This window comes from Humulus lupulus, chromosome 3, assembly GCF_963169125.1.
Source record: "Humulus lupulus chromosome 3, drHumLupu1.1, whole genome shotgun sequence".
In the NCBI taxonomy this organism is placed as follows: domain Eukaryota; kingdom Viridiplantae; phylum Streptophyta; class Magnoliopsida; order Rosales; family Cannabaceae; genus Humulus; species Humulus lupulus.
The window spans coordinates 83,272,575-83,344,663 of record NC_084795.1 but is presented as its reverse complement, the minus strand read 5'-3'; the positions used below and the strand labels follow the sequence as shown (position 1 = coordinate 83,344,663).

At 40.9% G+C, this 72,089-nt stretch overlaps 1 protein-coding gene and 1 long non-coding RNA gene across 2 annotated transcripts; both read left to right on the top strand.

Moving 5' to 3' along the window:
• The first annotated feature begins 23,876 nt into the window (after nt 1–23,876).
• Nucleotides 23,877–24,639, top strand: LOC133822894 (nodulin-related protein 2). The gene has a single exon (XM_062255354.1). It carries the CDS (start codon nt 24,024–24,026, stop codon nt 24,462–24,464), a length of 441 nt encoding a protein of 146 aa, XP_062111338.1. The 5' UTR covers nt 23,877–24,023; the 3' UTR covers nt 24,465–24,639.
• A 2,138-nt stretch (nt 24,640–26,777) lies between these two features.
• LOC133821222 (uncharacterized) lies at nt 26,778–30,852 on the top strand. The gene is made up of 2 exons (XR_009887387.1): nt 26,778–28,201; nt 30,163–30,852. It is a non-coding gene; the product is annotated as an uncharacterized LOC133821222 (long non-coding RNA).
• Nucleotides 30,853–72,089: the final 41,237 nt, after the last annotated feature.

The following is a 72,089-nucleotide window of genomic DNA, read 5'->3' as shown; positions in this document are numbered from 1 at the left end:
CATGCTCCATGAACAAGCCAACTCGCACCAAGGAAAAGTAGCACCAAAGGAGGTGGCCTCTCGCTAGGGTTGTGCCCTCGCATTAATGGTAGCATCTTGCAAAGGATGTTGCCTCATGCAAAAGAGGTGCCTCGCACCAAAGAAGAGCCTTGCGCCTGGAAGGGTACATCGCGCAGGAGGGACCCTCATGCCTAGAGGGCGCCTCGCACCAGGAGGTGCCTCGCGCCAAGGGCGTCTCACGCATGGGGACCGCAGGGCAATGGTCTTACGAAGTGAGACCCTTGCCTCACGCATGGGCATCATGTCTCATCGCATACGCTGCAGGCATCGTTGAAGAGGCCTTATCTCCCTCCCTAAGATAAGTGCCACCAATGGGGCACCTCCTTCCCTATGGGTTTCACAAGATGCAGAGTCAAGGACCTCTTGAACATGCTTTTGAGGAAGGTTAGAGAGGACCTCACAACGATTTAGTATGAAATCAAAAGAGGTGGGAATGATGAAGCGTATCATCCATGATAACATATAAGGATAACAATACTTGAAGCTCATAGGAACAATGTATCTTGGGAGAGTGAGAACCTACGTATGACTCATAGAACTCATACATGTACGAAATGCACCTACAAACCAATAGGATTTAGGGGCCCGATCCTTTATCATAATCATGCATAATCATGCTCATTCACAAGGGTCCGAGCCCTAATCATATCCATGTTTAACAACCGGGCCAAGCCCTAATCACATATATCACGTATTGGGTGCATTTTTCTTACATCTGGTCCAACCACAAGATAGATAAAATGACCTTTGAGCACAATCCTACAATGAGCCCTAATGGTAACCTAGTCACAACCATAAATATTATCCTCATTATGAATCCCTTAAACAAACTCCGGGATCAATCCCATGCTCTTGGGACTTCCAATCCCACCCAACGGGGTGATGGAATCATCCCCCGAGCCCCCAAGTTCTTCCCAAGCTCTAAAAAGAAGTCTTGCTGAAACTGACATAGGGCAAGGGCCCCCAAGTAAAACAGAGAGCCCCTAGAACTCCCTTGCATAGCGCAGGGGTGCCCACTACAAGGGAAGGGGTGCCCAAACCAACAGAGAGCCCCCAAGCCCTCCTCAGGGGCGTTACAACGTGAACCCTAAATTCTGGGTCCCGTTTTCTGCAGTTCCTCCGACCTAACTTCATCAAACTCCGACCCAAGAGTCACCAAACACAGCTCCTAACTCAATTGTAACAAACCTTGAACCCCATGATGTTTATCGATGTGCCCAAGAACTCACAAACAACCTCTAAGCACTCAGAAAACCAAGAATGCCAGGAATCACAACCTTGAGTTCTCAAAACCCATCTCTTTTCCAAATCTAAAAATCAACAACCCAAACACCATAATTCAAATCAAGGCAAGTTTAAAATAAATAATCTAAACAATTTCTATCATCATATACATAGAGAACTCCCCTAGAACCCTTAAACTCAAAGTCCTAAACCAATTCTCCGAAACTTCAAGAACACCAAAGTGAAAGAAAGAACACCAAGAAAGGTTAAGAAATATTTACCTCAGCTAGAGAATTTCAAAATCCCCCCCCCCCCCCCCCCCCCTCTTTCTATTCCTTGCTAGCTCCTAATCTCCCAAGAGAGCTCAAATTCCTCAAAAATTCCTCATGAACAAATTGGATTCACTTGTTTGTCCTAGCTTCCAAAACCCACACAAAGAGGTAGGCAAGAGAAAAAATGAGAGAGGTGAACATATATGACCAGAACCTTCAGCCAAGGTTGCCTTTTCTCTAGTTATAGGGTAATTGACCATTTACCCCTAGCCAAACCAATCCCTCTTAACCAAAAACCAAGGGCATTTTAGTCATTTTGCTCAAAATTCCCACTAATATCAAATATCACTCTAATTACTTAAATCCATTACACTCAAATAATTTCCCATTGCCCGATAAATCTCGGTAATGTACTAAATGACCAAAGTACCCCTAGGCTCACCTCAAGCTTGGTATTTTGCCCCGTTGTGACTAAAATACTACTTTGCTCACTAGGATTGTCTCATGCCGAACCACCCAAATATATCCACATAATAATGTGGTCTCAATCAATATGCACATATATATACAAATATGCCCTTAACGGGCCAAATTACGAAAATGTTATTCTAATAAAAAACGGGCCCACATGCATGCTTAATACATCTAAAAATGCAAACACAGTCATATTATAATATAACCCACGTAATTCATATAATCATGCATATAATCACATAATATTTCAATTATTTCCCTCCTAGCCCTCTAATCAAGGCACTAAGTCTTATTAGGGAAATTGGGACGTTATAGCTGTAGTTTGGAGAAGTATTAAACAATGCAGTATTGCAAACTCAACCATGGAAGCCGAGTATATAGCGGCTTGTGAAGCTGCTAAGGAAGCGGTTTGGTTGAGGAAGTTCTACATATATCTAGAAGTAGTTCCAGATATGGATAAACCACTAATCCTGTACTGTGATAATAGTGGAGCATTAGTTAATTCCAAAGAACCTAGAAGCCACAAGAGAGGAAAGCATATAGAAAGGAAATACCATCTGGTTAAAGAGATTGTGCATAGAGGTGGTGTGAGTGTTATGAAAATAACGTCGGAACAGATCCTGACAGATCCGTTTACCAAGACATTTCCTGCAAAGTCGTTTATGGGTCATGTGCAAAACATGGGATTAAGGGAAATACCTCACTTGATTTGAGGGAAAGTGGGAGATTGTTAGAATTAATGCCCTAAAAGCATGTAAAGACATTTTATTGATTTAAATAAAAGTACAATTTTATTATATTTGAATGTTATAATTAATGTTTGAATTAATTATATAATAATATCAAGAAAATTCCTTATTCATTCATGAGAATATGATCTTGTATTAGTAGGAGAGAATTAAGATCATATATAATGAATAAAATAGTCAGTAACATATTAAAGTAAGGATTCTTTAATGAATGGTTACTAGTGCGGTTTACTAGGCATACGTGATGCGAGTGATCTAGATTCAGATTACTAATATGGATAGACATCTTAGTAAAGGTGTTGTATATGATAAAGATTATATATGACAGGTCCAATGAGAAATAGTCATCTTTATAAACTCTTTTTTGACATAAATATTTAATTCTTATCATAATAGATGATCATTTGTAGATCAGTCTAAATACTGAGCATTCATGAACTCCTGCTTGTGTTTATTAAATCTTTTGATTCGCTCATTGAGGTTTCTTAGTATAATGAGGCTAATGAATTTGTTTTGGAGATTCATTATCATGAATGGCTGGGAACATGATAAATAATAAAGGAATCCATACTATCCTAAAAGATCAAATATTGGGTCCCTTAAGGGTTAATTCTAGAACTGAATTGTAACACCCTAAACTCCAGGGACCGTTACGGTGTGCCTTGTAAACAGTGCTAAACTCGCTAATCGAGTCATTTGGCCAAAATCATGTAACTAAGTATACATTGGGATCCCAAAAATATAATTTAAAGGTCTATTACAAGAAAATATTTACAACCAGCCGATCTAAGCGGAAAAACAGGGTTTAACCCTAGTTCCTCTTCAAACCTCGGTCGTGGTGGTCGTACACATCGTCACCTAAGCTTTCCAACTCAAGGATGGTCCAGCTTTCTTTTGTCTTTACCTCCACCACATAGCACCGGTGAGCCGAAGCCCAGCAAGAAAACTTAATATGCTCATGAACAGGAATATCTTGTCATCAAATCATAAGGCACACGCCTAGCAAATATAGCCCTATTCAAGCAGGCAAATGAGTTCACGTAATGATGAATATACAACATCAACCAATGATCATAATAATCATCCTAAGCTTTTAGCCCCAAATAGGAGAGTGACAGTTGTAATAGTCACTAAGGTGGGTTCCATTCCCAATAGCCATGTGACGATAGGGTCACCGGGGCTTTATAGATAAGTGATCATTTCAGTAGCTTAAACAAGATAGGTGTTTGATGAACTAGTCACCAAGATAACCTACCGCATGACCATAGAGTCACAACCGTGGGATTTCGCTCCCTAGCCATGTGACAAGCAGTCACCTAGGCCTTTGGCCCTGGCTCTGAGTAACTAGCCTAGACTAGTCAAGCGCTTATAATTTTCTTTGACCTTAGATTCGGTCCAGCATCAATGCTCCCAAAGTCATTCAATGATGATATCGATTAGATCTAATCTTTTTATCGGCCCTACGTTCAGGACGCTTATGCCATTTCTGACTCACAGGTCAGTATTACGCGACCAGTGTCGTCCCTGACTAGTAAGTGCCATACACAAGTAAGCAATGCTACCAAACATATATCATATGTCAAATATCTGAATATAGGGCATTCAACATGCTTACTTAACAATTTCTAGCATAATTAGGATCATGCATAAACACAGAGACTCAAGCTCTGAACAATCTCATATTCAATATTCATAGCATGCCCTAATCACATATTTCTCGTGCAACACATGCATCACATTTAATCACTTGACATGCCTCAACAATAACCATGCATGTCGCCTTTAATCATCCAACATGCATCAAGAATAACCATGCATGTCATATTTAAACATCCAACATGCATCAAGAATAGCCATGCATGTCATATACATAGGGTGCAGTTTTCTTACCTTTGGTCCAAGCACAGGTTACCAATAAACAAGCCACAAGCATGATCCTGATTCCAAGCCTCTAGTGATAACCTAGTCACAACCACAAATGGTGATCAAATGAGTTCAAGTTCTAAAACCAATCCTGGAACCATGACCTAGCCTCCAAGACATCAAACCCTACCAATCCGGGTAGTAAGAATGATCCTGAGGCCTAAGGTTGGAGTTCCCAAGCTCAAAATACTCAAATGACCTCAAAACCTTGCTTGAGCCGCGACCCTAGCACCTTGAGCCACGGCCCCCAGCCACACCAGAAGCAAGGGCCGTAGCACCCACTACCCAGTGTCCCGGCGCCTAGCACACCCAAATGCCTCCACCAGCTTCTTCGAGCTTAGGTCGCGGCGCCCAAGAACAGGGCCGCGGCCCCCACCCAGAAACCAGCCATAAACTCATTTTCTCCCATTCTAAACCTTCCAAAAACATACCTAAACACTTCCAAATCCAAAAATCAAAGTTCCCAAACATCCCCATGATCCAAAACCCATAAAACCCAAGTCTCAAATCACCCAAAAACTCATCAAAACACAAAGTCCAATTCAAGCTTAAAAACTTTAAAAAAACTTAAAACTTGAATTACCTCCGATTGAGTTATTTCCAACTAAATCCTTCGGCTAATAAGCTTATAATCTTCCCTAGGATCGCTATGCCTCGATCCTCGCTTGAATCCGAGTCCTAGAACTCAAGTTACCTTCAAAAATGCGATCGGGAGACGAAAATGGAAATTTGAGGGAGAGAGAACGTATAGAACGTTCTTTTTATTTCTTTAAAAGGTTACTTCAAGCTTAAGTAGCCTCAAACAAATCCTAACGCTCGGGGTCCCGAAAACACTCCCCGGGGAAAAATAGTCAAAACCTCCAGAATTTCCCCCTGATCTTACTAACTCCCAATTTATCACCAAATATTTATTCCCATTACCCAATAACCCGGTAATGCTCTAAATACCCCTTGACTCACTCTGAGTCAAGAATAAATCCCGTTGTGACTTTCCCACTAGCTTACCTCCTAGGATCGTCTCGTGCTAGGTAACCTTGGCATAACCAAATAATAATAAAGCACCACACACATATCACATATATGCCAAATATGCCTGAAATGGCCAAAATATGAAAATCACCCAATTACTCAGAAATGGGTTCACATGCATATTTAATACACCTAAACATGCATATTATCATTTAATAACACAATAAATCTATCATGGCCCTCCCGGCCTCCTAATCAAGGTCCTAAACCTTATTAGGAAATTTGGGGCATTACATGAATAATTATTGAGCTCAAATCTATAATATGATTATAGTTAGTTATTCACTAGTGAATTAATAGTACTTAAGGATCAATAGATAATTAAAACGGTAAAATAGTATTCTTGACTAGCTCTAATCTTGGCCCAGATGGCATGAGCCCCGATTTCTATCAAAAGTGTTGGTCTATTGTGGGTATTGATGTTGTAGACTCAGTAAAGGAGTTCTTTAATGGTTACTACTTTCCTGAGAGACTGAATGATACTAACATTGTGCTAGTTCCGAAGAAAAAGAACCTAGTCAACATGAGGGACCTCAGACCAATTTCCTTGTGTAATGTCCTCTACAAGGTGGCTTCGAAGGTGTTGGCTAATAGGATGAATGTAACACCCCAAATTTGCTAATAAGGCTTAGTGCCTTGATTAGCGTGCATGGAGGACAATAATTGATTTAATTATGTTATTATGTGGTTAATTGTGATTTATGTGTATTAGTAGTGATTACGTGGATAAAATGATTATATGACTAGAAATGCATGTTTAGTTGAATTAAATATGCATGGGGGCTCGTTCTTGTTAACAAGGGCATATATGTAATTTTGGGCCCGTTGAGGGCATAAATGTGATTATGTGTGTGTTGTGCTTAAGACCACAGTATGGTGGAGATATATCTAATATGTGTGGTCTGAGACGGTTCTAGGGAGCGGGTTAGCGGAATAGTCACAACGGGGTCGAATACCCGACTCAGGGTGAGCCTAAAGGTATTTAGGAACATAGTACGGGTTCAGGGTTTCTGGGTAATAGATAGCTATATAGTGATTATTTGGGTATGTCAAAATTAAATGGGGATTTATAGGACTATTCAAGGAATTAGAGGAAATGTGACAAAAGACAGGATTTCCCCTTGGAGGCATTAAATGGCTAAGGGTTAATTTAATGGTAGTTTAGTCATTTTGGAAACTAGAGATAGACATGGGATAGGCTCTAGATACTAGCAGAAACACTTAGGAAAGAAAAACACTTTCATATTTTCTCAACCGAATATCTTTCTCTCTCTCTCCCTCTAGCTGGGACGTTGCTGAAATTCAAGGAGGAAATTTGGGAATTGAAGGGAATTAAAGCTTGAAGTAATTAAGGTTTAGCTCAGGATTGGATCATCAGTTAAGGTAAGGATTTATTCTGCCTTTTATTGATTTTTTGCTGCTGTGATTTAGAGGTTTTCCTTAGGTTGAAACTTAGGATCTGATTTTGAGTTTTGATGAATTTATGGGATAAGTTTTGGGGTGTTTATACTGCTGATATTTCCTTGTCATGAATTTTGGACTGAATTTTGGGTTTCAACTTTGATTTGGGTGGATTTTAGAGAGTTTGGCTCATAGAAATACATGGAGGATTTCTAGGTTTTGGGCTCGAGTCGCGACCCTGTTCTTCAAGCGTCGCGATCCGTGTGTGCGAAGAGGCTGGGAGCCTCTGAAATTTGCCTAGGCACCATGGCGCAGGTAGGGAGGGTCGTGGCCCGTGTCCCATGAAGAGAGCCCCAAGTCTTTCTAACTTGTAGCACGTCGAGGCCCTAGGGGGCGGGTCGCGACTCAAATAGGGAACAATGACAAAAATAGGGTTTTAAGCTTGGGAACCCAAACTTGAGGGCTCGGGAAGGATTCTACTACCCGGTTTAGTAGAATTCGAGGTCCTAGAGGCTAGAATATTATTATGAAGTTTTTAATTGGTTTAGGGCTTAATTCATAATGATCATTAATGTGTTGTGACTAGGTTTTACTGCCAAGGCTCGAGATTCGGGGATTGTGCTCGGGATCACACTAGACAGTCAACTCGGAACACGAGTAAGAGAATTGTTTGTGCCCGTAGAGCAGGGCATGGCCCGATTATTTGTGTTTATTGTTATGTGTGAATATTTTTAGTTGTTATGCTATGTTTGCATGGTTATGATCGATCGGCGAAGGCTGGGAACGGAGATAAGCATGTTGAATGCACGCAAAATAACAACAAGCATGCTGAATGCAAGCCGCCATGGCATGGCCATCCAGTTTGTTGTACTCACCCGTTCGGTGAAGACCGTGAACCCAGTGCCTGGTAAAGCACCTGGATTGGCATAGGCTGTTATGTGAATAGTCTGTTATCTGTTTAAAGTTATGCTTTTAATGGATTGAATTGTTATATGCTATGTGTGGAGTTTTCTTGATGGGCCTTGGCTCACGGATGCTCTATGGTGAAGGTAAGGGCAAAGCAAATACCGACCAAGCATGAGTTTGAGGGCATGGAGCGGCGCATACATGTTCGGCCTACCTGGATGCCACGACCAGGGTTGTTTTGAGGGACATGTTATAAACGGTTGATTTTTTCGCTTAGGTCAAATGTTCCTTAACTTTTGAATTGTAAATACATTTTGAAACAGTGTTTTGGGATCCCGATGTAATGTTTTTATAAGTTTAATAAATATCCCAACCTTTAATACTTAATTTTCATTAAATGAGTCTTTATTCCGATTTAAGCATGTTTTTCCATCTAAAACCTCGATTAGCGAGCTAATGGCACATTTTAAAATCACATTGTAACGAATCGAAGCTAATAGGGCGTTACAATGAAGCTTGTACTTAATCAGGTAGTATCAGACTCACTGAGTGCTTTTATTCCAGGAATGCTCATTTTATGATAATCTCATAGTCTCCTTTGAGATAATGCATTATTTGAAGAGGAAGTGTAAAGGGAAAATGGGGTATATGGAAATTAAGCTCAACATGAGCAAAGCATATGACCGCGTAGAATGGAATTTTTTACAAGCTATGTTGCGTAGAATGGGGTTTGAGGAAAGGTGGGTGGCATTAGTGATGAAGTGTGTTACCTCTGTTTGTTACAAAGTTGTTCATGGTGGAAGAGAAATGAGGCCAATCATACCAAGGAGAGGGATCCGACAAGGTGATCCACTTTCACTGTATCTGTTTATTTTATGTGTTGAAGGCTTGTCAGGCTTAATTAGGAAGTATGAGCAAAAAGGGTGGATTAGAGGGTGTTATGTGGCTAAAGGAACCCTAGTTGTCTAACATATGTTCTTTGCAGATGATAGTCACCTTTACTGTAAGGCAATTGAGATGGAGGCGAATAGGGAAATGCAGCTTTTTCATGTTTTTGGAAAAGCATCGGGGCAATAGGTCAATTTACATAAGTCCTTAATATTTTTTAGCTATAATACAACCTCTATAGATAAGCATCAATTATGTACTCTGATGAGGATTTAGGAGGCTGGCATGGGATGTAATTATCTTGGGCTTCCCAACATTATTGGTCGCAACAAGATAGCTATCCTGGGCTTCCTCAAGGAGAAGGTTAGGAAACGGGTTCAGGGGTGGGATGGGAGGCTACTCTCACGTGCTAGTAAGAAGGCCTTGCTGAAAATGGTAACTCAAGCATTACCTAACTACACCATGAGTGTATTCTTATTACCACTTGAGCTTTGTAAGGAGCTGGAGTTGATGATTTGTAAGTTTTGGTGGAGGTCTTCATCGTCCCAAAGAAGAAGAATGCAGCAGAAGAGTTAGGAAAAGGTGAGCATTCAAAAAAAATGGAGGGGGTTTGGGATTTCACAATTTGAGATACTTCAATATTGCTTTACTAGGAGAACAAGGTTGAAGATTGATGGTTAACCAAGACTCGCTTATGGGAAGGTTGTTTAAGGCTCGGTACTACACTAGGAGTTTGTTCTTGGGAGCTGGTTTGGGGAATAACCCGAGCTTTATTTGGCTTAGTATTTGGGAGGCTCAAGATTTGATTCAAGCAGGAGCCAAGATGTTTATAGGGATGGGGAGGGGATGGATATTCTGAAGGATCCATGGCTTAATGATGTGGATAACCCTTTTATTTCAATAGTTAACCATGTGTTAGAAGGTCAGAAGATGTGTAGTTTGATGGTGTCAAGAGGTAGAGAATGGGATGTGGATGTAGTCAAACGATGTCTTTAATGATAGGGATAAAGCTCTTATTCTTAGTATCCCTTTAAGTAGTAGTGCAAAGGCAGATAATTGGTATTGGAGAAAGGAGAAACTAGGGTTATACTCGGTTGAGAGTGCATATAGATTCCAACATAAACTTAAAGGGTGTGGGGATATGGAGGATAATTATGGTTTTTGGAAGAAATCGTGGAACCTGAAAATCCCTCCAAAGCTCAAGAATTTGTTGTGGCGAGCAGCATCAGAGTGCCTTCTAACTAACATGAAATTAAGAACCAAACACGTCCATGTGGCGGCAACCTACCCTCAGTGTGCTCAGGGTCAGGAAACAATTATGCATAACCTAGTTACCTGTTCTTTGCTCAGGATTGATTGCAACGTGCTTGATATGGAAGAGTTTGGGCCATGCTTGGCTCTTTTTGCAAGTTGGCTTCAGCTAGAATTTGGAAGAAGGTCTAGTGGAAAATTGAATTTGCTTGATATCGTGTGCTGGGATATTTGGAAGGTGAGAAACGAGCTGGTGTGGCAACAGAAACACAAATCAATGGGGGAGGTGTTTGTATAGGCAAAGATTAGTCTTGACCAAAGGATGAGTGCTCAAGAAAGACGTTTTGTCTCTGACTTGGTCTCAACTTTACCAGGTGATGTATGTGAGAATTGGACAAAACTTGAAGTGCATAGGGTCAAGATAAATATTGATGCAACCACTTTTGAAGAATCTGGGAGTTTCTGTGTTGGATGGTTAGCTCGTGACCATGAAGGGCATATAATTGCAACAAGGACTAGGAGATTTCAAGGAAGGGTGCAACATGAGGAGGCCGAGTGTAACGCCCTACTTCCTTAGAGCCGTTACTAAGTGAGTTTAAAAACGTGCTTTCAGCTCGCTAATCGAGGGTTTTAAGTTAAACGGTGTAATTAAGCCATAAACAGAGGAAAATGTAGAAGTAACTCCATATCATTGAAGATTATAAAAGTTTGACACCTGGGATCCCAAAATACAGTTTAGAAATATTTACAACATAAAACTGTACAAAGTCAGCTAAACGACAAATTCTAAATTCATTTACAAGCATCTCCCAAAATCCTCTAGCTGTGGCAGCCAAGCTGGCCAAACATGTACATGCCGCCTCATGCCTGCTGTACTCATGGTTGGTTGATCTTCTCTTTACCCTTACCTGCACCACAGAGCATCTGTGAGCCGAAGCCCAGCAAGAAAACCCACAAACAAATAACATATGCAACACATATTTCAAGCATATAAACAGGCCACCAATGGCTAAACACATACGGCCTAGCCGTCCCAGGCGTTTACCAAGCCCTGGGTTCGCGGACCCTGCCGTGAGGATATCCCAGGTATCCTTCTAGGGACTCGCCCTGGCAACTCGCACTCCACGTGCTCAACGATTCTCCCGGCCCCTTGCCGTTCTCGGCCTTGCACTCAACGTGCCCAATGTCGTTCCCGGCCCTTCGCCATTCTCGGTCTACACTGTTCCCGGCTCAAGCCAACCATTCACATCATAATATACATAGCATAACAAGCAAGTATAAAATTCTAGCATATTTAGTTAAAGGGATATGCCCAGCAGTTCTACCATATTGGGCTCGGCCCTGCATATCAATTCTATTCAAATACATTGGGCTCAGCCCTACACACAAGCTCTATGGGAACAAGGGTTTTCTTACCTGAGTTCCGAGCTTTCTGAGCACCGATGCCCCGAGCACAGTCCTCTAACGTGAGCCTCGCCGAAACCCTGTTCACAACACATTAACAATGTCCATCCATCAAATTCTAATCCAATAAATAACTTCGAGCCAAAACCCTAACCTCCGGGACCTTGAATTCTATCAATCCGGGTGATGAAATCTATCCCGAGCCTTACCCATTAAGTTCCCAAGCCTAAATACCCTTAAAAGCTCAGATTGGTACTAAGGGTCGCGGCCCCACCCACAAGAGTCACGGCTAGCCTTGAAACAGAGGCTAGCACCACACTGACCCCCACACGGGCCGCGACGCGCATGAACCTCTCGGCCTCCCATGGCCGCGCTCGCACACGGGTTGCGGCGCTCCCCACCGAACCCAGATTTTCACACCATTTCCTAAACCTCTCCTCAAGCCAATTCATCCTAAAACTTGACTAGCATTCCTAGATATCCAACACAGTTATTCCAGCTCAAAAACAACATCAAGACCCCATTAAAATATGCTCCAAAACTCAGCTAGAACACCCAAAGATAAATCAAGCTTAGCCAACATGCAATCCCCCATAACCAACATAAATTTAAGACTAAACCTTAGTAATTAGAGCTTACCTTGTAGAACTTAGTCCCTGGGTTGATCCTCAAGCCTTAAGCTTCAAGCTCCTATAATATCACAGCTGAATTCCCCTAGACCTTCAAGTTGATTCCCTTAGTTTTCCTTGTGTTTATCTTAGAGAGTGAATGAGGAAGGAAGAGATAAAACTATCCTTAGCTGAAAGAAAAGAGAGTAGGTCGGTTTCTAAAGCTTCTAAATAATTCCCCTTTTTGTTTTATTTGACTTAACTTTAAAGGGTTACCTCAAGGCTCGGGGTACCAAAACGTCCCCGAGGGCAAAATGGTAAATTTTCCAAATATTCCTGCCTAGACATTCTATCCTCGAATATATCTCCAAATATTTATTTTCATGTCCCGATAATCCCATAACACCTAGTACCCAAATTACCCCTCGACTCACCCCGAGTCCGAATCTCAACCCCGTTGTGACTCTCTAGCTACGCGCTCCCCAGGACTGTCTCGGATCGTGCTGCACAGACATATCACATATATATAACATTTATCACATTTATACCCCTAATATCCAGATGGGGTCCACATGTGTATTTAACTTAGCTAAACATGCATCACAATCATATATACACATAACTCCACATATAAGCATATTAAATCACTTATTGCCCTCCGGGCACACTAATCAGGGCCCTAAGCCCGATTAGCAAATTCGGGTCGTTACAACTATCCCCTCCTTACAGAAATTTCATCCTCGAAATTACCTGAACAACTCGGGGTACCACTCCCTCATCTCTGACTCAAGTTCCCACGTCGCCTCCTCAACCTTGATGTTTCTCCACAACACTTTCACCAAGGCGATGGTCTTGTTCCTCAAGACCTTAACTTTTCGGTCAAGAATTTGAACCGGTTTCTCCTCATAAGATAAATCCTGATCAAGCTCCAGATTCTCAAAACTTAAGACATGCGTTGAATCTGACATATACTTCCGGAGCATGGATACATGGAATACATCATGAACCCCTGATAAAGTTGGAGGCATAGCTAATCTGTATGCTACCTCTCCAACCCGTTCCAGAATCTCGAAGGGGCCAACATACCTGGGGCTCAACTTACCTCGAACACCAAACCGTTTCACACCCCTCATGGGTGAAACCCTAAGGAACACATGATCACCAACCTGAAACTCCACGCTCCTGCGTCTCAGGTCTGAATAACTTTTCTGTCGACTCTGGGAGGCGAGCATACGCGTTCTAATCTTCTCAACTGCCTCATTGGTCCTCTGAACCATCACTGGACCCAAATACCTCCTCTCACATGTCTCATCCCAATGAATAGGTGATCTACACTTCCTTCCATAAAGCATCTCGTACGGAGCCACACCAATGGTCGCCTGATAACTGTTGTTGTACGAGAACTCGATCAAAGGAAGGTACTTACTCCACGATCCCCCAAAATCAAGCACACAGGCTCGCAGCAGATCCTCTAATATCTGAATCGTCCTCTCAGACTGCCCATCTGTCTGAGGATGATAAGCGGTACTAAACCGTAACTGCGTGCCCATAGCCTTCTGCAGACTCTCCCAAAACTTGGAGGTGAAGGTGGGGTCTCTGTCCGACACTATCGACCTCGGAGCCCCATGAATTCGAACAATCTCCTTCACATTCAAATCAGCGTACTGCTCCACAGTAAAAGTTGTCCTAACAGGCAAAAAGTGGGCGGACTTGGTATACCTATCCACAATCACCCACACTAAGTCATGCTGTCCCACCATTCTCGATAAACCAACTACAAAATCCATAGTAATATCTTCCCACTTCCACTCTGGAATCCCCAAAGGCTGCAACAACCCCGCTGGCCTCTGGTGCTCAGCCTTAACCTGCTGACAAGTTAAGCACTTAGCCACATAATCCACCACATCCCTCTTCATGCCCGACCACCAATACAGAGCTCTCAAGTCCTGGTACATCTTCGTCGAACCCGGGTGCAAAGAATAGAGAGTGGTATGTGATTCATCCAAGATCTTTCGTTGGATACTAGAATCCATTGAAACACAGATCCGACCCTTATACTTTAGTAATCCCGTCTCGGAAATGGAAAAGTCCTTTGTCGCTCCGACTAAGGCACTCTCCCTATGACCTCGCAACTGAGAATCCTTCCCCTGTGCTTCCTTGTTTCTCTCAAGGAGTGTAGACTGAAGAGTGATGTTGGCCAACTGACCAACCACCAACTCTATACCTGGTCTGGTCATCTCCTCAGCTAACTTATCAGATATCTGCCTCGAGCTAAACAACTTCCCTGGGCCCTTTCGACTCAATGCATCAGCCACTACATTAGCCTTCCCAGGATGGTAAAGGATATCACAATCATAATCCTTAACCAACTCCAGCCACCGCCTCTGGCGCATATTCAAGTCCTTCTGAGTAAAGAAATACTTTAGGCCCTTATGGTCGGTGTATATCTCGCACTTCTCACCATAAAGATAATGCCTCCAGATCTTAAGTGCAAACACCACCGCTGCCAACTCCAGGTCATGCGTAGGATATCTCTGCTCATATTCCTTCAACTGTCTCGATGCATAGGCTATCACCTTACCAGTTTGCATCAACACGTACCCCAAACCCTGCCTGGATGCATCACAGTAGACCACAAACTTTTCATTCTCCGTCGGCAAGCTTAACACTGGCGCAGTAATCAGTCGCCGCTTCAATTCCTTAAAATTATTCTCACACCTGTCCGTCCAGACATACCTTGTCTTCTTCTTTGTCAGTTCTGTCAATGGCATGGCTATTTTGGAGAACCCCTCAACAAACCGCCGATAATATCCCTGCTAGACCCAAGAAGCTTCTCACTTCAGGAACATTGCTCGGTCTAGGCCAATCTCTGACCGCCTCGATCTTACTTGGGTCAACCAGAATCCCCTCCTTATTGACGATATGGCCCAAAAATGTAACTTGTGGCAACCAGAACTCACACTTACTGAACTTAGCATATAACTTATGTTCCCTCAACCGCTGTAGTACCAACCGTAGATGCTGCTCGTGCTCCATCTCTGACTGAGAGTACACTAAGATGTCGTCGATGAATATTATCACAAACTTGTCCAGATAATCCTTGAAAACCATATTCATCATGTCCATGAAAGTTTCTGGGGCATTGGTTAATCCAAAGGACATAACCAGGAATTCATAATGTCCATACCTCGTTCGAAAAGCGGTCTTTGGTATGTCCTCCTCTTTAATCCTTAGTTGATGGTAACTTGATCGGAGATCTATCTTGGAAAACACTGTTCTTCCCTGTAGCTGATCAAACAAATCATCGATCCTAGGCAGCGAATACTTGTTCTTAATGGTTAACTTGTTCAGCTCTTTGTAATCAATACACATCCTAAGGGACCCATCCTTCTTCTTAACGAACAACACTGGTGCACCCCATGGCGAGAAACTCGGTCTGATGAACCCCAAATCAAGTAACTCCTGCAACTGAATCTTCAACTCCTTTAATTCCGCTGGAGCCATTCTATAAGGTGTCCTAGATACTGGCTCCGCTCTTGGTACCAACTCTATAACAAAGTCAATCTCCCTCTGAGGCGGCAACCCTGGCAAATCCGCAGGAAACAAATCCGGAAACTCACACACCACCCTTGTCTCACCCGGTCCAACCGACACCACCCTTGAAGTATCCACAACGCTTGCCAGGAATCCTATGCAACCTTCCTGCATCAGGTCCCTAGCCCTTAAGGCTAAAATCATTGGTACACGTGGTCCATTAACTGACCCCACAAACACAAAGGGTACCTCCCCTTCTGGTTCAAAAGTCACCATTCTGCGCCTGCAATCAATCGTTGCCCCATACTTGGATAACCAATCCATTCCCAAAATCATATCAAAATCATCCATCTCTAGCTTAATCAAATCCACAGACAATTCCCTACCATCTACCTCTACTGGCAATGCCCTAATCCACTTCCTAGAGACCACCAATTCTCCTGTTGGCAACAAAGTCTGGAATCCCCTAGCATACACACCACTAGGTCTACAAAGCTGATCTATCACTCTAGCAGATACAAATGAATGGGTAGCCCCTGAGTCAAAAAATGCAGTATACAAAGAACCAGCACTAGAGATCTGACCTGTCACAACTGAGGGGCTAGCCTCTGCCTCAGTCTGTGTCAAAGTGAATACCCTAGCAGGAGCAAGACTGTCACTCTGCTTCTACTCCTCCTTCTTAACTTGAGGGCAATCCCTCTTCAGATGACTGGCAATCCCACAAACAAAGCAGGCCCTAATCCTGCATTCACCTTGGTGTCGACGCCTGCACCGTGGACACATAGGAAAACTCCTCCAACTATCACCGCCACCTTGACGACCAGTAGAAGCACCCCGTGCCCTCCTATCTGAGCTGGGAGGAGCGAAGGAATCTGGGGCCTTCCTTTTCTGCTCACTGGGGCCACTGCCCCGACTAGACCCAACAAAAGGAGGCACCGTCCTCCTGGCATCGTGCCTTACAGCGCTATCCTTCCATATCTGATCCTCAGCCCTCTCTGCAGTAAGGGCCTTATCCACCGCTTGGGCATAAGTGGTAGTCTCTGGAATCAACGTAATATTCACATCATGGGCGATCATCACATTCAACCCTCGTATAAATCTATCTCTCCTGGCCGCATCCGTCGGCACTAAGTCTGGCGCAAACTTCGCCAGTCTGTCAAATCTCAAGGCGTACTCAGTAACTGATAATCTGTTATGAGTCAGGTTGATAAACTCATCAACCTTCACAACTCGAACTGCTATGCTGAAGTACTTCTCATTAAAGATACCCTTAAATTCCTCCCATGTCATGACTGCCACATTCCTCCGCTGACTCACCACATCCCACCAGATGCGGGCATCCTCCCTAAGCATATAGCTCACATAAGCAACCCTTTCACTTCCTTCGACCCTCATAAAGTCTAAGATCAAGGAAATCATGTTCATCCACTGCTCTGCCCGCAGTGGGTCCGATCCACCCTCAAAGGTAGGAGGTTGTTGCTTCCTGAATCTTTCGTACAAGGGTTCCCACCTGTTCTCAGTCACAGGCTGAACCGACACTGACGCCACATTCTGCTGTATTGGCAACCCTGTAACCTGTGGAGGGGCCTGTTGCCTCATCTAACGGAGTTCTTCCTCTGTTCTCTGCAGTCTAGCCTCCATTTCGGCTAATATCTGTTGCCAGTTCTGTGGGGCAGGTGGAGGGTCCTGACCCTGATTGTCATCCTTGGCCCTACTGCCGCGGAGTCTAGCTGATTGTCGAGGCATCTCAACAACTATGCCTGCAACCAACGACGCCACTCATCAGGCATGATAACAACATCCAAAACCACCTCCCAAACACATCAGTCATCCACAATAATATCTCATATAACATATAACACACAACAGGCCATGCCCTAGCATTATGCATATGTTAACTCATTCATCATGCTCTATATAAAATAATCAGGCATACACGGCATTCAAACACATATTCAGACATATCAGCCAATCTTACCAACCAACCCTGAGTTAAGCCTATCACTGACTGCGTGTGTACATGTTCAGTCAATCTCCAGAACCAATAACCTTGGCTTGCTCTAATACCAAGTTATAACGCTCTACTTCCTTAGAGCCATTACTAAGTGAGTTTAAAAACGTGCTTTCAGCTCGCTAATCGAGGGTTTTAAGTTAAACGGTGTAATTAAGCCATAAACAGAGGAAAATGTAGAAGTAACTCCATATCATTGAAGATTATAAAAGTTTGACACCTGGGATCCCAAAATACAGTTTAGAAATATTTACAACATAAAACTGTACAAAGTCAGCTAAACGACAAATTCTAAATTCATTTACAAGCATCTCCCAAAATCCTCTAGCTGTGGCAGCCAAGCTGGCCAAACATGTACATGCCGCCTCATGCCTGCTGTACTCATGGTTGGTTGATCTTCTCTTTACCCTTACCTGCACCACAGAGCATCTGTGAGCCGAAGCCCAACAAGAAAACCCACAAACAAATAACATATGCAACACATATTTCAAGCATATAAACAGGCCACCAATGGCTAAACACATACGGCCTAGCCGTCCCAGGCGTTTACCAAGCCCTGGGTTCGCGGACCCTGCCGTGAGGATATCCCAGGTATCCTTCTAGGGACTCGCCCTGGCAACTCGCACTCCACGTGCTCAACGATTCTCCCGGCCCCTTGCCGTTCTCGGTCTTGCACTCAACGTGCCCAATGTCGTTCCCGGCCCTTCGCCATTCTCGGTCTACACTGTTCCCGGCTCAAGCCAACCATTCACATCATAATATACATAGCATAACAAGCAAGTATAAAATTCTAGCATATTTAGTTAAAGGGCTATGCCCAGCAGTTCTACCATATTGGGCTTAGCCCTGCATATCAAGCTCTATGGGAACAAGGGTTTTCTTACCTGAGTTCCGAGCTTTCTGAGCACCGATGCCCCGAGCACAGTCCTCTAACATGAGTCTCGCCAAAACCCTAGTCACAACACATTAACAATGTCCATCCATCAAATTCTAATCCAATAAATAACTTCGAGCCAAAAACCTAACCTCCGGGACCTTGAATTCTATCAATCCGGGTGATAAAATCCATCCCGAGCCTTACCCATTAAGTTCCCAAGCCTAAATACCCTTAAAAGCTCAGATTGGTACTAAGGGCCGCGTCCCCACCCACAAGAGTCGCGGCTAGCCTCGAAACAAAGGCTAGCACCACACTGACCCCCACACGCCCCGCGGCGCGCCCACCAAGCGCTGCGGCGTGCATGAACCTCTCGGCCTCCCATGGCTGCACGCGTACACGGGCCGCGGCGCACCCCTCCTAGGGCCGCGGCGCACCCCTCCTAGGGCCGCGGCGCTCCCCACCGAACCCAGATTTTCACACCATTTCCTAAACCTCTCCTCAAGCCAATTCATCCTAAAACTTGACTAACATTCCTAGATATCCAACACAGTTATTCCAGCTCAAAAACAACATCAAGACCCCATTAAAATATGCTCCAAAACTCAGCTAGAACACCCAAAGATAAATCAAGCTTAGCCAACATGCAATCCCCCATAACCAACATAAATTTAAGACTAAACCTTAGTAATTAGAGCTTACCTTGTAGAACTTAGTCCCTGGGTTGATCCTCAAGCCTTAAGCTTCAAGCTCCTATAATATCACAGCTGAATTCCCCTAGACCTTCAAGTTGATTCCCTTAGTTTTCCTTGTGTTTATCTTAGAGAGTGAATGAGGAAGGAAGAGATAAAACTATCCTTAGCTGAAAGAAAAGAGAGTAGGTCGGTTTCTAAAGCTTCTAAATAATTCCCCTTTTTGTTTTATTTGACTTAACTCTAAAGGGTTACCTCAAGGCTCGGGGTACCAAAACGTTCCCGAGGGCAAAATGGTAAATTTTCCAAATATTCCTGCCTAGACATTCTATCCTCGAATATATCTCCAAATATTTATTTTCATGTCCCGATAATCCCATAACACCTAGTACCCAAATTACCCCTCGACTCACCCCGAGTCCGAATCTCAACCCCGTTGTGACTCTCTAGCTACGCGCTCCCCAGGACTGTCTCGGATCGTGCTGCACAGATATATCACATATATATAACATTTATCACATTTATACCCCTAATATCCAGATGGGGTCCACATGCGTATTTAACTTAGCTAAACATGCATCACAATCATATATACACATAACTCCACATATAAGCATATTAAATCACTTATTTCCCTCCGGGCACACTAATCAGGGCCCTAAGCCCGATTAGCAAATTCAGGTCGTTACACCGAGGCAGTTAACATTAAGGAAGCGCTGAGCTGGATCAAAGATCGATAGTGCAACAAGTGGTGGTGGAATCTTATTGTCTTGTTGTTGTATAGGCTATTAGGAGTTCTATGGAGATGGTCTCATCGTTTGGGTTGCTAATAATTGATTCTAAGCAATTGGTTTTTAGTTTAAGAGGTGTTCCTTTGTTTTTTATCAAGCGATCTGCTAATCACCCATCTCATTTCTTGGTGTTGACGCGATTTTTCGCCAATTTGTGTATTAAGAAATAAAAAGGTAGATTAGTGCTTAGTAATAAACCGTAATGAAAAATGAAATGAATTCACAAGAACACAAATCTTTTACGTAGTTTAGTGGTTAAAATCCACCTAGTCCACGAGTCTATATTATTGTTGTTTTCTCTCTATTTTGGCAGAGTTTCAGTATTACAGAATAATCGTCCCCTTCCCTGTCCAACATTCCTAGTATTTATAAGGGAATTCCATAGACAGGTTTGGGTAACTGCGTGAGTCAATCACGCATATACATATTTATTACATTTAATACATATATTTTCTATTTATAATGGGATATGATTTGATCATATAGTAAATGTTCTTCTAATATCTGAGACATTAAATATGACAGCCTGGTCATAAATAAACGTTTAAGAGGACCCCGAGTCTCTAGGGATCCGCGGATATGCAATATATTTGAATTACCACGAGCTGAATATCTCCTCCAAGTTCGTACTTCGATTGTCGTTTGAATATTATGAGCTCGCACTTCACACCCTTCGTGTCTGTAGCTTGGGTTAAACCCAGGACGCCTAATACCACACGTGTCCACATGAAACTAGAGTTGTCTACGTGGATAAAGCAAATTTCATTCCTTTGGTTATTTCTCTGTATATTTATTTGCCACTTGTAACCAAGCTGAGTGAATGAACTCGGGCTAAAATTAGGGTACAACACTTGGCAAGGGTCTCTTGTTTTCAATCTGATTGTAGTTATAGTGAGAGGATGCCCCTTTTGAATTGTTGGGCATTTTGTTGTTGGATCGTTCTAATTAATGAAGCCCTCTTTTTATTCAAAAAAAGTTTAATTTGGTATTAAAAATATAAAGATATCCAAAATAGTATGATCCCTTATTTTTAATAATATTAGAGGTAAGGCAAAAATTACACTCAAATCTCTATTATTATTTTGCAACAAAAATTTCTAATATTAATATTTATTTACATTTGTTAAATCCTGCCGATTAAATGCCACCTAAGATCAATGGGTCAACATGTGATTTGACCAAATCTTATCAAATTAATTCATTATTTTAAATTATGTTTTTAACATAATTTTAATTACATTTTCTCCAAAGATAAAAATATACACATAAATATATATATATGATTATGTTTTTATTAAATATATATTAATAAAATCAAATTTTAAAACAATATAAAATCAAATATTACTAAAAATAACATCAAACTCATAAATAAAAAGAACAAATCACCCAAATGAATTCCCAAAATCTAAACTTAAAATCAAACTTATAGAATATATATGTATATTCAAATCTTTTATCAAACCCAAAAAAACTAGTTTTAGTTATAAAATATTAATAAAACGTTTTAGTTTATAAAACATAACAATTAAAAGAAATCAATAATAAATAAATATTAAAATAAAACAGATTTAAAAATAAATTAAAAAAAACTATGGCCCAATAAAAAATTTATTTAGCCATCAATGTGCAAAAATATGTGAGTTAAACTTTTCTTAATTTGTATGAGAAAATATAATTAACAAAAACTTAGTTTATGGGAAAACTAATCCCATATTGGAAATCAAAATTAAACAAAAAAAACAAAAATCACCAAAAGGATACTATGGTAATTAACATAGTCAAAACTCCTTCAGCCAAGCCACATCTTCTCTTTCATTTTGCCCGAGTCGCCACCTCCCTGTCCTCCACTCGCCTGCCTCACCATCTCCACCATCATCTCCGGCCACCCACCCTCACCACCTGCCAAGAACACCCTAGTCGCACCTCTGTGAAAGCCAGCCACCCTCACCACCGTAGGCGCGCACCTCCGTGAAACCCAGCCAAGAACACCTCAGCCGCACCATCGACGAACACAACCTCAATTCGTGCATCTCTGTGCGATTCCATTTGCGAGCCCCTAAATCCAAAACAACGGGGATAGGCTGAGGTGAGGGATGTGCTGGTGGTGGTCGGAGGCAAGGAAGAAGGGTGGCGACTAGGCTAAGTGCGATTCGTGGTGGTCGGAGCTGCACAAAACGACGGGGATGGCTGGGTTTGCGACGAGGTTTTGTGCGCAGAGGATGGGGGTTTCTAGTGGTGGTCGGAGGCGAGGGAGAAGGTTGGTTCGTGGTCAGATCTGTTTTTTTTTTTTCTATCTTCAAATCTGTGGTAACTGGTTACCTTCACATTCTTTGTGTGTATATTTCAGGATGTAACTGATTACCTTCACATTCTGATGTGTGTGTATATTTGTAGGTTCTTTGTGGTAACTAGTTACCTAGGTTACTAAATCATACCTAATCTTCCTTTTTTTTCCTTTAAATGTGATGTTTCTTTTCATTTCTAATATGAGTGACTCGTCACCCCTCTTATAGTAACTGTTTATCCCTCTTATGGCAGTAAGTTACTAATCTCACTGTAACTGGTTACCCCTCCAAATACATGTTATTTAACCTCTAAGACGATTTTTTACATAACTGTGAAAAATCAAACAAGTAACTGGTTAGCCCTCTCGATAAATGTTATTTAACCTAGCTATAGGATTTTTTTACATAACTTTGAAAAATCAATTAAGTAACTGGTTACCTTACCTAGGTTTTGAAAAAAAAAATAGTTATAATAAATAAAAAAAATAATAAACACAATTCATATTACAAAAAAAAAATTAATAAAAAATTTGCAAAACAACCATGTAAAAATTTAATATAAAAAAATCAAATAAGCTAAAAAAGTAATCAAATTACAAACATACCCCTCCTAATTAATAAAACTTGATTAAAAGTAAAACTATGGCATAATCAAATTTTTATACAAAAATATGGGAAACTAAACTCATAAAAGTGAAATTTAAAAAAAAAACCATAGATTAACTTTTCTTAAAAAAAAAATCATATTTTTGCACAATCTATTAAAAAACACATATAACATGTAATTTTCACTTATACAAAAAAAATTATGGCAAAAATTGCCATAAAAATAAGATTTCAGCTATAAAAGGCACATAATAAGAATTTTAAAACTCCCATAAAAGTGCAAAGAAATAAAAGATGCCATAAATTACATAATTTCTACCAGGAGTACATTTGATTAAGAATTTTTAGATATGAGAAATGATTTAAACCACACATGCAAAACGCAACGCAGTTCATAAAAATACTCCAAATCATATCGCAGAAAACAAACAATAGACACACAAAGACAACAAATTTTTTACCACAAAAAAAAAAAAAACTTCCTTTAAAAAAAATGACAATAAGAATAAAGTAATAATAATAACAAAATCAAATATATATATATATATATATATAAAAATCTAACATCTGTCGGCAGCCATTGAGCCACAAGATAAGTAGCGGTTCAGGTTGTGCCCCGTTTCTCCTTTGCTAATTAATTAGTATCACACACAATAAATACTAAGAAATTAACACGTGAGCATTAAAACACTGAAAGTGATACTCCATATCTTATGTAATATTGCTACGTGGTGAATTGTCACCAGAAATTGCTACTCTGCTGCAATAACTCAACCCAATCCAAATCCAAATCCAATCCAAAGTAGGATTAAATAATATTATCATGTACTATTTTCTATTTCCTTTTACAAAAACATGGTCACACACACATATTTTAATTAATATCTGTCACTACTGGATAGGCTAGTGATACATATATATCTCTATAAATATCATCAAACCGACGAGGCAGATTAGCTATCCACAGTCTCATTCATTATCCTCACTTTAGTTTCTTAACTGTCACAACACTACGCGCGCACTCTCTCCTCTTATTCCATGGACCACCTACTCTCCAGTATGAACAAACCATCCGGTGGCCCCGGCAAGGATCACTCCGGTGATCACCACCAGAAGCAACATCCTTCTTCGAATGAGCTTTTCTCAAGCGCCAAGCAGGTGGGGGAGGCGGCTCATACCGCCGCAAGCCAGGGGTTCGACAGGGTCGACAAGGGCAAGACGGCGGGCGCTGCAGCAGACCTTCTAGATGCCGGGTCTAAGTACGGAAAAGTGGAGGAGAAGAGCTTCGGAAAGCACTTGGAGAAGGCAGAGGACCATCTCCGCCAGTACGAGGCCAAGAATAGCCCTGGCCATGGCCACGCGCCGTCCTCTGATGATCATCACCAAGCGGGCCATGGCGATGGTGGTCATGAGAAGAAGCACTCAGAAGAAGGTGGAGTTGGGGGTTACATGAAGATGGCCCAGGGTTTCATGAAATAATGTAATATATATATATGTATATTTTAGTTTCTGTTTAAGCTTTAAGGTATGGTTTAGGTTTATCATGCCATGGTCATGGGTCTCTCTATCTATTTATATATATATATATATATGTATGTATATGTCGTGTTTTTCGTTTCTTCTACTAAGTGAGCAGGACTCTCTTAAATATTTATTTTGGAGGCTGTTCTAATTTTAAAAATTAGGTCCCTAATAAAAAAATAAAAAAATTGTAATTTATAAATAAAATTTTTAACACTAAAAGAGAAAAAAACTAAAAAATCACTAAAGAAGAGAAAAAAAAAATTCAAATTAGGCCTATATTTTGATTTGTTTAACTAGGTTTATTAAAAAAAAAATCTGAAAAATATTAAAAATAATATTGGATTATTTCTTTTTTGGGGCTTTGTGCAGTAACCAAGCTTGCACACCTTTAGAGCCGGACTTGCTAAGAGATAAGAGTTTTTTTTTTTTAAATTTAGATATAGAATCTGAGTGCTGCTATTTTACACTTTAGTATATAGTGTTGGACATATCTCGTACCCTTAGCAATTCTCATTGAACCCTCCCCTCCCCCCCCCCCCCCGACACACATGCTTACAACTACGAATCAAGATCTTCGATCAAATTATGGTCCCGTACCAAACCAATTAAATTTTTACACCTCATTTAATAATTTATTTATAATAAAAATATTAACACAGTACCGTTAGTTTTAAAATCTCCGTTAGTTTTCATTAGTCAAATACTATCTTTAAACATTAATTTAATAGATTGTAGGGTCTCATAGGTCTGACTCTTCAAATATTCATTTTTTTTAATATTCATATATTTTAATACAGGAATACTATATTTTTGTGCTTCCACACACAAAATTATATCAACGACAGTAAATTTTTTAATGATAAAAATGAAATAAAAATTATTTAAACAAAATTCAAAACATAATCAGACAGTGAAATTCCTTAAAAAACAAGTGAATCGTTTTCCTATTATTATTATTTTTTTATATAAAAATTGATATATATTAATACAATATACTGTTTTTTTTTTTTTGCCTCACAAAAATATGCAACAATAATTATTCTTATAATTAAAATCAAATGAAAATTATTTGAACAAAATTCAAAACATAATCAGTATTCTAATTAACAAACATATCAATAAATTAATAAAAAATATATACGCATCAATCATTTTAATTCATTTAGTTTAAGAATATATATTATCCCACAGAGGTTCTACTACGATACTCTAAAAACAATTAATATAATTAGAAAATTATAATATTAAGTAATAAATTAAAAAAAAAAATGAAGGAAAGGAATTCCCCAAAGCTTAATAATCAATCATCATTATTTTTCTTACTTTATTTTGTTTTATTTCGATGGAAGAAAACTGCTATTTATCCTTTATATTATTATTGTAACAGAGTACTAATCAAAAATCTTAAAGCCTTGAATGAAATCTAGAAAATAAACATAATGTTATATTCTAGAATATAATCATTCTAAAATAAATATTAAAATAATATAATTATATAAGAATTAGAAACTATTATTAAAATTTGGTAAGATATTTGTCTTGATAAAAAAAACACATTACTTCAATGTTTTGTCACTTTTAGCTGTAACGAGTTAAAAATAATAATATAATAAAAAAACTATTAATGCAAACTAACGGAAATTTTGAAACTAAAACTATCGTGTTAACCGTTTTATTATAAAAAATTATTAAACGAGGTATCAAAATTATATTGATTTGACATTTAACGGACACACTTATTTAATGGGGATCCAATGAAAATATTTTAATATTTTATGTAATATGTAATTAAAAGTGAAATTTGAGTTCTTTGCACTATACTTATCCTAATCGAAATATATATATATACCAAATGTCCAAAATTGCAAAAGTATGCCTAAAAATCAATTTCAGATTTAAATTCCCTCTCATTTTTCCATCCACTCTTTCTTCTCTTCCTCAAATTCCATAGAACCCTATTTTTCACAATCTTCTCATCAACTTTTTTTACATTTCATTTCTAAAACAGCACCAAAAATCTAGTTGTCCACCCAAAAATTCAAAGTTCAGCCCATTAAACCTACAAAAGTGTCATCTTTACCGATCTTAGAATAGGAAAAATCATGAGTAAGTATATTGTGACCCTATATATAGTGATTAGTATAAGTTTAAAGCATAAATAGATTTATTTTGAACTGTTCTATTCAATTCATAGTTTTGTAGTTATTTTGGCATTTGTTTTTTCAGGTTTGGAAATGGTTTCGTTATTTTTTTTTTCCAATTTTTTTTTATGGAATTCAATGAATATCCATGCATTTTTTTTTAGGAAATTTATCAAAAATGACTTAAAAATATAAACTATATGTTGATAGGTTTTTTAGCCAACTGACGCGGAGTCAAAATAATTAATTCGAGAGTTTTCACTAGACCAGTCAATGAACATTAAATGAGCCAAGAACCTAGTAATGATGAACAATAAATAATAAAGAATACCGAGATTTATAGAGGTTCGACCCCAAGGATTGGTAATGACCTACTTTCTCTTGGATTTGTATTAATCTTGAAGGTTTACACAAGATCACAATGGATTACAAGTGGATTTCTATGTGTAAAAGACAATACAATAAGGTAGAATCGCTAGTAGGTATGAAAATAAAGCTGCCCGGAATGTATCTAAATACTAGCCGGTAGACGAGTTTATGAACCCTCTCCACTGTAGTGGAGGGCTTGTATTTGTAATGCTCTGTTGGCCTAGGGGCTGCACACGACGTAACTGATGGTGGAAATATCTCATTCTTCTCGCAGGTAGTTACATTTCTATTTGTTAGGAAGCTTGACCAGGTTTTCAGGGCTGTTAGGCTTCCTCTGTGGGTGGTTAGGAGATTCTTGTGGACTTCTAACGGAGAGTGTAACTTCTTTTCGGCGACCAGGTTTGGCTGTCCATCATACCGAGCAACTGAGCCTTTGGTGATAGTATGTCGAGCAATAACTTGACGTATACCCCGCAGGTATACATCGATCAGGCTGTCGGGGGGGTCTACCCAGTCTGCTCCACGTGTCCAAGCTTAGTGCCACATCAGATATGTCAATTTTTTGGATAACACTTGCCCCCCAAGTTTGCAATGGTGCTAAGCAGCATGTAAACTTTTTTCTGGGGACCACCACGTCCAGCCTGGTTAGGGGTATATGCTCCTTGCTACGTGGCATAGCGTCTGATACAATTAATAGCCTTAGTATTTCTTTAAGTTTCCAATAAATGACTTTTCACTCTTTCCTGCCTATTTTTGGAGCCATAAAGCATCATGATGACCTCTCTTAAAAATTGTACCGACAGTTGTGCAATTACCAAAGAGTGGGCGTGTGTGTGGAGACGTGCCTGCAGCGGTTTAGGAGACGTGAGTGGAGGGACGTGTGTGTGGGCGTGCTGACGTGTCTTGAGAGATGTGCCTGCAGCGATTGAGGGGACTACTGAGTGGGAAGATTCATTAAATTTCTGTAGGGCGAAGCTCACTTCTTTTTGCCTATAACTAGGGGTGCCCAACCCTTTCTTCTATTTTCACCTTCTTCTTTACATCACACAAACCAGAGCCAACCTAAGAAACCCTAAATCTCCTCCTCCCAATTTTTCTGAAAGAGCTAGTCCATGCTTCGACTTCTATGTCACACCACCCTCACACTACGAATACGCTTCTGGCGCCATACTCCTGCAGCAAGTAAGTTTCCCAAACTTCTCTACTTAACTTGACATTGTGCGTGAGAATTTTTTTCCTTTTTCTCTATCTGCGTTCTTTACTGTAGACGTGGGTGGTGATAACTTCATTTTAGGGTCATTTTAGAAAGTGTTTTTGTGGTGATCTTGAGTGTTTATGTGTGATAATTCTACAAAATAGAGTTATTTTACCACTTTTTATGTGCTAATTGTTGCTTAATCCTTGAGTTTTTAATTAACTTATTAAGTTTTTAAGTAATTTTGAATTTATTAGGTTTATTTTGATTTTATATATTTTTGTGTGTTTTTATAGTTATTTTGTTGTAAAATGTTGTAGTTAATTATTTGAATTATTGTTGTTTAATTTTAGGTAAAAATGTGTTGTATTATTGAAATTAAATGTTAAATATAAATTAAGTTATAATTAATATTTTCAAAGAATTAAATTGATTTATTTTATAGTTGAAAATATTTTATTATGATTTATTTTATATTTATTTTGTAGGGAAATTTATGACACTTTTTCTCTTGAAAAGAAAGAAAAATAAAGAAATTGTGGTATTTTTAAGGAAAGAAAGGAAGAAAAGAATAACATTTTTGAGATTGGAAAGAAGCCAACAACCCCTCACCAGCCCAAGCCCAAATGCTTATTTCCTTCTTCTCCTCCCTCCACGTGCCTCCCACGCCCAGCCTGACCCAGCCACCAAAATGGCTGCCATTTCCCCATTTTAAGCCCAACAATGTACCATTGTCCATTTGTCTCAAAATACCACTTTTTACCCCACTTTCTACACATTTTACCCCAAAACATCATTATTACACCCTATAATTTACCCCTATTTACCATATTATAATTAATTTAATTAATTTAAATTGATTATTTTAATACCTCATTTTGGCTATAAATATGGAGTTTTGAAGACCATTTAGGGGGTCCAAGAGGGGAGGTTACCATACCAAAAATTCTACACATTTCAAAACCTCTCTATTCTCTTCATCTTCTTCTTCTTTTTGGTTATTTTCTATGTATTTTTAGAGGAAAATTTTGGGGGTTCATCCTCCAAATTTTCCTATTTATGTTTGTAATTTTTAATTTGTATTTGCTATTCTAGTTATGTGTTTCTAATCTTTTTAAGATTATTAAGGTGATGATGAAACAATATGTAACAAGATAGTATTTATTTTGTATGTTGATTTCCCATTTTGTGCAACAAAGTTTATGGAATTTTCTTCTTCAAATATCATCTTTCATCTTAAATATCATGTATTTTGGATTGTTAGCACATATTTAAACTTTGTTCTTCATTAGTGCAAATACATAATATTCTTTGTGTAAGATGTGTCATTAAATTGTACACATCCATGCTTAGAACAAAAATATTATGTTTTGCCTTATAAATAATGTTAATTGATTTATTTGTTATTTCATTAGATTGATTTACACTAAATACTTTGAAATTATAACTTTTTAAAAAAGTGAAGAAAAATCTTATCTTTTTAGTAGTAATTTGTGCTTAAAATTATAAATCTATTTGAAAAATGATAGTTTGATTTATTTTAACTATCACTAAAACTTGGGAATCAATGTACTTATAAATATTATTGAACTTATATTTTGTGGATTCTATTATCTTAATAATTTTTATTTTACTATCTTGATTTACAATTATTAATTTATGTTTATATATTGTCTTTAATTTCTTTATTATTATCTTTTATTTTATTTTTATTGTTACAAATTCTCATCAATCTTTGGAACTAGGTTAGAATTTATTAATTTTGGTTTAAAATAGTTTTCTTTTTTATTTTAGACAACTCTTTTGGGTTTGACCTCGTGCTTACACGAACATTATTCTATAAATACGATTCGTGCGCTTGCGAGTATAAATATTTAAAACATACCCGTTTTGGGTCCATCAATGTGTGTTTTGTACAAGATTACACTTTTGTTTGTCTTTGTTGTAGGTTGGTGTGATGAATCATGAGAAAAAAAATACAAAAAGAAGCTAAATGGTGGGAAAACGAGGCTTTTGGCGGTTATTGGACTAAAAATGATATCAAGGATGCTTCAAGGACAGGTTTTGATGAAGAGATGAGCTTAAGGATCAAATCTGAGAAAAATTTAATTAAAGTCGCGACTTGAGGGGAAGTCAACGACGTATATGTTTCTGGAAAGATTTAGTGTCGCGACTTGGGCATACAAGTCGCGACTCAAGAGGAAACAGAGGCTAAGCTCAGGAGTAAAAGTAGACACGGGCCGCGACTTGCCTAAGCTGAGTCGTGGCGCCTGAAGCCAATATACGAGAAGAAAAGGGCTAGAAATAGACATGGGCCGCGACCCAGAAAATGCCAATTCGCGGCCGCACAAGGAAAAATTCAGAAACTTGTATTGTTTTTTACTATAAATTCGTGTTTAAGGTTTAATTAAGTCATTAGGTCAGTTTTTAATTACGTTTTTTAGAGACTAATAGTAGATTTTAGGTTAAATATTCTGCAGTTTCATATTTTTATTTCTTTTTCAACTTTATGAATTTTATGTTTATGAATAATTATTTGGTTTATTTAGTCATGTCTGATAAGAACTAAACAATTTTTACCTAAGGTTTAATGTAGTCACTTGGATTTCTATTTAATTGAATTATGATATTCTTTTGATTTTTCTTCTCTATTCTAATCTATATAATGTGTGTTTAATGCTAGTAAATACTTGATCACTATATGCTTGATTTAATGATTTTGATTCAAAATTCGAAAGATGAGAATTGAATATGCCATCATTATATAGATATAGGTTGCATATTGGATGAAAGTACCTGTATGACTTGTGTAGTAATTAGGTTTCCATGCTTAATGTCTTCTATATTTTTAAGTTTTGTCACAGAGATGTAGAAAACTTGCATATAGGCTGAGATCTTAAATCTTGAAAAATAATAGGAATCAATTTATGTTAACCTGCTATTAGAATAGAAATAAAGAAATCTAGAATTGATTAATACAATTAGCAGAATGAAAAGTTGATGAAATTAACACCCTAGGTTTTTTTCATAGTGATTTAAATCTTTTATTTAATTATTTTCTTCTTTAAAGTATTTTCATATTTAAAATTAAATTTAAAAGTCAAATTCTTAGTTGCCAAATAGAAATTTAAAGAACAATTAGTGGTACTTGGAAGACAATTTTTGAGGGAACGATACTTTACTTATCATATATTACTTGAATCGATTTCCTGCACTTGCGTATATATATTTTCACGATCAGGTGGAATTTTCATGTTGCATGAATCTAGGGTTGAGTGAATGTTTTGGGTAGTTCTAGGAATGGGCCGCTCGTATTTGCCTTTGATTTCATGAAAATATAGCCCCAGGTGTCTTTTTCTGGCTGATTTGTGTTTGGTGTTCTTAAAGAACACGAGGAACAGTTCTTGAAAATTTTATGAATTTTTTTTTGTGTCCTTGGCACTTCTTGTTCTTTGATCTGTTTTATTTGTTGGTTGGTGCTTCTCACTGTTCGTCATTTTATATTGGTCGGTATAATACAAAATGTATACACCGACCAGTGTTGTTCAGTGCTCTCACCTCTTCCTTTCCCTTTTTTATTGTACGTGCAGATCACCGGCCTAACATTGACTCGTTGCAGCACTCACCATGTAGAGGTACCGTCCAGCCTGAAAAGGCCCTCTTCCAGTTGCTGATTATGGCCTACACAAAGAATACGACTTGTGTCGACGATGCACAAAACTCCCATGTGGCCCGCTGTGCAACTGGAAATCAAGAAGCACTGCCCACCGACGAAGGGCTGATCGACATTGGCCAAGAGGAAGACTTCCAGCTAGACTATGCCACAGAGATTTATATTGAGGCTATTATAAACCTGTCTCAGGAGACAGAAGAGCCCCCCTTATACTCAGCTCCTGCAAGTACCATCTCCAACAAGCAACTAAAGAGCATCAAGGAACATTTCAAACTTGGGAGTGCCACTATTCTCAAACCCACCGCAGAGCAGAGGGCAGAGTATCCTAGATTCGGGTTCTGCGCCTGAAGCAAGTACCATATTACTGCTGGTGCCACCCTGCCCTTACTACCATACTTTCAGAGTGTGGCAGATTATTTTGGGATTTGCCCCACCCAAATTAGTCCTAAAGGTAATAGGTTTCTGTTTGCCTTGTATGTCTTATATAAATTTGAGGGTTGGTCGGTGCCCTTAACGCATGAAGTAAACTATGTGTTCGACCTCAAGTTCAGCACTCGCCAGGGCCACTTGGGGTATTTCTATTTTATCCATAGGGACTCAGACGTTTATCTGGCCAACACTGAAGTTATTTCTAAGGTTGGGGAGTATTCTAGCCAGTACTTTATCACTAAAGACATTGCTACCAACCACCTTTCTGTTTAGCGCAACGGTCCTTTCAGTTGTCCGGCGCCAACTAGAGAAATGGAGAAGCGAGCTCAGAAGCTGTCTGCTATGGAACCAAGCCGCAAAGACCTGGTCACCATGACCACTGAAGAGAGGCTCGTTGGTGTTGGGCTCTATCCTAACTCGAAGGCAAAGGGTAAGGGCAACACACCCAACAAACAGTCGCCTACAAATTTCCACCCAGAAAGAAACCGCCAAGTATACAACAACCCAGCCAAGTGTCGCCCAGCCAGAAATAGAAAAACACCGTTGTACCTCCTGCTAGACCCAGCGTTGCACACTGCACCTGGACTTCGACTGGTATTTCTATCAGAGAGACCACCAAGCAGAGAATCCCCAAGTTGATACTTCCCCCCAACATGGAAAGGGGAAAGAGATCCTGGTTGAGCGTATGAATTTTGACTTGTTAGACAATGATGAGGATACTCCACTTTGGGCTACCAGCTGCTCGGAGGGAGCGGAAGAGGGAGATCTAACACCGCCTATTTTCACTTATTTATAGTTTGCTTGTTTATTTCTGCATATTTTGACCCTGCTTGTTCTACTTTCTAACCTCTTGTTTTTGTTTTGCAGATATGTCATCCTCTTTCTTTAAGAAGTTTGCTCAGAAAAAAGGTCGGCGGTCCCAGTAGTGAGATTCCTTCGGCCAAGCGCCAAAAAATTGTCCTTCCTACTAAGGCTACTAAGCATGTTGAAAAGAATCTTGAGAAGAATCCTTCGCGCAAATTCGGCTGGAGCAAGCTAACCCCTGTTGAGGGAAGTGTCCCCTCCGCACCTGTAAGAAAGTCCCATGTCCCGAGCAGAGTTTAGGAATGTGTTGTTGAGGACCCTGCTGAAGAGGTGAACAATCCTTTGAAAAAGGCCTTGGTAATTCACCAGAGGCATGTAAATGTTGGGAATAGTGCCTGTAAAGCAATTGTAGTTGAAAAATGTTTTAAATGAAATAAATGATTGAATTGAATTATTATATATATACATAATATGTCCGATATTATATGATAATATTAAGTGAATATCATAAAATTCCAAAGTTTATCTATGTGGTCTTAATCTCATATTGGTATGGGAGGATCGAGATTAAGATAATAAACTTTGTTATCCCCGTTTTTCCCCCGGATGCGTGGCATACCATAATGGGTTCGTGGGCTTTCTCGAAGAGATTAAAGGTCCAGCTTAAGCCCAATGGATAGGGAAGAAGAAAGTCTTAGTGGTCCAATCGTCAGTAAGCCCAACATTGTACGATGGGCGCCACCATAACGAGGAAATCAAGACCAAGATGTGAACCCAACTCAGCTTTCCGGTTCCAACCTAATGGCATCATCTAGGATGCGAGTAAGGGTGGCAGGCTCAACAGTCTAAGAATGGACTGGGATGTTAGTAAATAAACCCAAGCTCTGGTAAACGAACCAGGGTCCTGGTAAACGGGTCAAGACCTTAGTAAATGAACCCAGACCTGGCATCTGGGTGGGCATGATTGAACTTACCTGACACTGACACATTCCTGAGAAACATGGAGTTCGGTCTTCTCAACTAACCTACAGAAGAGGTTACATACGGAATGTACACCGTTATTGGGGAACAGTACTGCCACTACTCTGGCGAATCTTGTCCCCAGGATCTCCTTACAAGCCCACGCGGACCAGTTTGAGGCTACATACCACTGTCAGTTGTAAAGCTTGGTTATGTCCAAGCTGGCCCAATGGGCCCTGATTAATGTGTATTATTTAGCAAAGTCCTTTGTATTAAGCCTTCATTAGTGAGCAAACCATGATTATATCCCTATTGGGCCCGGATTAGTCTGGCTCAAGCCCATTGCATCCAACTGCCTATAAATAGGACCAGTTGTGCATTGTAGAAAGGATCCCCGAATTTTCTCTTGTAAGCAATTACTATGCTCAAACTTGAAAAAAAACTCCATTATAAAAGCTTTCTAAGCTCTAATACAATAGACCCGTGGACTAAGGCTTATTAACGCTCCAACCACGTAAAACTATGTTTGTTTATCTTTAATCATTTCTTTTTACCTCTCTTATTTATCATAATTCTAGTTTCCGAAAAACTCGGTAAGCATTTTTGTGCTTTCATTGAGAGCCGAAGAAAGCTTGAAAAGATCTTGAACATCTGCAACAATGGTGAACACCAGGCACACCGTATTCGATCCTACTCACCAACAACAACAAGGAAATTGAGAACCATTGCCCAACCAACCATTCCCTTAGGATCGACCTGAGGGAACACCCTATCAAGAGCCCCTGCCCGACAATTCCCATAATTTTGAGGATGGGGCTGACTACAATGAGGGTTACTATGAGGGAGATGAGGAAAATGAAGGGAAATACCAGGATCACGAGGCTGAAGATCCTGCTAACTCTGAAGAAGAGATGAATCTCGAACAGAGGACCCAGAAGTGGTCCGTCTAAGACAACAAGTCCTGGATTCAGAGGCCAGGATAGCTGAACAGAAAGAGGCCACCCGCCAAATGCAAGAGTCCCTCCTGTCTCTTCAGGTCCTCATTGTTACCCAAGGATTGACAGTTAACCCTCAGACCATTCCGATTCCAGGAACGCAACCACCGACCCCACCAGTTAGGACCGGCGCGCCTAAGAACATGAGCCCAATCCCTCCCCCGGGACCACATCCTGGAGACTGCCCGTCGAATATTGCTCAAGAAAAAGGAAAAGCCAAGATGGTTGATCATGTTGGAAAAGCAAACCCACAGAGGAAAATTCATCTCGTTCCAAAAACTGAGGCGAACCCAGGGCAGCTCCCTAAGAAAAAATGGATGTGTCCTATCTCAAGACGAGATCATCCAATCGATCCACAAGGGAAGTGCCTGCAGGGTGCCAAACCCCGGACTGTCCATAGAAATATTGGACGGGAACAACGTTTTCATCCTAGTGCTTCCGTGAACAAGGATCATAGAGGACACCAGCGCGCAAAAGATCTGGAAGCCATTAGTTCGGGAGACGATACTTCCCAGATAGACTTGCGTGATGGCCTAAATGCCCGAAAGGAACAAGCCCACAAGAAAAAGATTTACCCCCGAGGGGGCGATCTGAGGAATAACCTCAATGACAGGAGGAACGAAAAAGTCCTCTTGGATGATTGAATGGCCAAACAGTTCATGGAATAGTTGGCCGCATTAAAGAAGGTCACAGACCGCTTGTTCCGGAAACAAGAAGGAGGAGGCTCCGATTCCGAAGAGGAGGAAAAAGAGCCATGCCCCAAACACATCCTGGATGTGGTGCTACCAAAAGGGTTCAAAATGCTGAACCTACCTGACTACACCAAGAATGCAGACCCAAGGGAATACTTGTCCCGCTACAACCGCCTGATGATTGTAGCTCACGTCTACGACAACGCCAAATGCCTGTGCTTTTCGATCACTCTAGCTGAACCCACAAAGCAATGGTGGAAAAGACTTAAACTAGGATCAATCCAGTCCTAGTCTGGATTGCAATCGACTTTCCGTAAAAAATTTGTGGCCTCCATGAGGATGGATATGCAGAACAGCGCCCTTGCGAATGTCAAGCAACATCCCACAGAGACCCTCAGGGCCTATATCCAGCGCTTCACGAAGGAAGCGTCAAAAACCAAAGTAGACGATGGACAGCGCTGGGTGGCTCTCTAGGCCGGGATCAAGGCCGGATCCCCACTCTGGGATGATATGCAGCGCAGCAAGGTGGCCACTCTCGAGGAATTCATTAGGAGGGCACAAGGTTTTATCAACTGGGAGGAGGCCCGAATCCAAGCTTTCGGGTGGCAGCCGGCCTCCCAATCAAGTGCCCAGACCTTTCCCAGTTATGGGATGCAGTATCCCACAAACCATTATCTGACACCCCTGGCGGCGCCAAGATCAACTAGCACTCATGGAATGACCTTCATGACCCTGAAAGTCTATGGTCCCGCTTCATCGGGGTATGCACCAACACAATCCACCCCATTCTCCAGGTACAGAATGGCGCCGATCGGATACAGCGCCGACCCCAGCAGAGCCCAGCCGTCTCAAGTTGGGGGAACGGAGGCGAGCGTGAACCCCTCCCGAGGAAAAAGAACGGGCAAAGGACATAATCGATCCGAGCCCTCCAAAAAGGGAAAAAGGGGTTACAAACCCCAATACACAGAATATACCAACTTGGTGCACACCAGGGAGAACATATACCTGACGATGGGGAGTACGGTCCACTATCGGAAACCTACCCCCATGTTCAAAGGTGGAAAGAACTCAAGGGACACCAACAAGAGGTGTGCCTATCACAAGGGCGTGGGTCATACGACTGAGGAATGTCGTCAACTGAAGGATGAAATTGAAAATCTGATCAAGTTAGGGCATCTCCACCAATGGGTTAGACTACCAGTGGGAGTTTGGGGACTGGCAGCCGCTCCTGGACAACCTACGATCCCGGGTGTATTTGGATCATACCGACTTCCCCAGGGAGGGTACGCCACAAGTTCTGGAGCACAAGCCCCTCAGGGGGCCCCAATTGTGCAAGCACCCGAGCTTAGAATGCCCTATCCTTCCAAAATTGCGCCCCCACGGATAGATGATCACATGGCCACCAGATCGAGAGGGTTGCATTTGGGAGGACCATCCTGGAATGATCAGAAATGCTACCTTAGTGAACTCGACCACGACCACGAGGTATGGGCCTTGGTTCAGACTCCGGCGCAATGCCCTAAGTTGATGAACTTACCCATCACGTTCACGGAAGAGGACGCCTAGAACGTCCACTTCCTGCATCATGATCCTTTGGTCATTGATGCCCAAATCGCCAACAAAATGGTGTCTAGGGTGTTGGTAGATGACAGAAGCTCCGTCAATGTGCTATTCAAGTTAGCCTTCATTGCAATTGGCTTGACCGAGGTAGATCTGGCGTCATGTCCAACGTAGATCTATGACTTCAATGGGGATTCACTGCTCGCTATGGGGAAGATCCAACTGCTCGTAACGTTGGGGAACGAGATTTATGGCTCATTCAAGTTTTGCACGTTCATGGTGGTGGACTGGCCCACTACTTACAATGTTATTTTCGTCCATCCCGCACTGGTCGATTTTGGCACCATCACCTCCATCTGCCACATCTACATGAAATTCCCTTGCGAAAATGGAGGGGTGGGAACGGTTCGGGGAGATCAGAAGAGCGCCCGGAAATGTTATCGCATCTCTACCTGTAATGCCCCCAAAATCCCTAATGAGGTTTATGGTTGGATTAGTAGGTCGGGAGGGACATAATTGATTTATTATGCCATTAAATGATTATATGCATGATTATGTGAATTATATTATTATATGATGATAAATGCATGCATGTGGGTCCACTTTTCGTTATAAGGGTATTTTGATAATTTGGTCCATTGAGGGCATATTTGTATATTTTCATGCACGCTGGTGATTATTGATGAGGCCACATTATAATGTGGATTTGTTCGAGCTATTCGGTATGAGACGATCTTTGAATACTAGTTAGCGGTTTGGTCATAACGGGGTTAATTTTGGGGCTCGGGGTGAGTCTCGGGGTAATTTGAAGATTAGTGCATTACCGAGAATTAAAGGGTAATGGGATATGATTTATTAACATTTGAGAATATTGGGAATAACGGGAATTGGAGGACGTTAATTATAATTACCGAGATAGACGAGAAAGGACGGTTTTACCCTTGTTAGCCTTAAGAGGGAATTTAATGACCTAAGGGCATTTTGGTCTTTTGACCAAGGATATATATCAACCAAAGAAGGTTGTAGAAAACTTAAACCAAAACAAATCTTCTTCTTCCTTCTTCTCACGATCATCATTTCTCCTTCTTCTTCCTTTGAATTTTTGAAGTTCCAATTAAGGATTCAAGCTAGGGAACCAAGCCCTGAGGGTCTAGGATTGTATTCTACCATTGAAGAGGATTTAATCTTGAGCTTGAGGTAAGATTCTAGCCATGGAAACTCTAGTTATACTCTATTTTCCATTTGATTTTCAGTTTGGATTCTTGGATTTGATACATAAGAATTCAAGGAAGTTTTTAGCAAAGTTTGATTGGGTTTTGATGCCTAGGACTTGTAGAATGGGCATTTGAGTTAATTTGTGAGTTTGGTTGAGGTTTGGAATCAGTTTTTGAAGATTGGAAATTAAAGAAGTCGAAGGGGAAAAACCAAGGCTGAATCACCCTGGTTCTAGCGCTACAGCGCCCAAGGGTGGGCGCTACAGTGCTGTCCAGGGCAAGTCAACCCTGCTTGTAATGCCATGGCGCCAGGGGAGCAGTGCTACCCTATTTTTCCAGGGTCCTATTTTGGGCATTTTTGAGGGTTTTTGGTTCGGGGTTTCAATTTTAAGGCTCGGGATCGAATCTACTAACCGTTTGAGTACAATTCAAGGTCCCGGGAGCGAGGTTTTAGATCTTGAACCATTTATTATTGATTTCATTGATGGAGTTCCATATTTGGTTATGACTAGGTGACTGCTAGGGGATCAAAGGATCGATCTTTCTCAAGGGTCATTTTTAACTTGTTTCATGCTCGAACCAGAGGTAAGAAAACTGCACCCAGTATGTGACATGCATGGTTATTAATGAGGCATGTTGAGTGCTCTGTATATGTGGACATTGATTGCATATTAAATGCTTAGCAGTCTTTCTTATCTGTGAATGGTACTGACTTATTAGTCAGAATCATTAATGGTGTCAGTATTGATTATGAAGCTGAGACTTATTAGTCAAGTTCGGTAGTAGTACTGAGCACTCGTCGTATGGTATTGGCTTATGAGTCAAGAATTGTATTAGTGTGTTTAATGCAAGCTGAAAAGATTAGATCTAATCGACATAAGCATTATCTTCATACGAATGAAATGCTTGACCGACCTTAAGTTTGAAGAAAACAAAAGCGCTTGTCTAGTCTAAAGGCTAGTTACTTAGAGCCAGGGCTAGAAGGCCCAGGTGACTGCATCGTCACACGGCTATGGGTGCGGAGCCCAAGTTCATGACTTACTCATCAGTCACTTTTCTCTTTCAAGTTCGTGACTCCATAGTCACTCATCTTGTTTAAGTTCGTGACTTACTCATCAGTCCCTTATCTGATTAGGGCTATAAGCCCCAACATGATTATTAGAATCTCGATACCATCTGATTAGGGCTACAAGCCCAGTATGATTATCATAATCACCATTTGATATTGTATACATGCAGTAATGAGTTTTCTTGCTGAGCCTTGGCTCACGGGTGCTATGTGGTGCAGGTAAAGGGAAAGAAAAGCTCACCCAGCCTTGAGTGGATGGCTTAGGTGGTGATGTGTACATATGCGGCCGCTTGACCACCACGGCCAAGGAGTTTATCAAGGGAACTAGGGGTTAACCCTATCTTTGCCGCTTAGGTCAGCGGGTTGTAATTTTTACATTGTAATGACCATTTTGGATTTTAAATAACTTTGTAAACATTTTTATGGGCCCATGTACATTTTTATGTTTTATATAAAATATATCCATCCCTTTTAATCGAGATTTTTCACCTTAGCATATTAATGACACCTAGATGCACGTTTATAACCAAATGACATGTTTAGCGAGTTAAGCATGGTTTAATGTTCACAGTAACAGTCTTGGAGTAACCAGGGCGTTGCAACTTGATATCAGAGCGTACCAAGGTTTAGGGTTCTTGTAGACTGGCTGGGCATGTACACTTACCACTAAAGACAAGCTCGCTCATGGTTTGGTAACTATTTATGTGGTTATATATTTAACTGCTTAAATAAAGTATAAATGCTTTACTTGTCTACATGAAATATATTAATAAGGCTGGGCCTTGACTACTGCATCATAAGGAAGAACGTGCTTATTAGTACTGATATTGCTAGAACATACTTATTAGTATTGTTCATTGTGAATTATCAATTGATACGTGTTAATGCTAAATGATATGATCATGTATCCATTTGTATATCTGTATAATTGTGGAATATGGGTGATTATTTATTGATCTTGGACCGTGAGGTGGCAAGAGGTTTAGTTATCACTGCCTAACTGGCTGCATTGACTATTGCAACAAGGTTTAAATAGATAAGAATGATTCAAAGATAGACAGATTCATCAGCTGGCCAGGAAGATCAAGGCCAGAATAACAGACAGGGTCAAGAGAATGATCAGAATCAGATTCCACAGCCAGCTCCTTATAGCTGGCAGCAACTGCTTAATGATTTACAGGCCAGAGTATTGAGGCAGGAAGAAGAAATCCGCCTCCTGAGACGACAACAAGTTCCTGCAGGGAACGTTTTACCTGAGGCAACACCTGTATTGGTGCCAACAGTTGAGCAGCTGCCTGAGGCTGGAAGCAAATGAGAACCTCTTTATGAAAGGTTCTGGAAACAACAACCTCCAGTTTTTGAAGGTAGTGCAGATCCAGCTAAGGAAGAGCAATGGGTGAGCATGATTACCACCATCCTTGAATTCAAGAGGGTGTCTGGTAATGAGAGGGTGGCCTGTGCCACATACATGTTTTGGGAGGATGCCCGAACTTGGTGGGAGGTTATATCTCAAACCAGAAATGTTAATGCCCTAAGTTGGGAAGAGTTTAAGACTCTGTTTAATGAGAAGTACTACAATGATGCCATCAGGGCTGCTAAAGCTGAATAGTTCATCAGATTACTTCAGGGGAGTTTATCAGTAATTGAATATGCCCTGAAGTTTGATAGATTGGCAAAGGTTGCCATGGAGCTGGTGCCCACTGATGGGACCAGAAGGGAGAGGTTTCTCCAGGGGCTACAACCTAGATTAGCCCAGGATGTTCATATCACCACTGTGGCTGGAGTTACTACTTATGCACATGTGGTGGAGAAGGCGCTCACAACTGAGAGCACAGAAAACAAGATCGGGCGGGATAATGTAGCCAGAAGAGAGTTGAGGAGGACAGGTCCTCCATTTTTGGGTTCTGGTAGGGGTGGATGCCCCAGTGATCAGAAGAGGAAGGTTCCTGACACCTTCCCAACTCCAGGTCCTAATAGGCGATCAGGTGGTATTACAATGGGCCGCCAGGGTGGCAGTGAGGCCTGTAAGACTTATCCTGAGTTCCCTAGGTGCAAGAGGCGCCATTTGGGGGAGTGTAGGGAAAAGGCCTGCTTCTTATGTGGAGCAGTGGGTCATTTCAAGAAAGATTGCCCTAAAGCAAGAAAGGAAGAACCCAGAAAGAGGGACAGCTCGGACCCAGCTCGAGTGTTCGCATTGACTCAAGCAGAAGCTGAGGCTTTGTAATGCCCTGAATTCTCCGATGTGGTTTAATGGCGGGATTAGTAGGCTGGGAGGGCCATACTTGTTTAAATATGCCATTAACTAATAATATGCATGTATATGTGAATTATATTATAATATAATGTTAAATGTATGTATGTGGGTCCACATTTTTAATTACAGGGGTGTGATGGTAATTTGGCCCGTTGAGGGTATAATTGTATATTTGTATGCATGTCGATGATATTGTTGAGACCACATTATAATGTGGGTTTGTTTGAGCTACTCGGCATGAGATGATCTTGGAATATTGATTAGCAGTCTAGTCACAACAGGTTTAAGTTCGGGACTCGGGATGAGTCTCGGGTGATTTTAATGATTAGAGCGTTACCGGGAATTAAAGGGTAACGGGATATGAATTATTGGTGTTTGAGATTATTGAGAATAACGGGAATTGGAGAGCGTTAATTATGATTAACGAGATAGGTGGAAAATACCACTTTTTCCCTTGGGAGCCTTTAGAAACTTTAAATTGACCTAGGGGTAAAATGGTCATTTCACCCGTAGGATAGATATAACCATTTTTGGCTGAGAAACAGAGCAACTTGGAGAGCTTTCCCGTACCTATCTTCCCTTCAGTTTTCTTTGTGATTTTTGAACCATTCTTGAGGATTCAAGCTTGGGGAGTAAGCCTTGGGAGTTTGGGAGTGTGTTCCACCCTTGAAGAGCATCATAAGCTGAGCTTTGGGTAAGTTTCTAATCATTGAATTCCCTGGTTTGCCCTGTTTTAGTTCTGTTTTACAGTTGTGATTTCTAGGTTGAGATCTTGGTTTTGTTGGGAGTTTTGGCTAGGGTTCTTATGGTTGTGATGTTTGGGGTATGTTAGGATGGTTTTTGGGTTCATTTGGCATCAAAAATGGGATTTGGAAGCATTGGAATCAAGTTAGGATCGAAGGAGATGAAGAAGGAGGTTTCAGGGGGTTCCTGGTCTGGAGGTAGCGCTATAGCGCCCACCTTAGGGCGCTACAGTGCTACTCAAGGGGGCATTTGGGAGTGTTGGAGGTTCTGAGAATAGCACTGGGGTGCTAGGGGTCAGCGCTGTAGCGCTACTCTGTTCCTTCAAAGTCCCGTTTTGAGTGTTTTTAAGGGTTTTTGACTTGGGGTTTCAATCCTTAAGGCCCGGGATCGAATCTACTCACCGTGTGGGCATGTTTCGAGGTCCCGAGAGTGGTGCTTAGGTTAAGACCCTATCCATGTTGATTTTCATTAATGGAGGTTATAATTGGTTGTGATTAGGTAACCGCTAAGGAACCAAAAGATCGATCGTTCTCAGGAGTCGTTCTTATAATATTTCTCGCTCGAACCTGAGGTAAGAAAACTGCACCCTGTGTATGTGACATGAATGATTGTTATTGAGGCATGTTGATTGATAAATGTGGACATGGATTGCATATTAAATGCTAGTGAATATTGTTTACTTGTATATGGCGCTGACTAGTCAGGGACACTGACCTAAGAATCAGAACTGGCATAAGCGTCTTGAGTGCAGGGCTGAATGAAGATTAGATCTAATCGATATCAGCGTTGAATGGCTCTAAGGCATTAACGCTGGACCGACCCTAAGGTCGATGAATCTTATAAGTGATTGGCTAGTCTAAGACTAATTATTGAGAGCCAAGGCCAAAGGCCCAGGTGACTGTTTGTCACATGGCTAGGGAACGTTGTTCCGGGGTTATGACTCTATGGTCATGAGGAAGGTTATGTTGGTGACTAGTCACCATGCACCTATCCTATTTAAGCTAGTGAAAGGTTCACTTATCTGTAAAGCCTGGTGACCCTATCGTCACATGGCTTAAGGGAGCTATTTCCAATTTAGTGACTTTTGCGACTGTCACATATCTGTTTTGGACTGATAGTCCTGAATGATTATTATGATCATTGTTGATATTATATCATGCTATATTGTGTTTTCTTGCTGGGCCTTGGCTCACGGGTGCTATGTGGTGCACGCAAAGGGAAAGAAATGATCACCCAGCCTTGAGTGGAGAGCTTAGGTGGTGATGTGTACATATGCGGCCGCTTGACCACCACGGCCAAGGAGTTCTCAGAAGGACTAGGGGGTTTACCCTATTTTTGCCGCTTAGGCCGGTGGGGTTGTAAATTTGAAACAGTAGTGGCCATTTTGTATTATGAACAACTTGTAAATGTTTTGAATAGCTCATGAGCAGTTTATGCATTTAATAAAAATATATCATTTCTTTTTTATTGGTTTTCCACCTTAGCCTGTTAATAACACTTAGAGCACGTTTTTAACCAAAGGACTCGGGTAGCGGGTCAAATTTTCGGTTCACCATTCACCGTAACTGTTCTAGGGTAACCAGGGCGTTACAGGCTTCACCCTCAGTAGTTATAGGTTAGCTTCTTAGTGCTGGAACCCCTTATACTGTTTTGATTGATTCTGGTGCTACACATTCTTTTATTACTAGTAGAATTATTGATAGACTGTGTAGACCATGTGATTATTATGCTGTGGGGTTCGGGATCTTATTACCCACTGGGGAGATAGTAGTATCTAGAAGATGGGTCATATCTTTTCCAGTGACAGTGGAGGGCAGATAGTTATCAATGGATTTGATAGAGTTAGTTATGACTGACTTTGACATTATTCTGGGTATGGATTGGTTAGTGAAGTATGGGGCAACCATAGGTTGTAGAAGGAAGATGGTCACCTTTGAGCCTGAAGGTGAGAATCCTTTTGTGTTTTTTGGTACTGTGTATGGACCTCGTATACCTATGATATCTATTTTGAGGGCTAGAGATCTATTGCAAGGAGGTTGCATAGGATTCTTAGCCAGTGTGGTGGATACCACTCAGGTCATGCCAGTGAGACCAGACTAGTCTATGAGTTTCTGGATGTGTTTCCAGAAGATTTACCAGGGTTGCCATCACCAGTGACAGAGCCAGTGTCTAGAGCACCTCATAGAATGGCCCCAGCAGAGTTAAAAGAATTGAAAGTATAGTTGCAAGAGTTGTTGGATTACAGAGAACGTGCGTCAGTTCTGTTGTGAAAAAGAAAGATGGTTCTCTGAGGACGTGTATTGATTACAGAGAACTGAACAAGTTAACAATTAAGAACAAGTATCCTCTGCAAGGATATATGATTTGTTTGATCAATTGTAAGGCAAAAGGATATTCTCAAAGATAGACATTCGTTCTGGTTATCATCAGTTGAGGGTCAAGGAGCGAGACATACCAAAGACTGCTTTTCGCACTAGATATGGGAATTATGAGTTCTTAGTCATGTCCTTTGGATTGACTAATGCCCCAGCTGATTTTATGGATTTGATGAACAGAGTGTTCAAGGATTATCTGGAGCAATTTGTGATCATCTTCATCGATGATATTCTTGTTTATTCTCAGTCAGAGTCAGAACATGAGCAACATTTGAGATTATTTCTACAGAGAATGAGGGAGCACAGATTGTTTGGAAAGTTCAAGAAATGTGAGTTCTGGTTATCTCGGGTATCTTTCCTTGGGCACATTGTCAGTAAGGAGGAAATTAAAGTAGATCCAACCAAGATTGGGGAAGTCAGAGATTGGCCAAGGCCAAAGAATGCTTATGAGGTTAGAAGTTTGATTTCGGTTGGCATGTTATTACAGACGTTTCATGGAAGGGTTCTCTAAGATTGCTACTTCATTGACTGAGATGACACGCAAGAATCAGAAGTTTGTGTGGTCAGACAGATGTGAGAACAACTTCCAGGAACTGAAACAGAGGTTGATTACAGCTCCAGTTCTGAGTCTTCCAATAGATCAAGAGAAGTTTGTGAATAACTGTGATGCCTCACATCAAGGTTTGGGTGGTGTCCTGATGCAGTCAGGGAAGGTGATTGCTTATGCCTCACATCAGTTGAAGGAGTATGAACAGAGATATCCCACTCATGACTTAGAGTTGGCGGTTGTGGTCTTTGCTTTGAAGGTATGGAGGCATTACCTTTATGGGGAGAAGTGTGAGATCTATACTGACCACAAGAGCCTAAAGTACTTCTTCACGCAGAAAGACTTGAATATGAGACAAAGGCGTTGGATGGAGTTAGTAAAATATTATGACTGTGAGATCTTGTATCATCCAGGAAAGGCCAGCGTGGTAGCTGATGCTTTAAGCCGAAAGGGTCCGGAATAGATTTATAGTGTGAGGTTGATAGCCAGAGAGTTAGCAGAGGATATGACCAGAGCTGGTATAGAGTTGCTAGTGGGCCAGTTGGCCAATATTACGCTACAGTCTACACTGTTGGAAAGAATCAAGGAGGGTCAGTTGGGTGATCCATAGCTGATCAAGATTAGAGAGGATGTTTTGGCTGGAGTGTCCAAAGATTACACAGTGTCTGATATGGGTTTATTGAGATACAAGGGACGGATATGTGTCTGTTAGACACTGCTATGAGACGAGAGATTCTGGATGAATCTCATACTACTCCTTACTCTTTGCATCCAAGCACCATGAAGATGTATCAGGATGTGAGATCATTGTATTGGTGGCCTGGCATGAAGAGGAATGTTGTAATGCCCCAAGTTTCCTAATAAGGTTTAGGACCTTGATTAGGAGGCCGGGAAGGCCATAATTGATTTATTATGTTATTAAATAATTATATGCATATTTATGTGAATTATATTATAATATGATGATAAATGCATGCATATGGGTCAATTTTTAATCATAAGGGAATTTCAGTAATTTGGCCCGTTGAGGGTGTAATTGTGTATTTTCATGCACATGGGTGAATTATAAATAATACCACATTATATGTGGATTTGTTCGAGCTATTCAGCATGAGACAATCTTTGAATGCAAGTTATCGGTCTAGTCATAACGGGGTTAGTTTCGAGGCTCGGGGTGAGTCTCGAGGTAATTTGAGGATTAGAACATTATCAGGAATTAAAGGGTAATGGGATATGATTTATTAGTATTTGAGAATATTAGGAATAATGGGAATTGGAGGACGTTAATTATGATTAGCGGGGTAAGTGGTGAAAGGACTATTTTTCCCTTAATGGGTTTCAGAAGAGTGTTTTCCAGGGGCATAATGGTCATTTTGGACCAAAATCAGTGACTAAGTCACCTTTCCCCTCAGATGAAGGTAACCTTAGAAACAGAGCATCATTATCATCCTCTCTCTCTCTTCTCGATCATCATCCTTTTTCTTCTTCCTTTATTATTTTTAAACTCCCTTTGAGGATCCAGGCTAGGAGAGCAAGGCTTGAGGGCTTAGGACCATGGTTCAATAATTGAAGAGAATCTAAATCAAGCTTGAGGTAAGAAATTTAGCCATGAAAATCTTTGGTTTAAACTCTGTTTTTCTATTAGTTTCAGCTGAGAATTTTGAAGTGGATAGTTGGGGATTCAATAAGGTTTTTGGAGAAGTTTGCTTGGGTTTTGATGAGGTTGAGGTATGGATGAAGTTTTGGGGTTAAATTATAGGTTTGGATGATGTTTGGGGTTTGTTTTGAAGCTTGGTTTTCAGGGGAAATCGCAGGGGAGAAGACCAGAGTTTTTCTGGTCTGTCAATGGCGCCCCAGCGCTAGGCAGAGCAGGAACTGGGGGTTCTCTCTGACTTGGGCAGCACCCCAGTGCTACCAAGCAGCACCCTAGCTATAGTTCACTTTCTAGCAAACCTATTTTTAGGGTTTGGGATGACTTTGGAGGCTCGGGGGATGGTTCCACTACCCTGTTTGGGTGGTTTAGGAGTTCCGAGAGCACAGGATTGGTCCTGGGAGTGAGATTTTATATTATAAACCTTTTTATGATTTATTTTATTGATGGGATTCCATATTTGGTTATGACTAGGTGACCGCTAAAGGATCAAAGGCTTGATCGTTCTCAAGGGTCATTCATTTGTTATTTCTCGCTCGAACCAGAGGTAAGAAAACTGAACCCCATATATGACATGCATGGTTATTATTGAGGCATGTTGAGTGTTTAAATGTGATGCATGTGATGCACTAGAAACATGTGGTTAAGGCATGCCATGAATGTTAAATATGAGATTGATCAGAGCTTGAGTCTCTGTATTTGTGCATGATCCTAATTATGCTAGCAATTATTAAGTAAGCATGCTGAATGCCCTATATTCGGATATATGACATATGATAGATGTTAGAGAATATATATTTATACTCAACGGAAACATGGAAAAACCAAAATACAACTCTATGCAAAAAAATACAATAGACAAGGTAATTGATTAAATAAACATTACAACTCAATTGCTCAAAATACAAGTAAATATAAAGAGGTAGAAGACGAAGATTACAAACTCAAAACAATAATAATACAAGTAAATAAGATCAACAAGATCAAAAGAATGAAAATAAAACCAATAAAAAGAACAAACTCTCACACAACCAAAGTGTAGAGTAGTGGGGATCACCAACTTGAACAAGGTTCAAGACCTTTGTCCAAAAGCTTATTTCCCCCTATTCTCTAAGCACCAAGGGATCTCTCTAGGAAATAGCTCTCTGGAATTATCAAGCCTCTATGGTGTATTTTCCAGCCAAGTGCTTTGTGGATGGAAAATGGTATGTCTTACAAGTGAGCATTAGGCTCCTATTTTTAGAGTTTTGAGACACCCTTTGAATTTCAAATTCCACCAACCCCCATGGCTGTTACCAATGATTAATTGGATGTTTATGGAATTAAAATAGAGATTTGGGAGTTACTTGGTTGTTGGAAACATTCAAAATTGGATAAAACTGAAGTTGGAAAATGCTGTCAGCCGCTCAGGCCGCGGCCTGAAAAACACGAGTCGCGGCCCACGGTGTGTTTTTTGCCTATTTTTGCCTCTTGGGCCGCGGCCTGAAAAACATAGGCAGCGGCCCAAGTCGTTTTTTCAGCAACCAATTTTGCAAATTTGCCAAAACGTTCCAAATTCATTCCCACTTGATTTTGTAACTTCCATACACATTATGGGAGTTAAAATCACATCTCTAACAACCATATTTCACACATGGCTTTAAGAAATTCAAATCAAAATGTGTAATATCAAATTTACACATTATTGGGTAATATTTGGGAGTTACAAGTTTGTAACTCCAAAATATGTCACATTTGGGCACATACATGTGTCCAATTTTGTGACTCTCAATAATATGTTACAAGGTGTGACAAATCACATTATGTCACATTATTTAATCTAACATTACATTATTTAAAATAATATAACATTCCCTCACTTAGATTAAATAATAACTTTTGTAACACTTATTTAATCAATCAAAACATTATATTAAAATATAATAGTAGATGCTTGTTAGCATTGCTTACTTGCACGTGGCACTGACTAACTAGTCAGAATCGACAATGGTGTCAGATCCGTCTGTGAAGCTGTGACTTACTAGTCAAGTTCAACAACGATACTGAGCACCGGTCGTGTGTTACTGACCTAAGAGTCAGGAGCAGCATAAACGTCATGAACGTAGAGCCGATAAGAGATTAGATTTATCGACATCTACATTGAATGACTCATTATGAGCATTAATGTTGGACCGACCCTAAGTTCGATGAAAACTAAAAGCGCTTGCCTAGTTCTATGACTAGTTACTCAAAGCCGGGGCCAGCAGGCCCAGGTGACCGTATTGTCACATGGCTAAAGGGAATGGAACCCACAGTAGTGACTCTATGGTCACTTGATTGGTTTGCATTGGTGACTTGCTTATCAATCACTTATTCTATTTAAGCTGGTGACGTGATCACTAATTTGTAAAGGGAACGAAACCCACCTTAGTGACTTTTACTACTGTCACTCTTCTATTTAGGGCTATAAGCCCAGCATGGTTATCGGAACCACTAGTGTTAAATCACTTATCTGATTAGGATTGACTTGATAGTCATCCACTTAGGAGGGCAGGATTCCTTATCCTGGATACCCCATCATTACTTGAACTTATTTGCATGTGTGACTAAGGCTATTATTGCTAGGCATGTAGTTTATGATTTGATGACATGATATTACTGTTCATGAGCATATTGAGTTTTCTTGCTGGGCTTTGGTTCACGGATGCTATGTGGTGCAAGTAAAGGCAAAAGAAAGCAAGACCATCCTTGAGTTGGAGAGCTTAGGTGACGATGTGTACATATGCGGCTGCTTGACCGCCACGATCGAGGGTTGAAAGAGGAACTAGGGTTAAACCCTATTTTGCCGCTTAGACGGCTGGTTGTAAATATTTTCTTGTAATTAACCTTTAAATTATATTTTCGGGATCCCAATGTATACAGTAAACGTTTTAGTGAAACGTTATATCTTAACCTAAATTTTTAACCCTAAATCACTAATCATACTTAGTTACACGATTATGGCCAAAAGACTCGATTAGCGAGTTTAGCACTGTTTAAAATGCACACCGTAACGGTCCCTGGAGTTTAGGGCATTACAGATGTAGTGGAATATGTGGCTAAGTGCATGACATGTCAACAAATCAAGGCTGAGCATCAGAGGCCAGCAGGGTTATTGCAGCCTCTAGACATTCCAGAGTGGAAATGGAAGAACATCACGATTGATTTCGTGGTGGGGTTACCCAAGACTATTGGTCAACATGATTCGGTATGGGTTATTGTGGATCTCTATACCAAGTCAGCTCACTTCTTACCAGTGAGGAATACATATACAGTTGACCAATATGCAGATCTCTATGTGAGAGAGATCGTGCGTCGGCATGGAGCACCGAGGCCGATCGTGTCAGATCGGGACCCCACTTTCACTTCCAAGTTCTGGGGGAGTTTGCAGAAGGCCATGGGAACACAGTTGAAGTTCAATACTGCTTATCATCCTTAGATAGATGGATAATCTGAGAGGAAGATTCAGATATTAGAGGACATGCTGCGAGCATGTGTGCTGGACTTTGGTGGATCCTGGAGTAAGTATCTACCTTTGATAGAGTTTTCCTACAACAACAGTTATCTGTCTACCATTGGGGTGGCACCTTATGAGATGTTGTATGGTAGGAAATGCAGATCTCCCATTCATTGGAATGAGACATGGGAAAGGAGATACTTGGGTCCTGAGGCAATTCAAAGGACCAGTGAGGCCATTGAAAAGATTAGAGCTCGGATGCTTGCTTCTCAAAGTAGACAGAAAAGTTATGAAAATTCCAAACATAGGAATGTGGAGATCCAAGTAGGAGACTATGTCTTCCTTGGAGTCTTTCCATGGAAACGGGTGAGAAGATTTGGGAAGAAGGGCAAGTTCAGCCCTAGATGTGTAGGTCCATTTGAAATCCTGGAGAGGATTGGTCAGGTGGCCTACAGGTTGGCCTTACCACCGACATTGTAAGCTGTGCATAACGTGTTTCATGTTTTAGCTCTTCAGAGGTATGTATCTGATGTGACACATGTTTTGAGTTACGAAGATATGGAGCTTGAGGCAGATCTCTCCTATGAGGAACATCCAATCCAGATACTTAATAGAAAAGACAAGGTCCTTAGGAATAAAACGATACCTTTGGTTAAGGTATTATGGAGGAACAACAAGATTGGGGAAGCGACCTGGGAGCTGGAGTCGGATATGCAGAATCAGTATCTCGAGTTGTTCAGGTAAATTTCGAGGAAGAAATTTCTGTAAGGAAGGGATAGTTGTCATGCCCCAAAATCCCTAATGAGGTTTATGGTTGGATTAGTAGGCTGGGAGGGCCATAATTGATTTATTATGCCATTAAATGATTATATGCATGATTATGTGAATTATATTATTATATGATGATAAATTCATGCATGTGGGTCCACTTTTCGTTATAAGGGTATTTTGGTAATTTTTCCCGATGAGGGCATATTTGTATATTTTCATGCATGTTGGTGATTATTTATGAGGCCACATTATAATGTGGATTTGTTCGAGCTATTCGGCATGAGACAATCTTTGAATACTAGTTGGCGGTTTTGTCATAACGAGGTTAATTTTGGGGCTCGGGGTGAGTCTCGGGGTAATTTGATGATTAGTGCACTACCGGGAATTCAAGGGTAATGGGATATGATTTATTAGCATTTGAGAATATTGGGAATAATGGGAATTGGAGGACGTTAATTATAATTAACGAGATAGACGGGAAAGGACGGTTTTACCTTGTTAGCCTTAATAGGGAATTTGATGACCTAGGGGTGTTTTGGTCTTTTAACCAAGGATATATATCAACCATAGAAGGCTGTAGAAAACTTAAACCAAAACAAAGCTTCTTCTTCCTTCTTCTCACGATCATCATTTCTCCTTCTTCTTCCTTTGAATTTTTGAAGTTTCAATTGAGGATTCAAGCTAGGGAACCAAGCCTTGAGGGTCTAGGATTGTGTTCTACCATTGAAGAGGGTTTAATCTTGAGCTTGAGGTAATATTCTAGCCATGGAAACTCTAGTTGTACTCTGTTTTCCATTTGATTTTCAGTTTGGATTCTTGGATTTGATACATGAGAATTCAAGGAAGTTTTTAGCAAAGTTTGATTGGGTTTTGATGCCTAGGACTTGTAGAATGGGTATTTGGGTTAATTTGTGAGTTTTGTTGAGGTTTGGAATCAATTTTTGAAGATTGGAATTTGGAGAAGTCAAAGGGGAAAAACCAGGGCTGAATCACGCTGGTTCTACCGCTACAGCACCCAAGGGTGGGTGCTACAGTGCTGTCCAAGGAAAGTTAGCCTTGCTTGTAGCGCCAGGGGGGCAGCGCTACCCTGTTTTTCCAGAGTCCTATTTTGGGCATTTTTGAGGGATTTTGGTTTGGGGTTTCGAATCCTAAGGCTCGGGATCGAATCTACTAACCATTTGAGTACGATTCGAGGTCTCGGGAGTGAGGTTTTAGATCTTGAACCTTTTATTATTGATTTCATTGATGGAGTTCCATATTTGGTTATGACTAGGTGACTACTAGGGGATCAATGGATCGATCATTCTCAAGGGTCATTTTTAACTTGTTTCATGCTCGAACCAGAGGTAAGAAAACTGCACCCAGTATGTGACATGCATGGTTATTAATGAGGCATGTTGAGTGCTTTGTATATGTGGACATTGATTGCATATTAAATGCTTAGCAGCCTTGCTTATCTATGAATGGTATTGACTTATTAGTCAGAATCAGCAATGGTGTCCGTATTGATTGTGAAGCAGTGACTTATTAGTCAAGTTCGGCAGTAGTACTGAGCACTCGTCATATGGTATTGGCTTATGAGTCAAGAACGGTATTAGCGTGTTTAACGCAAGCCGAAAAGATTAGATCTAATTGACATAAGCATTATCATCATAAGCATGAAATGCTTGATCGACCTTAAGTTCGATGAAAACAAAAGTGCTTGTCTAGTCTAAAGGCTAGTTACTTAGAGCCAGGGCCAGAAGGCCCAGGTGACTGCATCGTCACACGACTATGGGTGCGGAGCCCAAGTTTGTGACTTACTCATCAGTCACTTATCTGATTCAAGTTCGTGACTCCATAGTCACTCATCTTGTTTAAGTTCGTGACTTACTAATTAGTCACTTATCTGATTAGGGCTATAAGCCTCAACATGATTATTAGAATCTCAATACCATCTGATTAGGGCTATAAGCCTAGTATGATTATCATAATCATCATTTGATATTGTATACATGCAGTAATGAGTTTTCTTGCTAAGCCTTGGCTCACTGGTGCTATGTGGTGTAAGTAAAGGGAAAGAAAAGCTCACCCAGCCTTGAGTGGAGAGCTTAGGTGGTGATGTGTACATATGCAGTCGCTTGACCACCACAGCCAAGGAGTTTCTCAGGGGAACTAGGGGATAACCCTATCTTTGCCACTTAGGTCGGCAGGTTGTAATTTTTACACTGTAATGACCATTTTGGATTGTAAATAACTTTGTAAACGTTTTTATGGGCACATGTACAATTTTACGTTTTAAATAAAATATATCCTCCCCTTTTGATCGAGATTTTTCACCTTAGCCTATTAATGACACCTAGATGTACGTTTATAACCAAATTACTCGTTTAGCGAGTTAAGCACGGTTTAAAGTTCATAGTAACGGTCTTGGAGTAACCAGAGCGTTACACTGCCCGACCAATTTACATGGTCCGCGAAGAGCCTCTTGAGGAAGAGAATGCTGATCCAATCCCGCCCTTGCAACTTTCACGGAGGATGGTCCGGGAGGAAGATGAATTGGATCCGCGAATAAGAGCGGAGAGGGCACTTGAACCCATGGAGTAGGTAGAAGAGGTGTGTATCAGTGACAACGACCTGAACTAAGTAATCCGAGTCGGGAGAAACTTGAACTCAGAAGTCAGGGCTGCTATTGTCACCCAAGTCAAAGAGAACCAGGATGTGTTGGCCTGGTCCCACTTGGACATGACCGGAATCGACCTCAACATCATATTTCACGCCTTGAACATTGACGTAAATGCAACTCCAGTCCGGCAGAAGCGGAGATCTCTAGAGGCAGAGAGGGCCGAGGCCCTCAAATTGGAAGTTGAGAAATTTTCCTCAATCAACTTCATTCGAGAGGCCTTGTATCTCATTTGGCTGGCCAATCCGGTGTTGGTACCAATGCCAAACAGAACGTGGAGAACTTGCATCGAATTCATTGACCTTAACAAGGCCTGTCCCAAAGATTGTTTCCCTTTGCCCCGGATCGATCAAATGGTAGATTCAACATCCGGGTATGAAGTGTTGAGTTTCATGGATGCCTACTCTGGCTATAACCAAATCTTAATGCACATAGTAGACCTGGAACACCCCAGCTTCCAGACAGACAAGGGCTCAAAAATGCCGGAGCCACTTATCAGAGGTTGGTCAATAGGATGTTTCGGACCCAATTGGGAAGGAACATGGTGGTTTACATAGATGACATGCTAGTCAAGTCCAAGAGCTCCGAGGGACACGCTGATGATCTGGCAGAGGCATTCGCCATCATTCAGAAGTATGGGATGAAGCTAAACCCTAAGAAGTGCACATTTGGCGTGGCATCCGGCAAGTTTCTGGGCTTCATAGTAAGCTCACAAGGAATAGAAGCCAACCCGGACAACATCAAAGCATTGATCGAAATTCCCTCACCACGGAAGCACAAAGACATTTAGAGCTTGATGGGAAGAATAGTTGCCCTAAGCCATTTTGTCTCGAAGTCCACGGACAAGTGCATCCCATTCTTCAATAACCTTCGTGGAAGCCAAAGGTTCTAATGGATGATTGAATGTTAAGAGGCCTTCCAGAAGTTGAAGGAACATCTGGCCTAAGCGTCAATCTTGTCGAAGCAAGTGGATAAGGAGTCGTTATACCTATATCTAGCCATGTCCGAGCACGCCATCAGCGCCGCACTACTATGGGAATAGGGAAAGGTCTTGCTCCCCATCTATTACGTGAGAAAAAGGTTGTTGGGCGCAGAGTCCAGATACCCGTTTATCAAGAAATTAACATTTTGTTTACTGATTGCGTCTCAGAAGTTGAGATCTTACTTTCAGGCCCACACCACAAAAGTATTGAGAACCATCCCCTGCAGCAAGTATTATAGAAACCCAAATCATTGGGAAGACTCCTAAAATGGGCCATGGAGCTTAGTCAGTTCGACATTGCGTATATCCCCAAGATTTCCATCAAGGGGCAAGCCCTAGCCGACTTCACCGTGGAGTGTACTGGGATCACTGAAGATGAAGAACTCATCAACCTCGTCACGCCTTTGTGGAAGGTCTTCGTGGATGAAGCCTTAAATGAAAATGGGGCCGAGGCCAGGATCATCTTAATATCCCCTCAAGGACATCAGTTGCAGAGCGCCCTACACTTCCAGTTTGAAGCGTTGAACAACAAGGACGAGCACGAAGCCATGTTAGCCGGATTACGTCTAGCCCAGGAGGTAGGGGTAGCAAGTATAAAATTCTATAGCGACTCCCAATTGGTGGTCAAGCATATTTCGGGGGAATACCAAACAAAGGGGGAAAGGATGGCCGCCTACGTGACGCAAGCTCAGGAATTACTCCAATCCTTCAAGAAATATCCCATCCGCCAAATCCCCAGGGAACAAAATGTGTTTGCAGACACATTGGAAAAGTTGGCCACTGATGTTGAAGCAAAACTCTCGGGGCTTGTACCGATCAACCATCTTCCCGCACCTAGTAATCAAGCCCCCGCAATCAATGCCATAGATTACTCCACGTCCTGGATGGGCCCTCTCATCCACTACTTAACCACGGGGGGGTAACCCGTGGACAGGGCGGCCACCAGGAAACTTCAGTACCAGGCTCCCATATATGTCATAATGGATGGAAAACTCTATCGCAGGGGGTTATCCATGCCTTATCTCTGATGCGTATCTGGGAAAAAAATGAGTGCAATCATACACGAAGTGCGCGAAGGTCGTTGCGGAGATCACATAGCCGGACTCAGTTTGTCCAAGAAAATCCTAAGACAAGGATATTTCTAGCCAACGATGAAGAAGGATTATGTTGATTATGTCTGCAAGTGCGAACAATGCCAAAGGTATGCAAAGATCCCGCGAGCCCCTCCAACAGAAATAACCCTGATGACCAGTCCCTCGCCCTTTGCAGTATGGGGAATCGATTTGGTAGGATCACTCTCGACCGAGAAAGGTGGTGTAAAGTATGACATTGTGGCTGTTGACTATTACACCAAGTGGGTCGAGGCGGAACCAATGAACACCATCACCTCCAAAAAGGCCCTAGACTTTTTCATCAATAACATTGTGTGCCGATACAGTCTCTCTCACAAAATCGTGTCCGACAATGAGAAGCAATTTGACAGCGTCCACTTCATTGACTTGTGTGAAAGACATGGCATCATCAAAAGTTTCTCTGCGGTTGCCAGGCCTTAAGCAAACGGGCAAATAGAGGTTGTGAATAAGATTTTGAAGGGGACTTTAAAGAAAAAGCTTCAAGCTTGCTAGAGCAAGTGGCCGGAAGAACTGCCCCGCGTCCTATGGGCGTACCAGACCACAGAAAGAACGTTTATCGGACACACTCCCTACTCAATGGTATACGGATGTGAAGCGGTCATCCCAGTGGAAATGACACTCCCGTCTCACAAATGAGACACTTATGATCCCTTCCAAAACCATGCCTTACTCCAAGAATCCTTAGATCTCATTGAAGAGATTCTGGAAGAATCTCAGGTTCAGCTGAAGATGTATCAAGAAAAGAACATCAAGCACTTTAACTCTAAAGTTAAAAGTTGAAAATTTGAAACCAATGATCTAGTCCTTAGAAGAGTCTTCCCTGCAACCCAAGATCCGGGAGTAGGGGTTCTAGGACCAAACTGGGAAGGACCCTACGAAATCCAAAATGAAGTATGTCCGAGAATGTATCGCTTAAGGCGACTAGACGAAACAAAGGTCCCAAGGGCCTGGAACGCAAAACACCTCTGCCGGTACTATCAGTAGTTGGGAGGGCCTGATCCTGTCATTAATTTTTTTGCAAACGATGTATGCCCCAAGGTGATTTCTTACTTAGTAAAAATGGTGTGTACAAAACATCATAAAGAAATATTCTAAAGAAATAAAAGTTCGCGTCTATCTTCGTTCTTTTTTTGACAAGTGACCAAAGACTACAATCTTCGATCACTTGGGAGGTATGACCATCATTACGAACAAGTCTAGGAATAAAAACAAAACAGGATGCAAAACATAAAGTTTAGTCCTGACCCGGACCGTATAAATTGGGGGTAGCAAAACCCAACAGGACGCAAGGCTCAGGCCCAGTCCTAACCTGGACACACATTGTAACGACCCCAAATTTGCTAATGAGGCTTAAGGGCCTTGATTAGTGTGTCGGGAGGCCATAATTGGGTTAAATATGGTTTGCATGAATATATTGATTTAAATGCATAATTATATGATTAAAATGTCTGTATGACTATATTGATGTTAATGTGATATATATTTGGTATTTGTGAGAACCACATTATTATGTGGGTAGGCTTGCAGAGCACGACTCGAGGCGATCCTAGGGCTAGATAGCGAGAAAAGTCACAACGGGGCTTAATAATTGACTTTGGATAAGTCAGGGGTATTTTAGGTATTGGGTAGTTATTTAGACTATCGGGTTATGAAAATAAATATATGGAGATATATTTGAGGTTAGAAAGTCTAGGCAGGAATATTGGGGAATTTTACCATTTTTCCCTTGGGGACGTTTCCGGCACCCCGAGCCTCGAGTTTGATTTAACGAGATAAGGTTAGGCTAAAGTTTAAGGAAAATAGTAGAAAGAAATAAACCGACCCTTTATTCAGCCTTTTCTCTCTCTTCTCTGTCAAGGAAAACACAAGAAGTAAACAGAGGAATTTGGAGGATTTCAGCTGGAATTTAGTGAATTGAAGAGAAGATTTTGAGGTTTAACTCAAGGATTATCCAAGGAACTTAATCAGGACTAAGGTAAGCATTGAATTCCCTTCTTTATGGTTAGAAATTCTGAGTTCTAGCTGGGTGTTGAGATAGTTACAATTTTGATATTTTAAGGTTGAATCTAAGCTGGAAGCTTGGGAATTAGCTGGGAACCTACCTGGATTCTGCTTAGAGAAGGAGCTCAGCTGAGGAGGTAAGCTATAATTCATGATTTAGAAGCTTAAATTCGAGTTTTGCATGGCTGGTTTGGTGTTTTGATGTTCTTGAATTTCAGGAATTGAAAAGAGATTTTAATGTGTGTTAGGCTGGGTTTTTCTATTGAATTATGTTGTTTAAGTCATTCTAAAGGTGTTGGGATTAATTGGTTTTGAATTAAGGATCTTTGGGATGATTTTGGGAAAGGTTTAGGAGTTGAAAATGGTGGAATTTCTGGGCATGAAGGGAAGGGCCGCGACTCTGTTCTAAAGCGCTGCGGCCCTAGGATGAAGATGAGCCAGGAGGGCTCAGCCAAGGGTGAGCGTCGCGGCGCCCAAAGCAAGGGCCACGGCGCGTGTCTTTTTTTAGGCATGCCCTTGGTTCTGTTTTGAGGGCCGCGGCTAGGCTTCAAGGGCCACAGCCCTTAGATGCATACTTGAATGTTTAGGGTTTTAAAGCACGGGAATCTAGCCTAGTGTGCTCGGGATCGATTTCACCACCGTGCTTGGTGGAACTCGGATTCCCGGAAGTTAGTTTTGTATCCGGAAACCCTTATTTGAATGTTAATGGAACCCTACACCTTGGTTGTGACTAGGTGATAAAAGCTAGGGCTCGGGAACGGATCGTGCTTGAGGAGCGTTGCTCGTAATCAGTAACCGCAAAGATCAAAGGTAAGAAAACTGCACCTGGTTGAATATCTGTAATGGGACTAAGGGTTCCCTATTGTGTATGCTTGAAAGGATGGTATTATGCCATGCAAGCTAATTAGTGAACCAACTGCCTAAGGGTGCCAAGGGTTACACTAGCGCACAGGGTGCGGCTTGGCCACTGGTAGCCGAGGACAGCTTAATATGCACTGAGCTCGGTTTAAGCGGGCCAGAGTGAGTGGGATAAACAAAGGGTGCGGCCTAAGTTGTCGGCCCTGATAATTATGTGATATGAATGTTATAAGTGAATGATTGCATCCATAATTCTGAATATATGCTGAATGATTAATGTGGATTATTTGGTGAGAGTTCATGCTTAGTGAATTTACTATCTGTTATTGTTGTTGTGTTGCACATCATGTTTCTTGCTGGACCTTGGCTCACGGGTGCTACGTGGTGCAGGTAAAGGCAAGGGAAAACTTGATCAGCCTTGATTTGGAGAGCTCTGTGAGAGGAATGTACATGGCCAGTTGCTCAGCCGCCACGGTTGAGATTTAGGCAGGGACGCAAGACCCAGAAATTGTTCATTTTGTCTTAGTATGGCTGACAGTTGTCTGTATTTTGGGGAGTCTTTAATCCAACTTTTAAACTCTGTTTCTTTTGGGATCCCATGTATATAACTGCATAATTATATAAAATGAAACTTTGGAGACCAAAACCTTTTTAACCCTAACTCGTACATGTTTAGCGACACGTTTTTAAATTAATGTCTTGATTAGCAAGTCTTGCACCTTTATAAGTACACAGTGTAGCAGTCTTGGCTATCCAGGGTGTTACACACATGGTTTGGGGGGTACAAAACCCAACAGGACGTAAGGCTCAGGCCCAGTCCTAACCCATACATACATGGTCCGGGGGGTGCAAAACCCAACAGGACGCAAGGCTCGAGCCCAGTCCTAACCCGGACATACATGGTCTGGGGGGTACAAAACCCAACAAGATGCAAGGCTCAGGCCCGCCTAACCTGGAGATACATGGTCCAGTGGGTATAAAACCCAATAGGACGTAAGGCTCAAGTCCAGTCCTAACTCGGACATACACAGTTTGGGAGTACAAAATACCTAAAAAACGGTTGACCCAACATGGTCTCAAGTAACCGAATCCCTGTTCATGTCTCCTCTATAATGGCCTAGAACCATTGGAACGAGAATCTTAGGTCTAAGTTGTTTAAAATTAGACTTATAAATGGCCCAGGCTGTTGGAACCTGACTCTTAGGTTCAAAATAAGCTAATCAACTAATCTCTGATGGTCCAGACTGTTGGAACCTGAACATCAGAAACAGGACAAATAAATCTGACGATAGTTAATAACTCCCTAGCGGTCCAGACCGTTGGAACCTGAACGTCAGGATTAAAGCGAGTTAACTAATTAAGTCGTATCCAAAAGAAATCTCTAATGGTCCAGGCCGTTGGGGTCCAAACTACAAGATCAGGATAAAAAAGCTAATGTCATATTGATAAGTCTGAAATGGTCCAGGCCATCAAGACTCGAACACGGGTCCTCGAATAGGCTAAATTCCTTCTACAACCTTTCCCTAGTGGCCCCGGCCGTTGGAACCGGGACCAAACATTCGACTCATGTTCATGCAAAGTGGTAAAACACTTAGTGAATTTTGGAGGAAAAATGAACGAATAAAAAAGGGAAAACGTTGTGCAAGAAATAAGATCAATATATAAAAAAACAAACAAGAAAAATTGTCTTGGACACATCCGCTGTAACACCCTGAATAGCCAAGACCGTTACACTGTGTGTTTATAGATGTGCAAGACTAGCCAATCAAGTCATTTAGTTAGAAATGTGTTACTGAATCTATAGTTGGACTAGGGTTAAAAGATTTTGGTCATAAAAGTTTCATTTCTTATAATCAAACATTTTTACATGGGATCCCAATAGTAGTAGCGTTAAAAGACACTTTACAAAATTTCAGGATAAAAGTTCAGTTACTAGCCCCTCTAAGGGCAAAACAGACATTTAGGCTCTTCCCGTCCTGTACTGCTCCTCGGCCGTGGCGGCCGATCAGCTGACTATGTACATTCAGCCTTAAAGCTCTCCATCTCAAGACTGGTCCACTTTGCCTTTGCCTCTACCTGCACCACGTAGCACCCGTGAGCCAAGACCCAGCAAGAAAATACATTAACAGTACATAATCCTCAAACAAACAATCCAGATAACTCATACAGTATAATCATATACTCAACACTCCAAATATTCACCTTAATCAAGTATTCAGCATACCAAGTTCATCATTTCATACTAATAACCAATTCACAAATGATAACTAGGGTCAACGCCCTAAGGTCACACCCTCTATTTATCCCACTGACTCCCCTTCGAACTTCCTTGAGCCAAAACCCTCCAAAACTCCTCCAAACCTCAACCATACCCCAAAGAAAGCCTATCAACATCTCCAACTCACCCCAAATGACCTAACCATATGAAATTCAATCACATGCACCCCAACATAAAGAAATCACCACGGTTGAGCTTGAAGCTCAAAACTCAGCAGAACAACAGAAATCACATAACTTAAAGCTAGAATTTCTTACCTTTTATGGATGAATTCAACCTAGGTTATCTTCCACACTTCCTTAGCCTTCTCTTCCTCAAATCCTTAGGCTTAATCCCCTAGAATTCCCATAGAAACTCAACTTAGAAACCAGTTCAACACCAAAAACCAAGAACTGAATAACAACCTCAAGACCTTACCTCAAATCGATAAATAACCTCTGCCAATTCCTCAAGCCAAATCAAGGAACCTAGTGTTGAGTCTTAGCCTAAGCCTTCTCTGAATTTTAGCTCCAAACTCCAGAAAAATTGGTGAAGAAAAGCCAAACCGTATAATAGAATAGTACCCTGTTTTTCCCTTCTTTCTTTTCTCCTTCTTTTCTTTTCCCTTTTGTCTCAATCCTTCTTTCAGACTTCCACTGCTGTAATGCCCTACTACCTTAGAGCCGTTACTAAGTGAGTTTAAAATGTGCAATTAACTCGCTCAGCGAGGTTTTTAGAACAAAAGTGTGATTAAACAAAAAGACAAGGCTGTAATATTTAAAAGTACTTCATTTCACTAAAAGTTCCAGTGGTTTAACATTTGGGATCCCAAAACTTGGTTTGTAAACTATTTACAACTCAAAATTGTTAGGAGTGTGTCCTAAAAGCATGTAAAGACATTTGTTTTTTCTGTGAATAAATAAATACAATGGTTTATTATTATTGTCATATTTAGATTGTTAAATTATTGTTTGAATAGTTTTGTAAATATCAGAAAAATTCCATATTCATTATTGAGGATGTGATCTTGTATTAGTACGAGAGAATTAAGATCACATGAATGAATAAAAATAGTCAACACCAACAAATTAAAGTTATGGAATTCTTTAATTGGAGTTGTAAGTACGGTTTACTGAGTATCATAATGATACAAATAATCTAGATTCGGATTATTGATGTGGAAAGACATCTCGGTAAAGGTGCTTTATATAATATGATTATATATGACATGGACCGATATGAATTAGAGTCTTTATCCAAAAACCATTTAATAATAAAGACTTGTAATTCATATCATAACTGATGATCATTTATAGATCAACCAAAATCCTGAGTGTTCATGAACTCCTGTTCATGTTTATTAAATCTTTTGATTCATTCGTTAAGGTCTCTTCAAAGAATGAGGTTAATGACTTTTGTTTTGGAGATTTAATATCATGGATGTCTGGGAACATGTATAAAAAATACGGAATCTTTCCTAACGGATCGTATATTAGTTCCCTTAAGGGTTAATTATGGAACTGAATGATTTTGAGCTCAAATCTATAATTAGATTATAGATTAATTATTCACTAGTGAATTAATGGTACTTAAGGAATAAGAAGTAAATTAGAAATGTTAGATGGTAATTCTCCTATTCTAATTTATGAACTAATTAATTAGAGGGTTGAACTATTGTAAGATGGTTATATCAATGGACGACTTAAGAAAAAGATTTATGTAAAAGTATATCTATAACATAAAGAGTGCAATTCTGAATTTATAGTGGAGTAATATCAGAATTAATAAATTAACTATTATAATTAAAGAGTTTAATTATTTAGTTTCAATTTATTGGAGCTTAATGTTATAGGTCCATGGCCCCCGAAATGGCTCAAACAATCACTGTCAAAGGCAAATACAAAAAATGGGCAAAAAAGACTTATGTGATAAGTAAAATATTTTCTATGTATCAAACATAATTATTGTTTAATTATGTGTAATTAATTAATTATTTGATTTAAAAAAAATATAATTAATTTTGAATTAATTTATTTTTGGGATTTTTGGTATTTAAATAATAATAAAAATTGGGAAAAATCACATGCCTGCACAGGCATGTGGTACACGTGTGGCATAGTGCACATGCACTGTGCCACACGCATAAGAGATGGACTTAGTCTCTTGATTCCACAATTTTAGTTATTTAAATATTAAATAAATAATGAGATATTTTAATATGATTAAAATATTATTATTTAAACAAAAATCTGATAACTGATCAGTTATTTTGAATTTGTTTAAAATAACAAATATTTTAATATATTGGATATTATTAAATATTGGATATCAGTTTTCACAGAACGTAATTTTTCAGGGATAGAAAAATATCTAGGATTCTCTCAGAGAAAAGAGAACAGTGACAAAAACTAAAGTCATTGTTCTTCACAAAACCTAGGTCCAAACTTTATCAGATCTCATGTGTTGAGAACATCTGATAAATAGTTTATTGCCTATTATTTGTATAGCGAGCCCACACTCGTTCTTTGTGTGACTGAGAACATTTTTGAAGATCTTGGTGTGAGATCTCAAGGATTCAGCCATATGAAAAGATAGCAGCTTGGAAGGACCTGAGGTAATTTTTCTATTCTTGTCCTTGATTCAATATATATATGAGTGTGAAGAAGTAGATCTAGAAATCTTATGGGATTAATCTAACAATTTGATTGTTGTTCCGCTGCGCATAATCTTTGATTTGATCAATAAAAACCAACAAAAATAATACACTGTTGACAAATTATCAAAAACAGAGTTTGGTACAGCCATTTCTCAAAAATGCCCCCAACCTAAGCAGTCAGGTAGGCCAAACATGTACGCGCCGCTCCCACGCTCTCCATACTCATGGCTGGTTGACTTTCTCTTTGCCCTTACCTGCAACACAGAGCACCCGTGAGCCGAAGCCCAGCAAGAAAACTCACACAGCACATAACATATGCATAATATACCGTCACTATAGCAGATAGCTCATATCTAGTTAGACAATTCATAAAATCTAAACACATATACGACCATGCCGTCCCAGAAGCGTTACCAAAGCCTGGGATCTCGGTCTACACCATAAGGATATCCCATGTATCCATTGGGGTCTCACCCTAACCACAAGCACTCCATGTGCTAAGTGGTATTCCCGGCCCAACTGCCGTTCCCGGCCCTTCGCCTTCCCGGCCCCTTTGCCGTTCACTCTGCTATTACCACATTTAGCATTCTCAAATAGCAATCAAATATATAATCATTCATTTAAAGCTACATTCTAGCAATGATACAAACTAGGGCCGCGCCCTGCAACAATACTATGGGCCCAAGCCCTGCTCTACGGGTGCTACAGTTTTCTTACCTATATCCCGAGCTTTCCGATGCACCAAGGCCGCGAGCACGGTCCTCTAACCCGAGCCTCTCCGGAGACCTAGTCACAACACATATAAAACATCCTTTAATACTAACCAATCCAAAACCACTTCCCGGGACCAATCCCACACTCTCGGAATCCCCAAATTCCTAAAAAAATTCATCGAAAACATCCCCCGAACCCCCGGAGCAAAAGCTCAAAAATGCAAAATTCCATGTTCTGAAGCTAGCCTAGCGCCGCGGCGCCCAGCAAGTCAGAAAGCCTTCCCCTGTCCTGAAGCAGCCTCGCGCCGTGGCGCCCAAGAACAGGGCCGTGGCGCTCCTTTGCGAACCCAGAAATCTGGGTTTTCCTCTGCATTTTCCTCGAGCCAAAACACTCCCAATTCAACCCAAACACATACCTAAACCCCAAAATCAGTTTAAAACCCCAAATAAACCATTTAACAACCTATAAACATCATAAACCAGCTCAATCATAAGAATCACACCCAAAATCCACCCTTTAGTTTCAAATTTCAGAAACTCAAACCAAGACTTGAAAAAAACTTAACCGATGCTTCAATATACTCAAACCACACCAGAAACGAAAATTCAAAGGTGACAAAAACTCTTACCTCGACCAATAACTCACCTTGAACTTCTTCCAATCCTAGCTTTAGACCAACTCCTCTTGATTATCAAGCTGAATTCTCATAAAAACCAGCCATAACCATCCTTAAATTTCCATTCTTACTTTCTAAAATCAAGCTTAAAAACTCAGTAAAACTGAAGCAACTCTTACCTCAACACAAATCTTGATTCTTGTTTGGCTTCAATTACTTCAACCCACGTTAATTCCTCTCCTAAATCTCACAATTTCCAACTCCCTTCCTTTCTTCCTTTTTCTTCTCGTTTCCTCTAGGTTTCTCCCAATTTCAGCATAAACAAAGCATATGACTAAATGTAATACGTATCCCCTTTTTCCTTCAGCTAAAGTAATCTAAATCCCTGCCAAGTTACTATCCTATCCTCCCATAGTTATCCTCTCCTAACTAAACCTCAAGGGCACTCTTGTCCTTTCACTTATATTACAATTCTACCATTTTTCCATCTAAACTTGTTACTCTCAGCAGTTACTAATGGTTACTCAGGTTACCCAAACACCAATAACCATTAACCACAAATCCTCAACTCAATTCATGAAATTTCCCCAAAGTGCCCCTAGGCTCCTCCCGAGCCGGGTATCAAATCCCGTTGTGACTTTTGAGTTATCTAGCTCTCTAGGACCGTCTCGGCACATGCATCACATTAATAACACCACACTCACATGGTACAAGTCACATAATACCATTAACACATTTACGCCCTCAGCAGGCTAAGATTACCAATTTACCCCTAACATACAAACGGGGTCCACATGCATATTTATACCACCTAAACATGCATTCTAATCACATATTCATTCAGATTCACATATGTAAACATGTTAACTCATTTATTGCCCTCCAGGCACGCTAATCATGATCCTAAACCTTATTAGCAGATTGGTGTGTTACAACTGCCTTCTTCACATTCCACTAAGGCAATAAAGCAAAATAATACTTATCTATGCTTTTAACTCAAATGACCAATTTTCCCTCCCATAAATCCTAAGCCATTAAATCATTCTAAGGGCATTTTGGTCATTACACCCAATTCACGCTAATTCCTCGAATGTCTCTAATAATTACCGCTTATTTCCTGACACCTAACTAATCACCAATTATAATCCTCAATATCAAAATAGACTTCAATATATTTCCTAAATTCCCATAAATACCCCCAGGCTCGCCCCAAGCCGGGTATAAATCCGCCCCGTGACTTTTTCGCTAAACCGCTCACTAAGATTGCCTCGAGTCACAAGCTACAGATATATCCACATAATAATGTGGTCTCAACAATTTATCACAGTTATTTACATTTATGCCCTCAGCGGGCCAAAATTATGAATATCCCCTTCTAACCTAATGAGGGCCTACATGCATACTAATACACATAGTCATGCATCACAGATATCCAAGTAATCATATAACATGCTTTTAATCATTAAATCACATATAATCTAGTTATGCCCTCCCGACACACTAACTAAGGCCCTTAAGCCTTATTAGTAAATTTGGGTCATTACATCTGCGTCCACAAAATTGATACAAATATAAACAAAAAAGAAGCCCTGATTGCAACTTCAAGGCCCAGGCCTAGACTTCACCCCGATCCGAAACATCCAGGATCGTCTCGTCTTGTTCGTCCCTGGCCAAAACCTCCGCATCAACTTTCTCCTTAGCCTCAAATTCAGCTCTTTTCGCGGCCAGATCGGGATAAATGCGGAGGTTCATGTCCTTGTCTTGAAGCTAGGCCATGTAAATTGCCTCGTCGAAAGTGGCCTCCAGTAAAGCATCGACCTGCTCCTTCTCTTAGCAAACCTCCTCATTTCGCTTTACCTCCAGTTGATGAAGGCTGTCTAGGGCTGAACTCAGGACTCGAGGGTTGTAACCTTTTATCGATCCTGGCGAGATTGGGCCTCAGCTGCTTCCAGGAGGGCCTTGGCTGATGCCTCTGAGCCTTGAACACGATCAAGCTCTGCCTTCAGGCTATCCACCAACTTCTTATGGTCAACGTCCTTTCTAGACAAAGCTTCCTCATGATGAGCTAGAATATGAACAGCCTCCTCGTGGTCAGCCTTGATTCGAGCAATTTCCTTTGCCAAGACCTCCTTAGCAGCTTCCCACTAGTTCACGGCTCCCTCCAGCTCCATCTGGGCTGTCTCCAGCTTTATCGCCATCTCAGCCACCAGATCCGCATTCCTATGAGCCAACATGGTGTCCTGGAACAAACCAAAGTTAGAAAATATATAAGTAATAAGTATGGTAAAGTAAAAGCTCACACAAGCATGTGAATTATCGCGGTGGCCTGGTGACGAATGGCCTGGGAGATGAATAGGACATCTTGGCTAGCCAAGGAAGCATATTGCTTTAACTGGAGGGTAGACATGGTATTTCTCACCTGAAACAGCAAATATGCAACCAACGGAGTCGTGTCCTGGCCTAGCTTAGGCCGAAACCCGGTCTCGGCTACCAGTCTGTCCACAATAGGTTAGGGAGCATTGAAAGCATATGGACGGTTGGAAAATTCCACCTTCCACCGTATGGTCAGGGCCCGGTACACCTCATCTCATTTTTCCCAGCCTTATTCCCAAGCCCGGGACACCATCTTCGTCCTCTCCTCTTGGAGGACCAGATCCCCTTCCTCAGGGAGAGCTAGATTGATAAGGAGCCTGGGCGCATCTGGAAGTTGTTGCATGATGATCAGGCTCTCCCATGAGGAGTGCTTCTCAGCCAAGGCAAGATCCTTGGTCCTGGCCCTCTTGGCCCACTTCAGGGATCCTTCGGCGGTGGAGCCCACTGCCCTTTTCTCTGCCTTTCCACCCTCAGATTGCTCCTGATCCAAGTTAATAACTTGGAAAGGAGAAACTTGGGGTGGGATCATTTCGGCGGGCGCTACCGGGGATGAACTCACAGCTGGAGCCCTCTCAGAAACATCCAGGATTGGCCTAGAACTCATGAGCACTAGATCCATGACCTTTTTCGAGGCCGAGCCCTTGGCGGTTTTCTTCGTCGATACCTTGGCCGCGGCTGCCCTGGCCTCAATCATCTCTTTCATCTTGGCAACGGGGTTAGACATTTCTGGATCACCTGAAATAAATGGAGAAATTAATCAGACATTTCCATATGAAGGGGATGGGAGTAAAAAATTAAAGCAAATAGCAAGGTCTAAAGTCCTCCAGGACGAACCCTTATCAAAAGAACGGACATTACTCAACTCCCCTAGGGCAAAGGAATGAATGTGTCCCCCATGTCGTCCAGCTCCAGAAAATTACTGTATTGTAGGAGCCCGGACGAGTACATGAGGGTTAGCATATCCAGGAAAATGGGGGCATAGAATCCCCACTTCTCTGACGACCTCGATTAGGTAGTCTCGGTACATTTTCCTATCCCTAACTAATTCCTCAAAGTGAGAAGCATAAGTTAAAAGAAAAGGTGAATTACCTTGCCCCGAGATGCTGGCTACGGTAGCCCTAGTATTAGGATGAGCCCCTTCGATAAGCGCATCCAGCTCTTCAGACGCGACCCTCTCCACTTGGCGGGCCTGCTCTTCCTTCCTCTTCTTCGCGTCCACCTTGGTCGCTGCCTCCATAGCCTCGATATGCACGAGGCCAACTCCTCCTCAGGGTGGGATCCTTCTCACATTGAAGCCCCCAGAAGCTAGGGGCCTCTATTATCTGGTTGGCAGCAAGCATCCCAACCAGCCGGAGATTTTCCGTGGTCACAAAGCCCCCCATGTCCAGCTCCTTGGCGCTAAGGGTGGCGTAGAACATCTTCCGGTCTAGGATCGATTTGGTGAGGAGAGTCTGGGCGTACAATCCTGTTTCGCAGGAATGTGAGTGGGATATAGACAAAACAAAAGGAAAACCAAAAGAATCAAGGGGGAAGACAACTTACCCACGCGCTGAAAGTCCAACACCAACGTGGGGTTCTTCCCCAGGAGGAACTTGGATATCATGAACTAGTAGTGTTTGACATCCGGGGGGGTTTTCTAGGTGCTGTAGGAGGTCGGATAGTTACCGCATGGCTTCAATCTGTAGAAGTCATCCTGGTTCTTGTCTTTGACATTAAGCTGCGGCTTTAGCTTGTAAAAATACAAAACATCTGCAGGGGTGGGCTCGGGAACTCCTTAGATGCACATAAGATGCGCCACCCCGTGAGCAGCTTATGGGCCTGAGGCAGGAGTTGGAACGACGTGATTCCCATGAATTTTAGGAATCGCGCGAAGTAGTTATGAAGCCTCCCGCACTTATATGGCCTACACTCCAGGCCCCAAACTCACCCACGCTGGTGTGGGCCTTCTCTTCCTTCCTAGCTAGCCGATTGTAGAAGAGTCCGGGAGTCGATTCTACACCTAAATGCTTGTCCAAGGCATCCAGCATCCGGTAGTTCCAGAAATCATTTTTCTCCCCATCCATCTGTTAGGAAAACTTATACAAGATCTTTATTTATTTTCATGTAGATCTAATATTAAACAAAATAATATTAGATAACCTAGAGCATGTTTCTAAAATTGAATTAAAAGAGAAATAATGATAAGAATACTTACATTATACGTAGCGGAATGAATGAGTCATTCCTTCAGTTTCTCTAACCCTTGTATCCTTTCTGTCGCAGAGTATTACCAAGAAACTGAACCGATCTTCTATTATCTTCACAGTCTTCCAAAGTATCCTTAGAATAACCTAGACTAGAGTGGGAAATTCTCAAAACATGAGATAGATACAGATAGAAGAAGAGAAAGAATAATGAGGCTTAGAATAAGACTTATGTTTAGGGAGAATCTAAAACCTATCAGAAAACCAGTGTCTGTCATCTCATTTCAACTCTCACTTAACATTCCTTTTATAGACTCATTTAGGTCATTTATTTAATTAAAAAATCAATAAAATAATAGCCAATTAATAGCCCTAGGTCGAAATTACCATGGGCTTTAGGCCCGTAAAATTTTCCATTTGATTATAAGCCCATTGGACTTAAAATCAAGGCCTGTATTATTTTCTATTGATTTAATTACTTAAATAATTATTTAAATCCTTTATCAAATTAATTATTTATAATTTGAACCATGATTTAAACTTATTTATTAATTTAGATACAAATTTATCTTAATTAATAAATCCGACCTAATTTCTCTTTTTGTTGACCCAGAATTTGGTCAACTGACACGGAGTCAGAATATGCTTGATATAAATGAATGTGTTGATAATAACGTAATGACGAAAAAGTAATAAGAACACGATATTTTTATAGTGGTTCGGCCCCAGGATCTGGTAATAACCTACGTCCACTTAGACTGTTATTGATATAGGAATCAAAGGAGTGATCAAAGAACAAGGGCTTAATGAGTTTCACTAGCCTCTGAAGAACAATACAATATTCCAAGGAGAATTACTCTAATCTCAAATAATTCAAAAGCCAAAAGTCCCCTCCTTGAGCTATCTTTTGCTATTTATAGGCTCAAGGGGGATTACAAAAGATTGTTACAGATACTCTCCCCTGAATCATTGGATATTTTGGAGATTGAGTGAGTTAAATTCGGGATTTACAAAGATCTTCACAGTAATGTTACTTTGTATGCGGAACCATCGACCAGGCTGGTCGCAGGTAAGACCGAGCGACTTACTGCTTCTAGTGCATCCTCTGGTCGATACCCTAGCAGAGCTCTTCCAGGTGTCAGCCACGTGTCTAGGGGTCACTTGCCACGTCATCAATGCTAATTTTTTGGATAACATTTTCCCCCCAAGTTTATTTATCACGAGCAATAAATAAACTTTTGAGCGAACGAATCTTCGGTAACCCCACCATACGTGTCAGAATCCTTCGTGTGTTCTTGGAAAAAGTAACCTACTTCTGTCTAATCATGACTTTTCGGTTCCCCAGTAATAATTCAACGGCCATTCCGCTTCCCCATACTTCGAAAAAGGGAAACTGATGATTACACCTTTTCAATGCCACAGACAAACTTATATAATACCTTCGAAATCTTCCTTTTCTCTTTACGCACGCCATTGTCCTCACAAGAAACCCTAAAAACCAGAGTTTTAACCTTCTCCGGAGACCGTTCTTCCGCATTTTCAAGATTCAGTCCGAGAGTTCCCTGACCTGCGAAGACCCTTTTTCCATCTCCATGATCACTTTCTTGGTGAGTTTTCGAATTCTTATGCTTCAAATTTTCATGATGCATGCTTCTGTATGTTGACTGTTTGAGTTCATCTGTTTCTGGTTTGAGACGCTTGTGAGTAGAATATTTTGTAGGCAAAAAAGGGTTACTTGTTAGTGTAATAGTCGGGATCATACTTTTAGGACGTAAAGTCGAAGTAAAAATTCGATCTTTAGGCTAGTTGGAAAATAGGTTTTTTCCCGCCCTAAGGGGAGTTGAAAAAGCTTTCTTGAAAAACTTTTTACTTTCACCCTTTGATCCGTCTTTCAAACTGTTCGTGCGGAAAATTTAGCTTTTTGTTAGAATGCTGATGTATAAAAGCTTGGCTCTTATACTCGACCAGCGTTATTCTAAAAAGCCTTTAAAAATTCTTCATCCTCACCTCCCCATTTTTCTGTTTGCAGACATTGATGCCAGATTTATGGGGAGGTGAACGGCCCATCGACGACAATCTTCTCGCCCAGCTGCTCGAAGGCGAAGAACAACCGGCCAACCGAGTCTACGAGATTCCCTTCTCACGATCCTCCTTCAGACCTCGTCCTTCTCCTCCTCAAATGGCCCGTTCCAGGTCTGTAGGCAAGAAAAGACCTGAATCTGATAAT

Bases quoted from the DNA above. Each gene is read 5' to 3' on its own strand.
- LOC133822894 (XM_062255354.1), top strand. From the start codon at position 24,024: ATGGACCACCTACTCTCCAGTATGAACAAACCATCCGGTGGCCCCGGC.